The sequence below is a fragment of the Globicephala melas genome, chromosome 13, assembly GCF_963455315.2.
Source record: "Globicephala melas chromosome 13, mGloMel1.2, whole genome shotgun sequence".
Classification (NCBI taxonomy): Eukaryota; Metazoa; Chordata; class Mammalia; order Artiodactyla; family Delphinidae; genus Globicephala; species Globicephala melas.
Window position 1 is genome coordinate 10109519 of NC_083326.1, and position 72089 is coordinate 10181607.

Genomic DNA, 72089 nt, shown 5'->3' on the forward strand with positions numbered 1-72089 from the left:
GCGTAGGGCAACAGTTGGGAAATGTAAGTGCAGGCCTTTCTCTTACCGCCTTTCTCCTGTATCTATGAACATTTTGACTTTTCAAATATGGCTCAAATGAAAGTGAAGAAAATCGGATAAACAGTAAACTCAGTTGCTGACAAGAGGATGATTTAAAAGCGCTACACAGAAGGCAACGTGGCATCCACATTTCTGCCTAAAGGGAGATTCATTTTCTGCTCAGGTTTTGGTCTGACAACAGGAACACATTTTTAAAAACCATCTCCATGACCAAAGCATGGGAAATACCACACATGGGAGCAGAAGACAAACACAGGAAACAAAGGGAGGATGTGAGGTTTGTACAAACAGAACAGAAAGTCATTCACAAGGAAGGAAGGCTGGTGACAGAAATCTTTATGGTATATTGTGTTACTGGGCTTCCTGACAGCAGTGGTCCCCAAGGACCCACCATGCCCACCCTCCCTTCACCAGCTTGCCATGAGAGTCCAAAATCTCAGAACAGCGCTCATCAGACTTGAGTGCCTGTATTGGTCGGTTCCACACTACTTTGTGAGCCAGTAGACAGAAAGATGGATTCATGTGAGCCAAGCCCCTGTCCCAAGACAGAGAACTGGTCAGAGCCCTGCTTCTCCTCCTGGAATTCACAATCTCCCTGGACTACACATCTCCTGGCTCACCCCATAAGTCCCCTCCACAGCACAACCATCTTTGTTTCCCCAGAATCACCCTGAGGACTAAGGCTTTAAGATTCCTTTTCTTAATTTATATTAGCTAGCCTTTCTCTATAAACATCCCTCCGTATCTCTCTTCACAACTGGCCCTCCCTTCTTCCCCAGCAACAAAGCCAGCCATAGTCTTTTCCCCCAGAACTTACCTATTTCCTATTCTAGCTATTAAAAAGGGAACTTGGGAGTTAGACAAGTTGAAGTTGCTTAGAGAATTTAATTTGGGACGGCAGGGGTAAATTCAATCAGAAAAGAATAGAATTCACACTTCAGTCCCTAGCCCAGATTCGGACAACCTCAAAGCACACAAAAGGAAGAATCTCTCATAGAATTTACCAAAGTCTGACTGTGTACTAGAATTGTTTATGCATGTCTCTAACTCCTCCGCCAGCTTAAACAAGCAGGAACTTTATCTTATTTGTCCTTGTATCCTTGATAGTACCCAGCACAAAGCTTTATCTAAATACTCAGTTTGCTGAATGGAAGAGCAGGTGACACCCAAAAGCAAAATGGATTAGCTAAATAAACATGAGTTAATCTATTGGTTCAGGTGGAAAATTCCACTCCGTATGGCTAAGCAGCCACACATATCCACGGGGCAAAATGAGAAGTGTACTGCCATTGGTTCATGATTCTCCAGAGTTAACTAAAACCAGCCGGTTATTTTTTTCTTCGCTCCCCTGTGTTCCATTTTATATCACACACCAACCACATCTCTGGCTCAGCTGCCCTAGCTTCCCATCTGAAAACGAGACAACTCTTTCCGGCCTCTTCACAGGCGTCAAGTGAGTCTTGACAACGTTCCATGTGCACACGCTGCTCCACGTTCTTTTCCTGCTCTTGTCAGAGGAAGGGAGTAATGTACTCCCCTTTCTTTAAAAACGTTCACACCCCTTCAGGTGATTTGCATAGCAACATCTGTCCTGGAAAGCTGTTCCCTGAAAGAGTTAAAGCGCTTCCTTTTAAACACAGTCATAGAGTAGCAGATGGCACAGTGGCTCCGTGAGAAGACGGTGCTCTCGCTTGGGTCTCAATTCCCTCTCTCCACCTGGCGTCCCAGACAGCTGTGTCAGCTCCATCTGCCCACCGTGAATTCAGCAGGTGAATGCCCCATTTCCTTAATTGGGGTTAAGCTAACCCAAGTAATCAAAGACAGGTACAGAATGTTCCCTGTCATAACCATGCCTCTGATTATATGATACCAACAACTATCCCCGTGCTCAGAAGCCGCACTTTCACACCTGAAAAGCTTAGCACAGTGAATGAACCTGCCTGTAAGGATGACAGGCAGGTTGCTTTGCAAGGACTCATGGGCTGACTGCACGTGTCGTTCTTCCTCTTTAAAGTAATTAGGAAGCTCTTACTCACCCTCAAAAACTTTGACATGTAACATCCCCCAAATCCTGCCTGGGAAGACCCATGCCATCTTCAGCATGCAAGGCTTGGGGAGTCAATGACCTGCCTTGACTGGTGAGAGATCTCAGGGACCCTCTCTGGTGACAGCTGGTGCTGGGCCTTCAGATTCTCGCCACCAGCCCTATATTCATTTATCGAGTACTCAGTTAATTTGGGCACCGGGAATGCAATGGAGTATAAGATGGACAAAGTCCCTGGTCTCTCGGTGCTTATATTTCAGTGGAGAGACAGATAATTAATAGGTACACAAACAAATAAATTTGAGAGTGCAACAAGTGATAAAAATTCCAAAGAATGCAGGATAATATAGTGTTAAACACAGGATGGGGTGGGGGCATTTGTGGGGGGAAGCAAGGTCCAGTGGACAGCAGGTAACAGACTCGGTAAGAAAGAATAGGACAATCCTATTGAGGGGTGTAGCTCCCCAAACAAATGTCATTTTGGAATAAGACTTTGCTTCTTTGGTCACCAGACTCTCCCCTTAAAGTTGCTGGAACCTTGATGGTAGGTCATATATACAGCAGGCTAATATAAATATATTTTTTTAAATACCCATGGAATAATAATAAAAGTAGTATACAGATTAGTCCAAAATGGGGGGGAAAAAACATATAGCAACATTCTCCAACCAAACAGAAAAAAAATTAATGACCTCTTATACCTCTCAGAAGAGGTAAGAAACTAGATAGAGACAAAGATCTACTCTCAATGGAGACAAATTAATGTGTGTTTTAGCTGGGAAGCTGGCTAGAGCATTAATCTATAAGTGGAGGCTCCCACCTCACTGTAATGGGCTGTAAACATGGTGCTGTTCAACTCCAGGTTCCAGATGTGATTCTGTATAAGCTAAAGGTAAATGGCACTAAAACACATGCTCACTCTTGTTCCATACATAAATAAATGCCTTGGTTTAAATTTCAGCATGCTACAGGGAAAAAAAAACAAAAAGTTTTTTTGTTACTTATAACTCTCTGCTGCCTTCTAAGGCAGGTGGGTCCTGATACCTGGAGGATTTGCTAAATGCAAACTTCATTCTCGATGCAACTTAGAGAAATAGTAAATATTGGATGGGAAATACTTGGAGAAAGAGTAAATATTGGGTGAGAGACTGCAAGTATGAAAAGAGCAGCATGTTTGAACAGTAAGTTCACTCACATATCTGGGACATGACTTGACCTCCAAAATGACATCAAGCCTAAATGATCTTAAAAATGAGTTATATGCTACTTAATCTTCCTAGAGCATGAAAAAAATAGAAATCTTTCCAAAGAATCCTCAAGGCTAACCTTTTCCTGAAACCAAAATCAAAGAATAGTACAGAGCCATCTTACTTAATAATATGGATGACCAATCCTCAATAATATTGTATTAAAAGAATAATAAAGCCCAAGCAAGTAGATTTTATTCCAGGAATGCAAGAATAGTTCAACATTAGGGGATTCATTAATGTTATTTCTAATACAGAATAAAGAAGAAAACCTATATTATCCTCTAAATAGATGATAGAAAAGCATTTGACAAAATTCAATATTTATCTCTTATTTTTAAAAAAGTTTAATAAGGTAAAAAAGAGAAGGAAACTTCCTGATAAACAGTATCAACCTACAGTAAATTTCATATACTGAAATTTTGAAGCATTTGCATTAAAGACAGAACAATAATGATCAGAATCACCAGAATTACTCAGCATTGTTCTGAAAGACCCAGCCAATGCTATAAGACATGGAAAGGAAATAAGAGATGTGAATATTTAAAAGGAAGAGATAAAACTTAATTTGCAGATGACATTAACTTTCTATTTAAAAAATCTATACTGGGTCCCCTTCTTATACCTAACATAAAAATGAATTATATATGGTTAAATATCTAAAACTTTAAAATGTGATAATAATATGATCTTGGGATAGATTATAAAATTATAAACCATTCCTGTGGAAATTTGTTTCTAGACACACAAATTAGTCCTTAGGGACACATCCTGTAATATTTACATGTAAAATAATAAAGTATTTGGAATTTGCTTCCAAAACACCAGGGAAAAAGTATGAAATAGTGAGTAAAATTACAGTGTGCTCATAAAATAACTGTTGAATCTGGGAGATGTGTACCTTATGGGAGTTTATTATACTGTTCTAATTTTGTGTATGTTTAAAATTCTTTATTCTCTATAATAATTCAAAAATATTGTCTGCGTAGAAGAAGTGAGAGTTTGAGTTGGCCCTAAAGAACAGGATGCACAAATCCCCAGTTTTCATTCTCTGTAATTCTTCTGGTAAAAATAAATCTTATATTTTAACTTGTCTCATTATCTTTATCCCAAGTCTCTGAATTTTGTGGCTTCACTTTCTTTATTTCAATTAATCAACTTGTTTTTTCCATGAAAGAAAACCAATAGCAACTTGACAGAATCTTCCTAGTTCTTTTCCCAACCTACTCACAGCCTCAGAATAAGGAAGTTCACAAAGTATCCTTTGGGGGTTTCCTTCCCCTTGAACTGGTTCTTTTAGTTCAATACACACATTCATCATTGGTTCATGCACGGCCCACTTTCTTTAGTTATTTTTAATAATGTAATAAGCACCTCCAAACTCATCACCCAAAACAAGCCAGGACCTTGAAGATAAGCCACCACCAATGGTGTCTCCTTATCTCAAATTCCTGCCTCCCCGACATCTGCCCAAAGTAACCATCACCCTAAATTCCATACCCATAATTCCCTTACTTTTCTTTTTATTCAGTTCACTTGTGCCATCTTAGTTCTCTCCAACTTAATAAAAAGGTTATCATGCCATAATATGTTGGAACCTACTTTTTTCACTTAATCATATATCACCAATATCCACCCATTATCGTGGGGTCACTCTGTAGTTTACTTAATTTACCATATAATGTCATTGTATGAATACTCTCCATTGATTCATCCAGTCTCCGATGGGCATTTGGATTGTTTCTGGACTTTCACTGTTATCAGAGATGTTATGAACCATCCTCTACACATCTCCAGTTGTACAAGCTTGAGAGTTTCTCTTGAGTATATGCTGAAGAATAAAACTGCTGGGTGACAGGAAATGGAAATCGTTCCCCTTACTTTCCATCTGAAAAATCTTTCTTCAGGAACCCTGCCCCATGCTTGTACCAGAAGGGTGACATTTCTATGCTTTGTTGTGATTTGTCCCTGGCTCTTTCTTCCAGCTCTTCTTTTTCCAGCCCTGTGGTAATCTAAGAGATTTGTTTTCACATTTAGTGCTTCAGAATAATTGAAGAAAAAGTACTGACAGAATCATTTTGAGTTTGGAAAGCTCCAAGCATCTTTAATTGGCACAACTTTTGCAGTCAAAGTGGTGGAGATTTGACTGCTAGCTACCTGCATTTCTTTTGGGGGTTGTAATCACACACACACACACACACACACACACACACACACACAAAATATATATATATATATATGACCTTTCTCTCCATATACATCAATCTATTCCAACTTTCATTTTAAAACAGAGTATTGAAACAAATTCATCCTAAATTTTTTTATGTTGTGTTTACTGTTTCCCCACTTTTTTAGAGACGGACAAGATTTTTAAACCAGTGACACTTCGGGAGCTACTGAGATTTGTAAATTCCTTAAAGCTACACTCTTCTCATATTTTATGACATGAGCAAAACTACTTGAGAAAATTAATAATCTGCTCCCTGATTTGAATGAGAAAATGAGTAAGGAATGTCAGATTTTTCTCCCCATTTTCAGTGTCTAAACCACATGCTCACCTTAAGTTAACCATCACCTCCAGAATCAGGTGCTGGCTGGCTGATGTGGGGGAATTTTTTCCTCTTCATTTTAATCAGGAAAAGAGAACATGAGTACTTGAAAATTCATAATATTAAGTCTAATTAGAGTTTCTTAAATGCTGTTTTAAATTAGGATAATTCTAAATTATTGGATGTGACAACTATATAAACATAAAATGCTTTAATTAGTGGCTTGTTTGTGTGAGAGGAAAAAAAAATCCACTCGAAGCATCCATCTGTCATTCTGCATTAACTTCCAACAGTCACGGATTCCCACTGGACCACTGAATCTTAGCAATAAGTCTGTACCTATCATCCTCTCTCTGCAATTTAATCCTCACCTGCTTGTGGCCAGGTCTCTGCTCTTTAATGGGAAACAAAAAACACAAAGAACTCAGGGCAACGAATTCAAGCTGAATTCTCATTCAAATTCATGGCAACTCCTAGTGTTTCTGAATTTGCTTATGTTATCACTAAGCACAATCCTTCTGGGCCTTCATAAATATCGTGCCACATTACCCATGAAATAAAGGTTGTGTGAGTAGCTCAATCTTAAAGGGTGAGAAAATGAACAAAAATAAAATCTCCAAGTCTCCCTCAAGTACTGATTAACCTTTTTAAGGCACTTTCTCCTGTTAGAATCTGATAAAAATCTATGCACTCTTTCCCAAAATCACAAAAAAGATTGAAAAATCCAAAAGCACAAAGAAGTATGCATACAAATTCAGAGGGCTGGTGTAGCTCCTGATGGCCACACCCATCTGCCCTCCTTGAATCCACCCACTCAACCTTAAGAACCACCGTAAGGTTCAGATTCTAACTCTTGTGAGATAAAATATTCATTAATCAATAAGTATGTGTGGAATACCTACTGGGCGTCAAATTCTGTGCTAGACACTAAAAGCACAGTCAGACCTGGCCCCTGCCCTCATGATGCTCACAATCTCATGGAGGAAGCAGACATTACCTAAATGACCATGGCAACAATGCAGAATAGGAATGCTGTCAGAAGGACAAAGAGAATAAAGGCTGAGTGCTCTGAGAGCCAAGAAATGGGGATCTGGCCCGATCAGGAAGGTTTTAGAAGACTTCCCTGAAGTTGTGACAGTGGAGCTGAGGTAACAGGTGGAGGGATGGAAAGAACATTTGAAGGAGTAGGAACAGCAGGTTCAAAGGCCCTGTACTAAGAGGGAACATGGTATATAAGAAAGAGTGGCCAAGTACAGAGGGAGAGAGAGAGGCACAAGCTAGGCTGAAGGATAGGCAAGGATAAGTTATGCAGGTCTTTACAGCCATGCTTTAAGACTTTTTTTTTTTTTTTTTACTTTATTTTGGAGCAATAGGAAGTCATTGAACACTTTTAAGCTGGGAGATAGGCAACATAATCAGATTTGAATCTGATAAATTCATTTTGCATGTAGTGTGGAAAACAGATGGGCAGAGGGCCAAAATGGATACTGAAAGATCAGGTTAAAGGTCATGGCAGTAGTCTAGTAGAACAATAACTAGACAAGGGGGGCGACTGAGGAGTTGAGTGTGGTTGGATTCAAGAGAAACTGAGTTTGGATGACTAAGAAGACGCTGTGAAATATGGGTTTTTTCATCATGCGCCAATACATTGACCAGTGCCTGCCACATAGTAGGTGCTCAGCAAGTATCCGTTGAACAAATGAATAAATGAATGAACGAGGTGACAAATAATGGATAAACATAAAAGTATAAGTAGGTCAAAGGTTTTTATATAATTGTAACTGCTGAAAGAATGTGGGGTACAAAAGCTGCTCAGGTAGAGGTTAAATAAGTAAAAACATAGTATGTGAACGAAAAATTTGAGTTGGTTTGACCCTGAATGGGGGGAGGATGATGCTGAAGGGCCGAGTTTGACTTTTACAGGTTCTATAAATTGAAAACGAGTGAGGAAATGAGTGGGAGCAAAAGGCTGATAGAAGAACAAGGAGAGAAATTAACTTTTGCTTAATATGAACAGTCTGTGAATTTGTAACTTCCTTAGAATGTGGCAAAACAATAATGATTTGGGAGGAAATTTTACTAGAATATAAATCCAGTATTAATAACCAGCCCTGTGCACGACAGTCCCGAAACCACTTAAATTGGTACATTCTTTCATTTCAAAAACCAGAACATTAGGTTGCTGTGTGGAAATGTCCACACTCAAGATATTTTAGAAAACTAACAACTGATGTGGAAATAAGGCTCTGAAATTTCATGTCTTTGATGCAGCCACGGCCACTGGAGTTCAACCTGGGAGATTCTTAATAAATCACTGTGGATACTGGCCCTTTAACAACCCAAATCATTCACCTTGATTCCACCTTGATTTCACCTTGATTCCACCAAAACAGAATGCATGTGATGAAACAGGACAAGCTCTATGTTTCTGTTCCCCCAACCTAACTACGTATATTAATTCCCATAAGATTTTGATCAACTAATAAGAATGCAAATGAATGCACACATAAGGGAGATTCATTCTCACTTCTAGAATCTATATGCATTGAATGGTTTGGATCTTTATTACCTTTGACTTTTGCTCTTAGATGGAAAGTTAAATTAATGACCATATTCACTGTATATTTTGAAACCAACCTTTGAAATTTATAGAAAGGGGATCGATTATATGGAGGCTTCATTCTCCCAACAGAGCTCCACGTCTCACGCTACTCTTTAATGAAGATTACAGGCTTAAAGACAGTCCCTCAATAAAGCTAGAGGTAGTAAAAAGCCTCAGAATTTTTCAGAAGTGGAAACCCACGTAGTGGAATGGGGGATTCAGCATTCACTGAACAGTTCAACAGAGAGGTGGTACCTCTTATATTAGGACAAGAAATAAAATGCAACCAGTTTTTCCCCATCATCATCAAGGCTAGGGTTATCCAACATTTCTGTGAACAGGTGCTGTTTTTAATTTCCCCCAAGGTCTCATGCCTTTGGGGTGTGACTTGGTAACTATGGGGCTGGAGAAGGAATACAGAAATTGAAATTCCTGATTAAAAGATGATTGTAAGGCATTAGTCTGAATACAAATCCAGAAAAGAGAAGACACTGTCATTTTTTTTCGGCCATCCTCCCTGACCACTGATGGCTTAACTAAAGCAACTGACTTTGAAATTGTATTAAGTGAAGCTGTGATGTCCACTGACCTACTAGTTGGAGATTTCCTGCGCTAAGTTTCCTTGTCTGCTTTCTGGGCAGTAACTTGACCTTTAGGCAGGTTGGGAAGAGCCTGAAATCTTTGTGATGAGAATTGATTGCAATGGAAATAGATGGCCAACTCAGCACCTAGACAGTACTCCTTGCAACTACTTCTCCCAAACGACCTCATCCTCAGAGTGGTCCAATTCCACTGCAAATGCTCAGCACGCCCCTTAGTGCATCCAAGGCAGAGACATCTAACTCCAAATATATAACGGATGCTGTCTCAAAGATGGGTAACAATAAATGGCTCTATTTAAATAAGGTGAAAATTAAGATTACTTTACCATTCTTCTGCACTCAACTCTTAATTATCCACATTAATGAAGGAATCAAGGGACGAAGAGTCCAAAATAAAGGACAATACAAAGTAATTTATATTTGGCTTCAGTATTCATTATGAGATCTTGAGGGTGAGCAAATTAACTTTCTAATTATGGCTTGGCTTTTCAGAATGAGTTTGTATTCTCAACTGGCTTCTGTTGAAAGCCAGCTAGTGGTGTGCTAGAAACCAGGGGAAATTTGACCTGGAATTTATAATTTTCTATACATGATGCATCCACATATTATCACAAGCTGATATGTTCTGACATTTAGAGAAGATCTGTATCATTCCAATGGTCTCTGGAGAGCCATGGTGTAATGTAAATTGCATAGATCCAGAATCAGATACTGTATTAGACATACTAGACTTTAAGACAGAAGTATTACTAAAGAGAGTCATTTCAACAGGAAGATGTAACAATCCTAAATTTACATCTAATAGTATAGCCCCAAAATATGTAAAGCAAAAACATTCTCAGAACTAAAAAAAGAAAGAGACAAATTTTCAGTCATATTTGGAGAATTTAACACACTTGGCTCAGTAACATAAATAAGCAGACAGCAAATCACTAAGGCTATTAAAGACTGGAACAATCTACAACACATCTGGACCTAACTGACAACTGTGAAAGACCACATCCAACGACCACAGAATACACAATTCTTTTGTGTCCCTACGGATCATTTACCCAATCTTGAATTCTAGACACCATCCTAACATGTAATCTTTGGTACATCACTTTGCTTCCATAAGCTTCCGTTTTCTCAAATAAGAAATGTAAAAAATAGTACTTGTTATACAAAACTGCTGGAGATATTAACTGTGAAATATAAACTAAAATACCATGTTAAAATGAAAAGCACCATACAGATGTTAGTTACCAATGTAATAAAGGATTGAGAATATCTCAGTAGGAACAGCTTCTGGACCACAACTGGTTGAAAGAGGATACTAGAGCATTTGTTTTAATGCTGACATTTGCATAGCCCAACACTGTTTAACTTGGAGCGTAAGTTTCTTGGGAGTGGTTGGGGAATGGAACTACTGATGAAAACAATGGGCCATTTTACAGATGCTGCTTTCCCTACTTCCACTGGCAGGCATGAAACAATAAGATAATACCTGAGATTAATGACCATTTTCATTTTCACCAGTTCACATCTACTTAGCTACTACCATTTGTTGAACTGAGCATAAAAAGTCCAATAGCCTTTACACCACAGGTTTTTTGCATTTTAGAATCTACGAAAGACAATACTGTCAGGGTCTAGACCTAGTTAGCGTGGACAATGGGTAGGAAAAGTTCTCTCTTGAGGTTTTTCAGTTTTAATCTTTAATAAGCTATCTTATTAATCACTATCTGAAAGTACAGGATTCCTACAGAGAACTGTTTTGAGGACTGAATGAGATAATAAGAGACAGAACTGTGCACCCTATAATACTCCATGCAAAATGCAAGGGATTATTATTTATTCAGCCTACTTATTGAGAATCTATTTTATCAGCACCTGTAGTCAACACACAAACACACACATGCATGCACACACACACACACAAGTGCACTGTGGAGAAGTACACAAAAGTAGAAAATGTAAATGACTGAGGAGAATAAAGGTTAAAGGGATGACATCAAGAAGCCCTAGAAGTGGCGGCGACACAGCCCCAGTCGGGCGGACGGGTGAGGGTGAGCACCGCGGTCAGCGCTGTCCCAGCTCCCCGCACCGCACTCCTGCCCACCCCGCGGCCCGTGGCAGGTGGAGTCCGTGAGAGTTTGCCCAGGAGCTCGGGGAACTTTCCCGCTGAAGCTCCGCTCCCGTGAAAGCAGTACCTGCCGGCGCCCTCTGCTCCCATACCCGCTCACGAGGTTACTTCACAGAACGAGCACTTAAGAGGAAAAGAAAGGATCGAAACTGTGGAAAACCAAACTATGTGGTCTTCAGAAATGAGAGATGCAGCCACCTGAAACGGTCATGAACCCCAAAATAGTCTTCCTCTCAGTGCTGATATCTGGAGTAGCAGGGCTACTCCTCTTCATGAATTCGCAAGCCTGGATTGAAGAACAACACACAGCCGTGTGCATGGCAGGCTCTTGGTGCTGCAGCCAGGAGTCAGTGATGCGCCTCTGAGGTGGGAGAGCCAACTTCAGGACGCTGGTCCACAAGAGACCTCCCAGCTCCACGTAATATCAAACAGTGAAAATCTCCCAGAGATCTCCATCTCAACACCAAGACCCAGCTCCAATCAGCGACCAACAAGCTCCAGTGCTGGACACCCAATGCCAAACAACTAGCAAGACAGAAACACAACCACACCCATGAGCAGAGAGGCTGCCTAAAATCCTAATAAGGCCACAGACACCCCAAAACACACCACCAGACGTGGATATGCCCACCAGAAAGACAAGATCCAGCCTCATCCACCAGAACACAGGCTCTAGTCCCCTACACCAAGAACCCTACACAACCCACTGAACCAACATTAGCCACTGGGGGCAGACACCAAAAACAATGGGAACTACAAACCTGCAGCCTGCGGAAAGGAGACCCCAAAAACAGTGAGTAAAGCAAAATGAGAAGACAGAGAAACACATGGCAGATGAAGGAGCAAGCCAAAAACCCACCAGACCTAACAAATGAAGAGGAAATAGGCAGTCTACCTGAAAAAGAATTCAGAATAATGATAGTAAACATCATCCAAAATCTTGGAAATAGAATACAGAAAAAACAAGAAACGTTTAACAAGGACCTAAAAGAACTAAAGAGCAAACAAACAGTGATGAACAACACAATAAATGAAATTAAAACTTCTCTAGAAGGGATCAATAGCAGAATAACTGAGGGCAGAAGAATGGATAAGTGACCTAGAAGATAAAATAGTGGAAATAACTAGAATGAAAAGAATTGAGGACAGTCTCAGAGACTTCTGGGACAACATTAAACGCACAAACATTCGAATTATAGGTGTCCCAGAAGAAGAAGAGAAAAAGAAAGGGACTGAGAAAATATTTGAAGAGATTATAGTTGAAAACTTCCCTAATATGGGAAAGGAAATAGTTAATGAAGTCCAGGAAGCACAGAGAGTCCCATACAGGATAAATCTAAGGAGAAACACGCCAAGACACATAATTAATCAAACCATCAAAAATTAAGTGCAAAGAAAAAATATTAAAAGCAGCAAGGGAAAAACAACAAACAAAATACAAGGGAATCCCCATAAGGTTAACAGCTGATCTTTCAGAAGAAACTGCAAGCCAGAAGGGAGTGGCAGGACATATTTAAAGTGGCGAAGGAGAAAAACCTACAACCATGATTACCCTACCCAGCAAATTTCTCATTCAGATTTGATGAAGAAATTACAACCTTTACAGACAAGCAAAAGCTAAGAGAATTCAGCACCACCAAACCACCTTCACAACAAATGCTAAAGGAACTTCTCTAGGCAGAAAACACAAGAGAAGGAAAATACCTACAATAACAAACCCAAAACAATTAAGAAAATGCTAATAGGAAAATGCATATCACTAATTACCTTCAATGTAAATAGATTAAATGCTCCAACCAAAAGACATAGAGTGGCTGAATGGATACAAAAACAAGACCCATATATATGCTGTCTACAAGAGACCCACTTCAGACCTAGGGAAACATACAGACTGAAAGTGAGGGGATGGAAAAAGATATTCCATGCAAATAGAAACCAAAAGAAAGCTGAGGTAGCAATTCTCATATCAGACAAAATAGACTTTAAAACAAAGACTACAACAAGAGACAAAGAAGGACACTACATAAAGATCAAGGGATCAATCCAAGAAGAAGATATAACAATTGTAAATCTTTATGCACCCAACATAGGAGCACCTCAATACATAAGGCAAATACTAACAGCCAGAAAGGAGGAACTCTACAGTAACACAATCATATAGGGGACTTTAACACCCTACTTTCACCAATGGACAGATCATCCAAAATGAAAATAAATAAGGAAAAACAGGCTTTAAATGATACATTAAACAAGATGGACTTAATTGATGTTTATAGGACATTCCATCCAAAATCAACAGAATACACTTTCTTCTCAAGTGCTCATGGAACATTCTCCAGGATAGATCATGTCTTGGGTCACAAATCAAGCCTTGGTAAATTTAAGAAAATTGAAATCATATCAAGTATCTTTTCCGACCACAACACTATGAGACTAGATATCAATTACAGGAAAAAAATCTGTACAACACACAAAACATGCAGGCAAAACAATACACTACTTAACATCCAAGAGATCACTGAAGAAACCAAAGAGGAAATCAAAAAAAACCTAGAAACAAATGACAATGAAAACATGACAACCCAAAACCTACTGGATGCAGCAAAAGCAGTTCTAAGAGGGAAGTTTATAGCTAAACAAGCCTACCTTAATAAACAAGAAACATCTCAAATAAACAACCTAACCTTACACCTAAAGCAATTAGAGAAAGAAGAACAGAAAAACCCCAAAGGTAGCAGAAGGAAAGAAATCATAAAGACCAGGTCAGAATTAAATGAAAAAGAAATGAAGGAAACAATAGCAAAGATCAATAAAACTAATAGCTGGTCCTTTGAGAAGATAATCAAAATTGATAAACCATAGGCCAGACTCCTCAAGAAAAAAAGGGAGAAGACTCAAATCAATAGAATTAGAAATGAAGAAGGAGAAGTAACAACTGACACTGCAGAAATACAAAGGATCATGAGAGATTACTACAAGCAATTATATACCAATAAAATGGACAACCTGGAAGAAATGGAAAATTCTTACAAATGCACAACCTTCCGAGACAGAACCAGGAAGAAATAGAAAATATGAACAGACCAATCATAAGCACTGAAATTGAAACTGTGATTGAAAATCTTCCAACAAACAAAAGCCCAGGACCAGATGGCTTCGCAGGCGAATTCTATCAAACATTTAGAGAAGAGCTAACAGCTATCCTTCTCAAACTCTTCCAAAATATAGCAGAGGGAGGAACACTCCCAAATTCATTCTATGAGGCCACCATCACCCTGATACCAAAACCAGACAAAGATGTCACAAAGAAAGAAAACTACAGGCCAATATCACTGATGAACATAGATGCAAAAATCCTCAACAAAATACTAGCAAACAGAATCCAACAACACGTTAAAAGGATCATACACCATGATCAAGTGAAATTTATCCCAGGGATGCAAGAATTCTTCAATATACACAAATCAATCAACGTGACATACCATATTAACAAATTGAAGGAGAAAAACCATATGATCATCTCAATAGATGCAGAGAAAGCTTTTGAAAAAATTCAACACGCATTTATGATAAAAACCCTTCAGAAAGTAGGCATAGAGGGAACCTTCCTCAATATAATAAAGGCCATATATGACAAACCCACAACCAACATCATTCTCAATGGTGAAAAACTGAAATCATTTCCACTAAGATCAGGAACAAGACAAGTTTGCCCACTCTCACCACTATTATTCAACATAGTTTTGGAAGTTTTCGCCACAGGAATCAGAGAAGAAAAAGAAATAAAAGGAATCCAAACTGGAAAAGTAGAAGAAAAGCTGTCACTGTTTGCAGATGACATGATACTACACTTAGAGAATCCTAAAAAGGCTACCAGAAAACTACTAGAGCTAATCAATGAATTTGGTAAAGTGGCAGGATACAAAATTAATGCACAGAAATCTCTGGCATTCCTATACACTAATGATGAAATATCTGAAAGTGAAATTAAGAAAACACTTCCATTTACCACTGCAACAAAAAGAATAAAATATCTAGGAATAAACCTACCTAAGGAGACAAAAGACCTGTATGCAGAAAACTATAAGACACTGATGAAAGAAATTAAAGATGATACAAATAAATGGAGATATATACCACGTTCTTGGATTGGAAGAATCAACACTGTGAAAATGACCATACTACCCAAAGCAATCTACAGATTCAATGCAATCCCTATCAAACTACCAATGGCATTTTTCACAGAACTAGAACAAAAAATCTCACAATTTGTATGGAAACACAAAAGACCCCGAATAGCCAAAGCAATCTTGAGAAAGAAAAACGGAGCTGGAGGAATCAGGCTCCCTGACTTCAGACTATACTACAAAGCTACAGTAATCAAGACAGTATGGTACGGGAACAAAAACAGATATATGGATCAATGCAACAGGAGAGAACACCTAGATATAAACCCACGCACATATGGTCACCTTATCTTTGATAAAGGAGGAAAGAATAGACAGTGGAGAAAAGACAGCCTCTTCAATAAGTGGTGCTGGGAAAACTGGACAGCTACATGTAAAAGAATGAAATTAGATCACTCCCTAACACCATACACAAAAATAAACTCAAAATGGATTAAACACCTAAATGTAAGGACAGACACTATTAAAATCTTAGAGGAAAACATAGGCAGAACACTCCATGACATAAATCACAGCAAGATCCTTTATGACCCACCTACTTGAGAAATAGAAATAAAAACAAAAATGGGATCTAATGAAACTTCAAAGCTTTTGCGCAGCAGAGGAAACCATAAACAAGACAAAAAGACAACCCTCAGAATGGGAGAAAATATTTGCAAATGAAGCAACTGACAAAGGATTAATCTCCAAAATATACAAGCAGCCCATGCAGCTCAATATCAAAAAACCAAACAACCCAATCCAAAAATGGGCAGAAGACCTAAATAGACATTTCTCCAAAGGATATACAGACTACCAACAAACACATGAAAGAATGCTCAACACCATTAATCATTAGAGAAATGCAAATCAAAACTACAATGAGATATCATCTCACACCAGGCAGAACGGCCATCATAAAAAAATCTACAAACAATAAATGCTGGTGAGGCTGTGGAGAAAAGGGAACCCTCTTGCACTGTTGGTGGGAATGTAAATTGATACAGCCACTATGGAGAACAGTATGGAGGTTCCTTAAAAACTAAAACTACAACTACCATACGACCCAGCAATCCCAGTACTGGGCATATACCCCGAGAAAACTATACTTCAAAAAGTGTCATGTACCACAATGTTCACTGCAGTACTATTTACAATAGTCAGGACATGGAAGCAATCTAAGTGTCCATCAACAGATGAATGGATAAAGAAGATGTGGCACATATGTACAATGGAATATTACTCAGACATAAAAAGAAGCAAAATTGAGTTATTTGTAGTGAGGTGGATGGACCTAGAGTCTGTCATACAGAGTGAAGTAAGTCAGAAAGAGAAAAACAAATACCATATGCTAATACATATATGTGGAATCTAAAAACAAAGAAAAAAATATGGTCATGAAGAACCTAGGGGCAAGACAGGAATAAAGACACAGACCTACTAGAGAATGGACTTGAGGATATGGGGAGGGTGGAGGGTAAGCTGGGACAAAGTGAGAGAGTGGCCTGTACATATATACACTACCAAATGTAAAATAGATAGCTAGTGGGAAGTAGCCGCATAGCACAGGGAGATCAGCTCGGTGCTTTGTGACCGCCTAGAGGGGTGGGATAGGGAGGGTGGGAGGGAGACGCAAGAGGGAGGGGATATGGGGATATATGTATATGCATAGCTGATTCACTTTGGTATAAAGCAGAAACACACCATTGTAAAGCAATTATACTCCAATAAAGATGTTAAAAAAAAAAAAAGCCCTAGAAGTGAACATTACAGACTAGTTGCTAAAATTATTCAACCCATTTTATTTGACCTAAAAAACAAAAAATAATTTGACTAAATGGAAGAGCCCAACTTGATAAAGTTAAGCATATCATCTATAAGACACTGATAAAGAATAAATGAAAAAGAAATGTTAGAAGAATATTTGAAGTTATAGAAAGAAGCTAAAATGATGGTCCAGGATTTACTTAGTGTCTAGGTGCCTAACAGACCCAACACAGTGGTAGGATCATAACATGTCCTCAAGATATATTTGTGTATTTGTATTGCAATCAAAACTTGGTCAGAGTCTATTTGCTCTCCCCAGGCAATCAATGTTCTAGAAAAGTTAGAAGAGTTTTATCACTCTCACAAATGTAAAGTTGTTGTCCAAGATACATTAAACTAGATTCTACTTTGATCATACATAAAACCTGTGATAGGCTTGAGGGAAGCTGTGAGACGTATTTGACACCTATTTGGGACTCTGATATTTTTCCTAAGCTTCTACAAGCCTCAGTCAAAATATATCTAATCTCGGCCTTCATCCAGTGAACAGTATTTGTATTAGTAGTTTAAAAAAAACAGAAAATGTAAAGCAATCATAGTATCTGATTTATATATTCAAACATAATTATGATATTTAATATCTTTATAATGCTTTATAAGTTATAAATTGCTTTCTTTTACAATTTTTTACCTTGTGTTATATTTGTTTTCCTAGTTGTGTACAACAATAACATACAAAGACATGCCTTATTATCCACAAAATACATATTAAAAATTGAGGCTGAGTGATTAAATGAGGTAGTTCTCAAAATTTTATGACTGAAACATTCCTAAAGGATAAGATTAACCCTCAGAGTCTGGTGATGTAACCCAAAGCAATCTAGCAAGGAAAAAATTACCCTGTAAGTCTCTTGTTTTATCTTTACATTTTTTTCCCAAATTCTGTACCTGAGTAGGCTCTAGTAGGTAGAATCAGACCCACTACAACAACTGGGCAAAAATCATTTTGTTAAAAGACACTGGATACCTGTTAAAGCAAAGAGGACAAAATGAATTTAATATGACAAAGGATAGAGCTTTTCTTAGATGAACTGATATTGATGTCTATTTTCTATCTTGAAGACACTTGCTGAAATTACATATTTATTATAAATTGGGCTTGCTATGAGAGAGAGTCTTTGGGGAAGAAAGAAACAAGCACAGTTTTTGGTGACATTACATGGGCTGGCATGTTGAATTGGAATCCAGAGAATCCCCAAGGCCCATGTCTCAGTTTTCCCAGTGAGAAAGTTGCTGAGTCTTGGGATATCATGGGAGGCAGGAGGGCTGGGATAAAAAGGCAGAGTAAAATCACCCCCAACATCTGGTGCTTAAGCGACAAAGTTCTACTAGAAAGAGGAACTACAACAAACATTTAATGGGTCTTGTCCTTCAGACATTTGGTACAAAAGGAAACTAGATTATAATCGAAGTTTCCAGACAGCCTTAACACAGACCTGATTGGACTGAACTTATTCACCCATTACTCTCCCTGGGGAAAAATAAAATCAACTTTAGCATTTATTCTTCTTTTATATACAATGTCCTGTATATTATTTAAAAATTCATGAGACCCAGGAAAAAGGTAAGGAATGTGACCAACAGTTAAGAGAAAAAAAAAAACATAGAATAAGAAGCAGACTCACAGTTGATATGCATATCAGAGTTATTAGAAAAAGATTTTTAAATAAATATTATAAATATGGTAAAGAAAAGATGAACAAAATGAATGAAAAACAGACACTTTCAACAGATGATTGGAATCTGTAAAAAAGAATCAAATACACGTTCTAGAACTGAGAAGTACAATTTATAAAATTAAAAATTCATTAGACATGTTAACAACAGATCTGACAAAGCAGAAAGCATTAGTGAACTCAAAGACAAGTCAATGAAAAAATATTCAAATTGAAGCACAGGTAGAAAAAAATGAAAAAAATAGAACAGAAAGTAAGAGACATGCAGAACACAGTACAATGGTGACATGTATATAATTGGAGTTCCAGAAGGAAAAGAGAAAGAAACTGAGCTTAAATAATATTACAGAGATGATAGGTAAAATTTTCCAAAACTTGTAAAAAAACGTCAACAGATTTCAGATGTGTCAGGAACCCTAAGTGGGATAAACATAAAGAAAACCACACTGAAGCACATTCTAGTATAACTGGGGGGTGGGGGGAAAGGTAGATTTTAAAGCAGTCAGAAAAAACAATGCAATACACTCACTTAAAATAATTTTGCAACTGATTTTTCAACAGAAACATGGAAAGAAGAAGACAATGAAATGATACCTTTAAGATGCTAGGAAAACAAAAAGAAAAACCCTGCCAACTTCACCAGTGAAAATAGTCTTCAAAAGTGGAGATGAAGTAAAGATATTTCCAGACAGACAAAAATGTAAGAGAAGTCATACTTATCAGACTGGCACCATAATAAACATACAAAGAAATTCTTCAAACTGAAGTTAAAATTAACCCAAGTAGAAGTACAATAATAGAGGAAGGCACTAAGAACACTGGAAAAGATAAGTATGTGGGTAAATATAAAGAATATTGCTTTTTAAATCAGCAATATTAATAATGTCCTGTGGAATTTTTATGATAGTTTTTGAAATAAATAAAATACATGACAACAATAGTACAAACAATGGAAAAGAGTAAACTATTTAAACAGTTATAAAGTTCTTGCATTTGGAGGACGAAGTGATAAAACTACCAATATGGTAGACCTGTTGTTAGTCAAACATACATTAATCTTTAAAGCAGGAGTCTGCGAATCATGGCCCGTGGGCCAAATCTTCCAGCAACTTGTTTTTTTAAATAAGGATTTATTGGCACACAGCCATATCTATATGTTTATGTTCTATCTGTGGCAGCTTTCACATTAAAACTGCAGGGGTGAATGGTTTCTACACAGACCATATGGCCCTCAAAGCCAGAAACGTTTACTATACGACCCTTTCCAGAGAGTTTGCATACCCCTACATAAAGTAACAATTATTAAAACAAAAAATAAAAACACAACTCAAAAGCTAATAGAGAATATAAAGTGGAACAAAAATATTTGGGTAAGATCAAAAAGGCAGGAAAGAAAGAATAAAGAGGCAAAGATGGAATTAAAAATAAAACAAATGGGAAAATGAGAGACTTCACCTAACTTAATAATGGGCTAAATACTTCAATTAAAAGACAAAGATTTTCAGGCTGGATTAAAAACAAAAATGGGACAAAAAGGCTTACACTGACTGTAAGAAAACAGTTTGAAAGGATGGAGAAAAACATACCATGAAGGTACAAACCAGAAGGCTGATATTAGTATCAAATACAGTAAACTTAAAGGCAAGAATATTACTATAGATGAGGGCATTCCAACAGGAAGAAAGAACAATCCTAAACTTACAGCTAATAACATAGCCGCAGAATATATAAAGCAAAAAGGCTTCTAAAGTTCTTAAAGAAATTCTAAAGTTCTAAAAGAACTTCAGGAGAAATTGACAAATCTTCAGTCCTAGTTGGAGAATTTAACACACCTTGCTCAGTAACCAAAAGAACAGACAACAAGATCAGTGAGGATATCGAAGACCTGAACAACCTATAAACCAACTTGAGCTAACTGACAATTATGAAAGACTATATCCAACAGCTGAGGAATAACATTTCCCTAGAGTTCCTACAGAACAATTACCAAAACGATCAGTATGCCCATCCATAAAGCAAGTCTCAACAAGTTTCAAAAGACTGAAATCACACAAGTTCTGTTCTCTGATCACAGTGGACTTAAACTAGGGAGAAGTTACCAAAAACTAACTAGAAATAAACACACTATTACATAATTCATGTCTCTAAAAGGAAATTTTAAAATATGTTGAACTGAACTTTTAAGAAGATTGAGCACACCAAAACTTGTGGGATATAACTAAAAGTTCTGATTACAGGGAAATTTATACCTCTAAAGGCAAATATTAAAATAAAGATGGAAAATCAAAGCCTAAGCTTCCATCTCAAGAAAAATCAAAAGAAAAATCAAATTAAACTCAAAGAAGAAGGGAACTCTAAACGTAGAAGCAAAAATTAATGATGCAGAAAATGAGTATTATGTTTATTTAACAGATGTGGAAACTGAGGCACAGAAAGGTTAAGTAACTTACCCAAATCACATAGTTACCAACGTGCAGAGCCATGACTTGAATCCAGATAGTCTGATGCCGAAATCCTTACCTTTAATGGTCATCTAAACAGACTCACAGATTCTGAGCATGGCAGGTAAGCGGCAACACTCTCCTGTGCACCACTGAAGCCACCAGTCCTCCCTCCAACTCAGTGTGAAATTCTGCCTCCATTGCTGCTCTGGCCCTGACCCCTGATGACTCACTCACCAGGTGCTGAGCTGTTCTCTAACTGCTCCAGACCTAAGCCCAATCTACAACCGCCACTCAAACCCATATTCCAAGTACTCTGTCCTGATCCCTGCTGTAGTCCAGTCAGTTGCAGCCCTGCCCCTGTTCACGTCATGCCTGAAACCCGCCAGCCTGGCCACATCCTCACCTCAAAAGCCCTGCCAATGCCAACCTCCGTCTCCCACTGCCTGGACCACTGCAGCCACAGAAACGCCACTGTGGAGTTAGACCCAGCCATCTCCCACTGTAGCCACAAATCTAAAAGGTAAAACAACAAAGGGAATGCTACACAAGGCTTTCTACTGAGCTGTTACAAAGAAATTACAAATATACTTGGATGGGAAAGGTTTTAAAAAGCTGTTCAATGGCTTTTTTCTTTCTGTGAAATATACATAAAGAAGGTAACTTGTTGCATCTACCCAATAAATTAGAGAGTTGGTTTTGGAGGGATTGTTTTGCATTGCACAGTTGTTTGAAATACAGTAAACATTAACCAACAACATGTTGAAACCAGAGTGTACAGTAAAGAATTTGGCCTTAACTAAAGAGAAGGTCTGGTCTTTGCCCTTGGAATGTTATGTCTGACAGGTGTGCCTTTGTTTGCCTGGGAGCACTGAGTCATGCCAGATAGTCCAACAGCATGATGTGGGGGTGTGGGAGGTGGGTTAGGGGAGGTGGAGAGGAGACTGGCCATACTCATACAGTCTTAGGGTGGAGACTGGCCATGCCAGAAAGACCAAAAGTGTAACTGAGGGTGACAGCTTTGGGTCACAAGCTATCAATCAACCTAGAGACTGAGATTTACAAAAACAGAAACAGACTTACAGATACCGAAAACAAACTTATGGTTATCGAAGGAGAAACATGAGGGGCGAGGAGGCAGGGATAAATCAGGAGCTTGGGATGAACATACACACACTACTATATACAAGATAGATAACCAACAAGGACCTACTGCACAGCACAGGGAACTCTACTCAATATTCTGTGAAAACCTATATGAGAAAAGAATCTGAAACACAATGAATACATGTATATGCATAACTGAATCACTTTGCTGTATACCTGAAACACTACATTGTAAAACAACTGTACTCCGATAAATTTCAGCCGCATAGCACAGGGAGATCAGCTCGGTGCTTTGTGACCACCTAGAGAGGTGGTATAAGGAGGGTGGGAGGGAGGGAGATGCAAGAGGGATGGGATACGGGCATATATGTATATGTATAGCTGATTCACTTTGTTGTAAAGCAGAAACTACACACCATTGTAAAGCAATTATACTCCAGTAAAGATGTTAAACATGGGCTGTCAGTCAATCAATCACACCTACATAATGGAGTACCAATAAAAAGTCTGAATACTGAGGTTTGGGTGAGCTTCCCTGATTGAGAATACTCCATACATATTGATTGCCACACAGCAGTTCTGGGAAAGTAATGCACCCAGACTCCATGGGTAGAAGACACCAGAAGCTCCAAATCTGTCTAACTCTCCCAGACTCTGCCCTATGTTCTTCCTTTGGCTGACCTTAATCTCTATCCTTTCCCAGTATTAAACTGTAACCACGAGTACAACAGCTTTCAGTGAGTTCTGTCGGTCTTTCTAGCAAATAATTAAACTGAAGGAGGGTTTGGAGAACCCCTGAAACTTGCACTTGGTGTCAGAAAGGAAAGCAGTCTTGGGGGACTGTGCCCTCTAATCTTTGTAGTTGGCCTAAACTTCCACACAAGGGTACATTTTGACTGAGTTTGCTACTGTTGTACCCCCCCATTTTTAATAAAAGTCAGGGAAAAATGAGTTCTTTCATACCACTGTTTCTTTGCTATTCAACTGTCCTTTGATCGTTTTTCTCTTGTTGCAGACATGATTTACAATATTACCATTTAATTGTATATTCTATTTCAATTTGGACCCCTATCATCTTCATGGACAAACATAAAAAGAAAGAAAACAGAAAACAGACTTTCTATGGTTCTCAAAGTCCCCACTGTCTGGTCATACCCAACTATCAAACTCCTTTTCCTTCCAGACCTTGAGCTGTATTTAGACCAATCTCCTTCCTGCCCTTCCACATCTTTTGCCTGTTCAGCTGTCTATTGACTTTATGCACACAACTCCCTTTCCCCAAGGTCCTGCTTCCATCTCCTTCTCCTGTTCAATACCAAACTACTTCAGTGACAGAAGTCAAATCACTGCTTCTCTATGAAGTGTCTGTGGCACCAACCTCACAAGGCTGATAAGGACATTCAAGGAAGCAACAGGCATGAAGGACTCAGAGTGTCACATGACTCACAGTAAGCCCAGTGTTAATCATTAGCTGCTGTCACTATTATTGCTATTACTCCTACTATACCTATTGCTGTGATACTTGCCTTTTTTTGAGCCTATTTCATTCACAGTGTCTACTACAATCAAGCCTGCACCTGCATCCGTAACAACTTTTCTCTATTGTATGCCGATCAGCTTCCGGATTATTATGACTTGAGGACAGGATCCCTGTCTATGGTAGCTCTTAAAGTGGTAGAGAATTTCAGACACAGAGTAACTACTGAATCTTTTTGACCTAATGATAAATTCAGAGAACACTGGAATGACACCACCTAATCAAGGCGTGCAAATAAGGAACATACCTGAATCCCTACAATGTGTCAGTGTGTATCATTTATTCCTCAAGGTCTCGTGTTTGGGAGTTTCATAAGGATTTTGGATTTATAGGTATGACAATTTGTACGTCACTGAGAAGTAAGAAGAGTAAAGAAGTCATAGAAATTGAACTATTTCCTGCTTAGTCTAATTATAAAAGATTTAGCTCATGTTAACCAGTACCAAATTCTCCTCTACTCCTTGAGCACATGGAATACCAGACCTCCCTGTACTTGAAAGTCACTTTGTAACCCTCCATGCTTTCTTCCCTTTCTGCCATGATTGGTGACACTGGAAATGATGGAGGCTCTGTTAGTATGGGACCTAGATTAGAGCCCCAAGGCAACTTGCATTTAACATGAGAGTGTGCGCGGTGCTGAGCCACTAAGATTTAGGAATTTATTAGCTGCAGCAGTATACCTTGTTTCTTCTTGCTGGTGCACTAATAATAACAACAATATCAAAACACTCTCATTATTTTCTTGTCACGGCCTCACTGCACCACAATTCTTAACACGGCAGCAGATCTAGCTAATCTGTTTCTCTACAGTTTAGTTCTAGTTTCATTTTACCTTCCTAAATATTCTTATTACAAAGATATTCAAACAAGAAAAGCTTACAGAAGTATCCAGTTAACACACATATACCCACCACCCAGATTCCATGATTAACATTTTGCAATATTTGCTTTATCAGATCCCTCTTCATCTATCCATCCCTCCTCTCTCCCTCCATCAATTTATCTTTCACTTTTTGATATATTTCAAAGTAAGTTGCAGTATCAGTGTATTAGGTCTTTGTTATTACTTTCCCAATTCTCACACTTCCCACATGATAAACAATAAACCCACATCAAATATCTAGGAAGCAATGAGAGAAGTTTATCAACAAATATCTATTATTGAGTACCTACTATGTGCTGTATGCCTTCAGATACAAATAAATGAGCCTGAAGGCCAGAACAGCCTGGTCTCCATTTCTCAACACTAAAGTGTTCTCAGTGACTACTTCAGAGCAGTGAAGATGCTGAGCTATCCATTTGTAGCATCATTTTTTCTTTCACAATTGGTTGTAGAAAGTGCAGTCCTCAGCTTCAGACACTGAAACCCAATGAATCAAACATAATGAGTCTGACATGTCATTGAATAAAACCCAGGAAAAATGCTGTGGGTTCCACACCAATGTCTCCCTTAAAGTCATGTCTTGGATTTTTATCATTTTGTCGCTACAGACATTTTAACAGATTATTGGACACTGTGTTTGTGTTTATGCTATTTTCTCAGAATTCACTGAAAAAATATCTTCTTTAATGATATCATCTCCCCAAAATAAAATAGGTTGTGAAGAGTAATAAGAACCACTTAAATATTTTAACATATAACATTAAGTAGACAAAGACATACAATATTAGTAGCACTATTACATACATTCCATTTTCATCCTCCCTTTAACCCTGTTAGGTATATAATGTGAGTGTGATTACTGTCATCATAGTTTGCAGATGATAAAATGGAATCTCAGAGAGAACAAGCCTCACAGGTAGCAAATGGTAGACCTGGTGTTCAAACATCAGACTCCTGGCTCCAAATCGCCCACAGTTTTCCCTCTGCATTTAATGTAAGAATAACAGAAATAGTGTTTGGGGCAATAAATATTTCACCATTATGTGAAATATATAGTTTTAACACATTAACTCAAAATATTAACTACATAATGCATTCAATATGCATTTTGTCTGTGTATGTGGCTGTATATATGAGCACATATACACATACAGAGAGAGAAAATGAGGGAGAAATCATTTGGAGAGTTCTTTCCATGTGTCATGTTGTGTGCTTGGTGCTCTGCAAACATTCTTATTTGATACCCAGAGAACTCTTGTGAGGTGAGTATCAGTACCCTTCACGTACAAAGATAACTGAGGCTCCAGGCAGTTACGTAATGTGCCCAATGTCACAGTGATAATACACAAGCAAAACCCAGGACTGTCTGGCTATAAAGTCCATGCTCTTGAGCATGATATTATAATGATTGGAATAATTTAAAACCAAAGCTAAAAAACAAAGTGGGTATTAGACTGCTCCCCCCAAACCTGTTAAATTCAGTTTTTCAAAGATGCATGGTGTTTGTCCTTATACAGTCACTCATTCATTTGTTTGTTTATGTCAGGAGAATGCTCCAAGCTGGAGATGCTATGATGAGTATGACTAACATGGTCCCTGACCTCAAGGAGCTTGAAGTGCACTGGAGAATGCTAGCAGTAAGAAAAGTAAAATAAAGTAAAATTAATTAATCTCCAGAGCTGCTCTATATATAGTCTTTTTCATCTCAAGTGTTGGCAACTCTATATTTCCAGATGCTCTGGCCACAGTTATGGAGTCATCCTTGGCTCGTTTCTTTTTCTTTGCCCTACATCCAATCTGTCAACAAACCGTGCTAACTCTACCTTCAAAATAAATCCAGCATCCAAACATTTTTACCAGATTCCACTGCTACTGCCCCAGTCCAAATCACAATAATCTTTCAATTGGTTTACTGCAAGTGCTCTTCACTAGTTCCATCCTTACCTCCTTACAGCCCATTCTCAACACAGCAGAGTGATCTGTTCAAACCATAGGTCAGATTATTCCATTCATCTGCTCAAAACTTTGGTGGCTCACAATTTCTCTCGGGGTAAAAGCCAAAGTCTCAACCCAATTAAAGTATAGACAAAGGATCTGAATAGACATTTCTCCAAAGAAAATATAAAAATGGCTAAAAAGCCTATAAAATGATGTTCAGCATCATCAACCATCAGGAAAATGCAAATCAAAACCACAGTGAGATATCACTCACATCCACTAGGATGGCTAGAAAGCAAAAAGATAACAACAACTGTTAGTTAGGATGTGGCAGATTGGAGACCTCCTACACTGCGGACGGGAATGACTTCTCTCTTCCTCACTTTCTCTCTCTGTATGTACATATGTTTTGAAAAATAGTTTAGCAGTTCCTCAAAAGTTTAAACGTGGAGTTGCCATATGACCCAGCAATTTCACTCCTAGGTATATAGGAGAAATTAAAACGTGAGCCCACATAAAAGCTTGAACATGAATATTCACTGCAGCATTTTTCATAATCGTCAAAATGTGGAAAAAACCCAAAGGTCCATTAACTGATGAATGGATAAATAAAACACAGTAAAGCTATACAATGGAATATTATTCGGCCATGAAAAGAAATAAAGCACTAATCCATACTACCATATGAATAAACCTTAAAAACATTATGCTAAGTGAAAGAAGCCAGTCACAAAAGCATGCATATTATATGATACTATTTATATGAAATACCCAGAACAGAGAAATCTATAGAAACAGAGCTGGTGATATTTGTGGGGAATGGGAAGCAGTTTCTAATGGGGTGGGGTTTCTTTTTGAGATGACAGCAGTGTTCTAAATTGACTGTGGTAATGATTGTGCAACTCTGTGAATATACTAAAAACCACTGAACTGTACACTTAAAGAGGGTTAATTTTATGGTAGGTGAACTACACCTCTATAAAGTAGCAAAATGTGTATGTGTTTGTGCCCAGTCCTTAAAATGGCTCCTGAGGCCTTACGGCGTCTGATTGCCACCTCTACAACCAGTTCTCTAATTTATCTTACATTCTCTTTCTCCTGTTCACTCAGCAGTAGCCACACATGTCTTGTTCGCCAGATGAATCAGGCATGCTTTGGCCTCAGGACCTTTGCACTGGCATTTCTCAATCTCTAGAATGCCCTTCCTCCAACAGACTGGCATGTTCACTCCTTTAAATCCTTCAAACCTCTGCTCAAATATCAACTTGTGAATGAGGCATGAATTGATCATTCTGTTTAAATTTCAATACCATGTAAGCACAACATATTCCCTTATCCTGTTCCACTATTTTCCCCAGAGCATTACCTTTCTGCTGTAAAGACTTTAGATGCTCAACCATACCTGATTCTCCTCTCCCTTCAAGCATGCAGAAGAATTAATCTTCCCTGGCTGCCCCTATATCAATCAAGTCATATGATTAAATCTGGCCAAAGGATTGTCAGCAGAATTGACATGTGGCATTTCTGTGCTAAGTGATTTAACTGCCAGTGCAAGACCTTCCAGTGATCTCTTCCACAGCTGTGGTAATCATGAAGCTGCTTTTATTTTCAGACTGAGGTGCCGAAGACCAGAGCATCCCAGATTGCAGAACCACCACAGAGGAAAGTTTCCCCGGAGAGTTATCAAGACCCATAACATATTTTTCATGAGTAAGAAATTCTGTATGTTAAGGGCACTTGTGGGCTTTCTTGTTACCACAGCATAACTTAATCTATCCTGACTAGTAAATCTTCTAATATCGCTTAATTATTTTGCTTTTTATTGTCCATCCCCTCCCATAAGAATGTAAGGGCATTATGACAGGAAGTTGTATCTGTTTTGTCACTAATATATCTCTAGCTCCTGAAACACTACTTGGCACATAATAGGTGATCAACAGATATTTACTGAATGAACAGAACAAATTAGTGTAAAATTATAAAAAGCACAAGTGCTATGAAAGAGAATTACTAAAGAACATTAGCAGAGTGACCTAGTTAGTGAATTGGAAAAATCTTCTCTGATGAATTGACTCTTAAGCTGAGTCCTGAAAAATGAATAGGAGTGAGTCAGGTGACGAGAATAAAAGATCCAGGAGGCACTGTCACGCAAGGCTCTGCAAATCACAACCCTGACCTGTGGTAGGAAGGTGTCGTGAGAACCTATGATGTGAGGATCTGACCTCATCAGAGTAAGCAACTGTGTAAGGAAAAACCGTTGGCTGGAAAGAAGCAAAAATAAAATTGGGGGAAGAAAAGATGTGACATTATGTACAACAGGGTAAATCTGAGGTGCAATGGTGTGTCTTAATGGCTATACAAGAATATAACACCATGTATTAAAGTATTTACAGAAGGTATCATGGAAGAGATGAGAAATGAGCTGGAATCTTAGCTGTAGATGAGAACAAGAAAGCAAGAGAATGCAGGAGGACACTGCAGGCTGGAGTCTGATGCTGGGCAGTGGGTGGAGGAGAGATTTCACATAAACACAGGCAGGAGAGCCTATGGCATGGATGCAAAACAGTGGGGAAAACAGCATACTTAAATTTGATTCGGGGAGCATTCTGAGGGCTAACCCCCACTGGAAAAGCAGGTGGAATCAATCAGATGGGGTCAGTTCACTGTGACCTGTAAATGCCAGGACTGTGAATATGATCAGGGCAGTGTGATGACAAAGTATTTAGAAAGATGACTCAAGGCAGCAGTGGCAGAACCATTTACATAGATTGTGCCCAAGAAGTTGTTAATGAGAGGAAAGCTGAATGACCTAAATCATTCCCCTGTCCAGCAAATGTCTATCAAGTAGCTACTAAATAAATACAAGGTTATATAAGGGAATTTTTAATGCATGAAATACATTCTTTAGTGTCTGGGTCTAATATTTATAATAAGTATGAATGTTCATGTGTGCAAATAACTGCTCATAACATGTGAATGTCAGAGACTAAAACTTTAAATTGGGTTCAGACTGACTACCCAATATATATCAAAACCACTGGGCAATTTAATTTCTTCTACAGTCCCTTTACCTGAAGAGATGCTTACTTAGAATTCTTTACTTTGAATTAATAAGGACACAGTTTAGTTGCCTCCAGGGATTTGGACTTGTAGAGGTTGTCTTTAGAAAGATTTGTCTTGGGAGAGGTCATTTGACCTACAGCTCCAGCTGAAAAGTTTTATGGCTGAAGCTAATTAATTTGCTTAGTGTAATTTTATTGGCTCCTTCCCTAATCTCTGTCGCTAACAGGCAAATACACTGGAAATTACTCCAATTCCACAAAGAAATAGGAGAGCTCTTGTGCCTTTGTGGTAAGAAGAGCTACAAGGAGAAAGAAGAGAGTCAGTGAATAAGGACATAATAGGGCTTCCCTGGTAGCGCAGTGGTTGATAGTCCGCCTGCCGATGCAGGGGACACGGGTTTGTGCCCCGGTCCGGGAGGATCCCACATGCCGCGGAGCGGCTGGGCCTGTGAGCCATGGCCGCTGAGCCTGTGCGTCCAGAGCCTGTGCCCCTCAACGGGAGAGGCCACGGCAGTGAGAGGCCCGCGTACGGCAAAAAAAAAAAAGGACATAATAAAAACAAGGAGTAAAATAACATGATCAATAATATACAGTCTGAATATTGAAAACATGCTTAAATGAATTATTTTAGATAATCATAAAATTTCTTAGCCCCTTCCACTTAGAAGTATGACAAAATTGCTCTACAATCATAAGGAATTCTCTCTCAAGTCTTCAGAATGCCAAAATGATGGACAGTTTCTATCAGCCAAACTGTCTGAGAGTGATGTTTTGAAAAATAAATATGTAAAGTAACACTTGTAAATTGTGAGACAATTTCAGAAAGAACTACATCCTTGTCTTTTTCTCCCCCTAAGCTGACCTATCAAATCATCCTTAAACACTTACCCTGATGAAAGTCTTATTTTAAAGAATTTGATGCAGATACTTGTCTCAAGCACAGGATATACTGAACAGCAAGAGAAATTACACACTCTAAGACAGAGTATGAAGATTAATATCCTCTGTCAAAGTTAACAATTCATAAAGTGCACTGAAAAAAACTGTAGAGAATTCTCTTGAAAAGGAAGATTCAGAAACTTATGATTCTACCAAGACAGAAGAGCCCCATTCCCCCCAGGTCTTCCCTCTTGCAACCAAAAAAAACCCTGGACATAACCCAACACGCATAGGAAGGCTCTGAAAGCTAGAAAGAAGAAAGCAGACGTCCTACAGATTTGGGGCAGTGAGTGCCCGGGGTTTCTTTATTGCACCCCATACAGCCAGACAGGAAGGCTATGGTTTGAGAAGGACCAAGCAGGAAGTTAACCTTCAAAGGACCCACCCCAGCTCAGCCTCCCCTCAAGGAAGCAGGCAGAGATGATCCAACTCCCCCACTGGATGGTCTTGACATGGTCAAGCAAAAAGCTAGTCGTCTGTCCGCCATCCAGCAAAACCAGGCAGGGTTCCGATTCCCCTGCCAGGGTAGTACTGATTGGGCTGAGCAGGGCCCTGGTCTTCCATCCCTGCCTGATGGAGACAAGTGGTCTCCTCGTATACCCCGCCAGAGCTGAACCTCCTCCTGGCAGCAGCACCTCAGTGACTCTTCAGAAAATGATGCAGAGTAAAATAAGCCCATCCCACAAGGTTACGAGCTATGTGACTCCACTTACATAACATCCTTAAAATCACAAAACTGTAGAAATGGAGAACAGATCAGCCAGAGGTCAGGGACTGGGGAGAGAGGCTGGGAGAGTAGGAGGTAGCTATGGCTATAAAAAAGCAACGTGAGGGATCCTTGTGGAGGGAATGCTCTCTGGCCTGACTGTATCAATGTCCTATATACTGTACTATATGCTTGTAAGAAGTTACAATTGGAGGAAATTGGGTAAATGTTACTTGGTCTCTCTCTGCATTCTTTCTTACAACAGGAATCTACAGTTATCTCAAGTATAAAGTTTAATTAAAAAGAGATTTCATCAAGACTTGAGACCCATCCTTTTAAAGGGATCTGTCCTATAATCAACAGACTAAATGTAATTGTCATTTGCATTCCAATGTAAAATTGTAGGTTTACTTCCAAACCAGGACGGTAAGGGCAGTTATGGCAATTTGGGGAGGTTAGACAAAAATGTTTTTCTTCACTTGATCTATAATTTGGATATTAAAATTCTATCACATGATTATTCATTCACTCACCCAATCCTTCAGCAAGCAGCTGTTGGGAGCCTACTATGTGCCCTATTCTAAGTTACAGGAATAAAGTAATGAAGGAAACAGACTGAATGTCTGCTCTCTGGAGCTGACCTTTTCTGAAAGAAGTGCTCTATCTTTTATTCACACTAGTCAACAAAGTCCTTTTCCTCTTTGCAATCAGAGTAACTGTTTCCCTCAGGCCTTGGTCACTTATAAATCAATCATACTGAAAGATTCTTGTGTTCCCTGCACACGACTTTGTTAGGGTGAAGTACTTCTTTCTCTGTATTAGTCATCTTTAACAGAACTAGAAATTGTTCCCCAAAAAAGCATAAGGTAGGAAACTAAAAGAGTGTGACACTGAGAGGCAATTGGGATTTCATTGGAAAACCTCCCTAAGCTGAAAATGTTTAGAGTAGGATCAGTTCTCAGACTGTTTGTTTGTTTGTTAATATCTATGGCCAACGTGTGGGGCATAATTCAATGGAGAGAAACCAAAAGTAAACCTGGGTCTGTTCTTACTAAGATTGATGATTTCAGACCTTCCAGTGATCCATCTAAAGCATCCTTTTGTGTATCATCGGGATAAAGTTTGCATCAAAACACTAAGGCCTTTTAAAGGAAAAGTTTATTATTTCTAAAAGAACTGAGTTTGTGTTTAAAATAATCAGTTATTTGACTAAGTTCATTCATTTTACAAATACTCATCAAAAACCTACCACAAGGGCTTCCCTGGTGGCACAGTGGTTGAGAGTCCGCCTGGCGATGCAGGGGACACGGGTTCGTGCCCCGGTCCGGGAGGATCCCACGTACCGCGGACTGGATGGGCCCGTGAGCCATGGCCGCTGAGCCTGCGCGTCCGGAGCCTGTGCTCCGCAACGGGAGGGGCCACAACAGTGAGAGGCCCGCGTACCGCAAAAATAAAAAAAAAAAAAAACCTACCACAAGCACTATGAAGACTGCAATGATGATTCTATTACGGTCTTTCCTCAACAAGTTCACTGTCTTCACAAATTAAGTAATTGGAGCAGCGTATACATGCATGGAACATCTTTTCACATAGAACATGAAAAGATGGCTCGTAAGGGCCAAATGGAATTGTCCTCCCATATAAAGTCTGGTTACTTTCCCTAAATGGAACCAGTCATGGCGTCTAATATAGTCCTGTGACAGAAAACCAGAAGAAAATATGAAAAATCACAGAATATGGAAGTCAGAGATTTCACAAGTATTCAGCCACAGTGAACTTTCCACGTAGTTTTAAAACAGCAGCTTCTTTCTGGCATATATTTACACGTAGCTTGCCATTTTACCCAGGTCCTAGAGAAGAACAGTACAAGTGCACGCCCCATTACCATTCAAATACCAACTGGAGACTTTACAGATATTATCACTGTGGAGAGAGAGAGAGCATAAACAGAAGAAACACTTAAACTTTTTCTATTTCCACACTGTAGCCATAAAGAGATTGCTTATCCAGCTAAAACCTTGCATGTGAGACACAAGAACGCTGTAACCGAATATCCAAACCTAATGTCAGGGCCTGACCCCTCGCAGTAACCGGTAACCAGCTAACAAGCAAGACAGTGATCCTAACCTCAGCTCAGCTACACCGCTATCCACTAATCAACCTTAGTACCAAGTAGGTGGTCCCCATCTTTGCCCTTCTGCAGTGAGGATCCTTCAGAGGTACCCACATCCACCCCAGGGGTCCATACTGGCTCTAATACTTCACCCTTTTGTAATAAATCACCCACAAACTAAAGGTGCAGATTGATCAATGGGAATCATAAATGCCTTAACTCCAGAATTTAAGAGAAAACTTAACTGGGTAGTTTGAATTCCTACTAAATCAGATAGTTCAGAAATGCCTGGAAGTAAAAATAATGAAACCAAATAAAAGTTGTACTGAAAAAACATCCTAAACATATACTGGTATGACACGTGAAAAATATATTAGAGTTGTCCACATTTTGACAATACACCCCCCATGCATTTTAACACACCTTTCAAACTACAGCATCCAGTTCACTGTTCCCCAGTTAAAGTATAAAAAGTAAAGCCCCTCAAATGTATTTGATCTACTTTAGTAGCCCTCTGTTAAAACTATCTGTAGCCCTGGGCTTCCCTGGTGGCGCAGTGGTTGAGAGTCCGCCTGCCGATGCAGGGTACACGGGTTCGTGCCCCGGTCCGGGAAGATCCCACATGCCGCGGAGCAGCTGGACCTGTGAGCCATGGCCGCTGAGCCTGCGCGTCCGGAGCTTGTGCTCCGCGACAGGAGAGGCTGCAGTGGTGAGAGGCCCACGCACCACAAAAACAAAACAAAACAAAACAAAAAACTATCTGTAGCCCTGTCCCTGCCATAAATCCGATCTTGGATCGCCTACATGTCCCAACTGTTGTGACCAACACCAATTAGAACGAACAGATAAGATAAGCCTGCACAGACTCTTGTTTCTTTGTCTGGTTTGAAAGGACCCTCTTCATCTAAAGACCAACGAGGGCTTGAATTGTTGGGTGAAAAGACATCCCTGTCACCTCTCAGATACGGCTGTTACCAGGCATCAGCAGGAGTGACTAGCAGAGCCTAAAAGGGAGACGTTGGCCCATCAGTTTAAATGACCTCTGAGCCACTTTACTAGACCACAAGCAAGAGAGTTTGGTGAAATTTGACATGAGGCACTTCTCCAGAAAGGACCTGCGAAGCCACATGAGCTAGAGAAAGGCCATGATGGACTTTGCTCCTCTCCTAAGATGAATCTGGTCCAACAGTTATTCTGTGGAAAACGTATTCACTTCCCTCCAAAATCACTGGGATAGGGGCTCTAGCTTTTCCAGAACATCTACATTATAAATTGGGCCAGTTACACATAGGAGGATGATCACGCAGTGGAATTTGAGGGGCCATATAAGGTCCTGGCCTGGGGTCAAGAAATCCTTTGCTAGAAAATCCCAGGTGCTAAATAAGCGCCCCAACATCTGAGGACATAAAAATCAGTGTTGGGCTTCCCTGGCGGCGCAGTGGTTGAGAGTCCGCCTGCCGATGCAGGGGACATGGGTTCATGCCCCGGTCCGGGAAGATCCCACATGCCGCGGAGTGGCTGGGCCCGTGAGCCATGGCCGCTGAGCCTGTGCGTCCAGAGCCTGTGCTCCGCAACGGGAGAGGCCACAACAGTGAGAGGCCCACGTACCGCAAAAAAAAAAAAAAAAAAAAGCAGTGTTATATGTAGTTGGGGGACTAATGGATACATGGAATTACAGCAAATTATTATCCCAGGCTGGTGGCAACTGAGCCACCTAGGGAATATCAGGGCCATTTCCCCAGACAAAGGCAAGTGGTTTGACTCATTGTGAAAAAAAGGTACAAGACCTGAGCCGTGCTAAACACAGGACACAATGATGGGGAGAAGATGCACTGCCTTAGGACCCATGTGGTTTGCCAGCAGCAAAGAATGAGGATTCCCTAGGCCCAGGAAAACTGGTCAGGCTGTGTAGAGATGCAGATTGCTTCAAGGTATGATAGGCTTCAGGGATCAGCTAAGTCCAAGTTTCATTTTACAGGTGAAAATGCACCCAGGCAATGAGAGGTGACCTGCTCAAGCGTAGCTGGAGAATGGCAGAAGCAAGTCTGGGATATTTGTGCCTCCCTGACGCCAAGCCCCATGTCCTTTTCTTGGTACTTGCCTCACTTTTTTCTTTTAAAAAAATTACAAAAGTTATACCTTCTGTTATATGTTGAATTGCACCCCTCTCCCAAATTCATATGCTGAAGTCCTAACCCCCAGTACCTCAGAATATGACCTTATTTGGAAACAGGGTTGCTACAGGTGTACTTAGTTTAGATGAGGTCATACTGGTGCTGGGTGGGCCCCTTATCCAATATGACTGGTGTCCTTATAAAAAGGGACCATTGGGACACAGAGACAAACATGCACAGAGAGAAGATGATGTGAAGAGATATAGGAAGTCAGCCACCTACAAGACAAGGAAAGCATGTCCTTCCCTCACAGCTCTCAGAAGGAACCAGCCCTGACGACACCTTGATTTTGGACTTCTGGCCTCCAGAACTGTGAGAGAACAGATTTCTGTGGTGTAAGTCACCCAGTCTGTAGTACTTTATAGCAGCACCAGGATACTAATACACCTATAAACCATGCAGATGTTTATACAGAAAAAGTTAATACTCACCCTCTTGTCTCTGAAATCTCCTGCCTTTCAGGTAACTGATGCTAGCATTTTGGGGTGTATCTTTTTCCCACTCATACATTCTGTCTCTCACTCTCTCTCTCACACACACACCATCTTTACTTTTTTATTTGGAATGGAATTATATGATACACTAGTTTGTTTTCTATATCTGTGATTCTGTTTCTCTTTTGCATATTCATTCATCTGTATTATTTTTTAGTTTCCACATAAGTGATACACAGTATTTGTCTTTGTCTGACTCATTTCACTAAGCATAATATTCTTTAGGTCCATCCACGTTGCTGTAAATGGCAGAATTTCATTCTTTTGTATGGCTGAGTAATATTCCATTATATACATACATATATATATACATACATACCACATCTTCTTTATCCGTTTGTCTGTTGATGTGCACTTGGATTGCTTCCTACCTTGGCTATTGTAAGTAATGTTGCTATGAACACTGGGGTGCATGTATTTTTTCAAATTAGTGTTTTCATTTTTTCCATATATATATATATATATATACCCAGGAGTGGAATTGCTGGATCATATTTTAGTTCTATTTTTAGTTTTTGAGGAACCTCCATACTGTTTTCCATAGTGGTTGCACCAATTTACATTCCCACCAACAGTGTAGGAGGGTTCACTTTTCTCCACATCCTAACATTTGTTATTTGTAGACTTTTTGGTAATAGCCATTCCTACAGATGTAAGGTGATACCTCATGGTGGGTTTGATTTGCATTTCTCTAATAATTATCCATGTTGAGCACCTTTTCATGTGCCTGTTAGCCATCTGTATGTCTTCTCCGGAGACATGTCTATTCAGGTCTTCTGCCCATTTTGTGATTTGGGTTGTTTGGGTTTTGTTTTTTTATATTGAGTTGTTTATATATTTTGGATATTAACCTCTTGTCAGTCATCTCATTTACAAACCCATTCCATAGGTTGTCTTTCTGTTTTGTTGATAGTTTCCTTTGCCGTGAAAAAGCAAAGTTTTAAGTTTAATGATGTCCCATTTGTTTATTTTTGCTTTTATTTCTTTTGCTTTAGGAGACAGATCTTTAAAAAATATCTTTATGATTTATGTAAAAGAGTGCTCTGCCTATGTTCTCTTTTAAGAGTTTTATGGTTTCAGGTCTTCTATCTAGGTCTTTAATCCATTTTGAGTTTATTTTTGTGTATGGTATGAGGAAATGTTCTAATCTCATTCTTTTACATGTAGCTGTCCTGTTTTCCCAGCACCACTTGTAGAAGAGACTGTCTTTTCTCCATTGTATATTCTTGCCTCCTTTGTCGTAGGTTAACTGACCATAGGTGCATGGGTTTATTTCTGAGCTCTCTATTCTGTTCCACTGATCTCTGTGTCTGTTTTTGTGCCATTACCACACTGTTTTGATTCCCGTAGCTTTGTAGTAGATAGTTTGAAGCCTGGGATCATGATATCTCTAGCTTTGTTCTTCATTCTCAAGATTGCTTTGTCAATTGGGGGGGTCTTTAAAATGTCACAAGTATTGCATTAAATCTATAGATTGCTTTGAGTAGTATGGCCATGTTAACAACATTAATTCTTCCAATCCAAGAGCACAGGATATCTTTCTGTTTCTGAGTGTAGGTCTTTCACTTTGTTGGTTAAGGTTATTCCTAGGTATTTTATTCTTTTTGATGCAATTTTAAATGAGTTTTTTTTTTTTACTTTCTCTTTCTGATCATTTCTTTTTGCATTTTTAAGGCAACACAGAAATGCTAGTGTAAAAGGCCAAACTTAAGCTGACAGCTGCTAGCTGGTGATTCTTTCAACTAGAGAGTAATTTCCTGATTCTAGCAAAAAGCATAGCAGGGCCTCTGTTTCCCTACACCCACTTCTAATTAACTAGATGTAGCTTTAGAACCTCATGAAGGGATGGGTATGGCCAGGCATTTCAACTAATCTGGACTCCAGTGGTGAACTTGGAGAGAGCTGACAGGAAATGGACTGCAGCCTGTGGGGATTACAAGCTTGTACTGAGATTGAGGCCTTGTTCAGGGGCTGTTACTAAGGCAGCTCTGCTGAAGTCAGGGTTCCTGGGAGAGAGGGCCATGTGTAAAGCGTGTCTCTTGCTGAGCAATTTGGCCATGACTTACTATGCAGATCTGTAGGAAAATGAATGAATAAAGTTGAACTTGAAAAATGCACTGAGCTTGCAAATGCTCTGCTGTCGTGTCAACATAAGCTGAGACTGGCACCTCAAGAAGAGGGGCTCATCTCTTACAGATTGTTCATGTGTTCCTTAAGAAAATGAGAATTTAGGATGAGATTCAGTCATAAATTATTCATTTAAGGGCTTTTTTTCATTTTATTTCAGAACATTCTCCTGATCATTTCTGAAGTGAATTCTTCCCTGGTCCCATCATTTCCAAATGCAGACAATTTTCAGTGAAGGAGCCAGGTCTTAATCAGGGATCCATGGGGTTTCACCTTCCAGGGAATCTCTCTGGTCCTCAGTTGCTCCCCCTTTTCTAGGCCAGTAATACCTCCAGCCCAAATAAGGCTATAAAGTTTCCTAATATTAATGTTTGAAACATAAAGCCATTTTTATATAAAATTTGTAAGAACAGTATTTTTCTTTCATCACTGCCAAACCTCAAACACATCAAGATTTTCCACTATGAAAAGGCTGCATGTTTTATATGCTATAGTTATGTCTCACTGTAAACTATTCATTGGTTTATAGACCTCGGGTCCTCCAGGAAGCATCACAAATCCTTATTATACTACCGGATATTAAATTTGGTGTTAGGTGCTCCATTCATCTGCCAGGCTGACTCACATGTAAACAGACATCTCTCTTAAAACTGTCTACTTCAAATTCAAGAGCTAAAAAATTCATTTATTCTATAGCTCTAACCTTGAAGTTCATTGCAACTGCAATATTGACAAAGGTAAGGATGATGATGATGATGGTGATGAATAAAATGTTTTAATAGTTCTTTCCTCATATTGTTAACCTTCCCTTACACACACATACACACACACACACACACACACACACACACACATAAAGACAGAGACCAGAAAATTGTGGTTTTGGAAGCTTTCAAAGACAAGTGTAGGATTTCTATGTGAATACACTAATCTTTAAATAAAGGAATGAATCAATTAACATGAAGTGACTATGAGGTCCCATAAACAAGGCAACAAATAACAGTTATCTAATGACTTCACATCAAAGACTCAGCCCAAGGACATTGCTTCTCACAAGTTCTCACTTATCCAAGAATTACAAAGAGCTCTCCATATGAGTTTACATTATGATTTTTTTTCTAACTGGTACATAAAATTCTTCTGGTGGAAATTTGTACAGACATTTTTTTAATAATCATTCAGGTATCTTTTGAGAGAATATGATTACATGAGTGTTATTCCAAAGGTTTTTGAAGATGTCATCCTCCCAGCTGTTCTCCTTTTAACCTTATATACCATAATATTGTCAACTACAAAATTACAGAAGATACTTTCCCTCCTTCGACATTTTCAAAATAGTAAAATACTTAGGCAGGTGATGGTTAATAAGAATGATTATGAACTACTAACATATACTTCTAGATATACATTGAATTGAAATTCATATTATATGTGTGAAAAGCCAATCAGAATTAACCTAATTCCCCTTCAACACAATTTAGTACAGTTTTACTGGGTGCCTATACTGTGCAAAGCACAATGCTAGGTAATGAGGTAAAAGTATCTGGCATGTCCCCTGCCTTCAAAGATCTTCCAAATCAACTTACCTTTTTTTTTTTCTTTTATGTGAACTAAATGGTGTTAAATTTTCAAAGTAGAAAGAAATTTTGAACAGTACTTTATGTATCAAGGCCCTGCTTGATTAAGTGATCCGTTCTCACATTCAAGAATGAGAAAGTAACTACTAAAAAAACCCCACATATTTTAAGCAAATGTATACTATGTGTGGAGTTGTCTCTATCAACCAAAATGATACTTTTAAAAATCAAGAGAGGATAATACATGTAGAAAGATTATGATTCTGTTTAATCTTTGCTCTTCATTGGATCTGAAGCTATTTTAAGATCATTCTAGAGGTCATAATGCAAGGAAAGAATCTGATGCAATTTTATTCATTAAAAATCTCAAGAAAGCTATTCATTTTGCAAGTTAAAGACATAAAAAGCACACAGAAGTGGCAAAATGGTTAAATTATAGACTATTAAATATCACTACATTTCTGGTTTTTTCCCTGAAGAATCATTTTGATGCAACATTCTTTCTACAGTAGATCAGGGATAACCTTTTAAAAATTTGAAATTATGAGGTCAACTACTAAAAATTTTAGGAAATTTTAATGAATTAAATGCATATTCCAAAAAGGCGGTTATAATTTATTCTTTATATGTGTAGAATTTCCAAGGCCTTTGAATCCTATAGTTTACAGAATGACATCTTTTGATATCTTGTGAAAAGATAACTGAAAAATAATATAGTTCAATGGATTTGAAACTGTCTGCACAACAGTACCCAAAGAACATTGATTGGTAGATCATTTTCAAACTAAAGGGTGGTTGTCAATTTTATGCTAAGTCCTTATTTCTGTTCCATCCAAATATTAAGTGACTGGAAAGAGTTCATGGTTGATCGGCTTATTAAATTCAGAGATGACACAGAGCTGAGGCAGATAGCAACTCTGCTGCTTAATCGAATAAAGAGTCAGTTAGTCTCAATGGAGTAAAATGATGGATTGGATTTACATGAAAATAAATAGGATAAATGTGAAAATATGGCACATGAGTTTATGAAAATTCATGAGTGTAGAAGAGAGATGGTGTGACAAAACTATAATATGGTTTCACAGATTGCAATTCCTATAAAAAAAAAAAAAGCATGTGGGCAGGTGTGGATAGGAACTAACATTTATTGAGCACCAAAAGCTCCTAACCATGGGCATCAAAGAGACATAGGCATTATTATTATTCTCATTTTACAAAGGTACAGGGAAAGAAAATAATTCCCCTACGTCCTACAGATTACAAGAAGCAGATCTGGGATTTGAATCTTTTGCAATCTTGCTGCAAAACCCTGCTCTTTTCAACTCATCATCATGTAAACAGCACAATAAGGATACTCTGATAACTAATGCAATCTGGTGTTAGATTAATAAAAGCACAATGCCAGAACAAAGGAGGCACTGCTCAGACTCTTGATGGTAATCAAAGGTATAGAGTAATGCATACACCCAATATCATCAACAGGAAAAGAGAGAAACAGAGAGGGGTGCGTTCACACAATGAAATCCTACTCGGCATGAATAAGGAACAAACTATTGACACATGCAACAACACAGATGACTCTCAAAAGCATCACGTTGAATAAAAGAAGCCAAACGAAAAAGAGTGCATATGATGTTTGATTCCACTAATATGAAGTTCAAAAAAGGCCTATGTTGATAGAAATCAGAAGAGCAGTTGCTCTGGGCGGGGGGCGGGGGGGGGGGGGCGCGGGTTCTAGAAAGGAGCATAAGGGAATTTTCTGGGATGATGAAAATGCTTTATATCTTGATTGGGGTAGTGTTTACAGGGGTGTGTATACAAGTGTCAGAACCCAAACTGTAAACTTAAGATTTGTATATCTTACAGTATGGAAATTACCCCTCTATTCAAAGGAAAAAATAACGCATACAAACTGGAGATAAGCAAGCAGACAGCAAAGGAACTGGAAATCACGGCCTATGTGAAACGCATAATCCAGGAAATACCACGCACAAACGTTAATTTTACTAACAAGAAGTCCGGGAAAAGGGAGCTAGAGTGAGACATGACAGTCGTGTTCAAATGCTACCATTCCATAACAGAGAAAGAAATAGTGATGAGTACTTTTGCGGAAGTACAGTTAGGACTAATACGCAGACATTCTACCTGCATGTAAGAAGGGCTCCTCTATAACCGGAGCAGTCCCAAAGTGGAATTATCTGCCTATGAGTAATAAATTCCCCACTGCACAAGGTGCCAGTTGAAGGCAGACTGTCTCCCACTGGAATGTTTGTAGAGGACATTCCCCACCTAAGGCAGCTCTGTCAGTTCTGAGGTTCCATGCATCTGCGTTCTGAAGCTCACTTTGACATTCATGGATAAAGCTCACATCCTGTACATCATCCAAACTCTCAACCTCACTCTCAATCTACTCCCAGCCTCCAGAACACACAAGCACCCACACCCACAAATCCATGTGCCAGTGATGAACAGAGGCAACGTCTACCCAGCTTTCTCCACTCCAACCCTACCGCTGCTCTAATCTCAGATCCTGCTGAATGGTGGTAAAATACCTTTACACTTTCAAGTTTGAAGGCACTCCACAACTTTGCTGAAGCACAACAATATTCTTTATTTATTTAACAATATTTATTACTGAGAGCCTAGTATGCATCCAGCATGATCTGGACACTAGAGAGAAAAAGACAACAATCCCCATCTTGGTGAAGCTTACATTCTTCTTAATAGACATCAAGTTGCTTAGGATAAGAACAGCCTCCTAAGTGTTTAACTCTGATGGACGTTTAGTGGTTGATGAATAAATATTCATTGACTTAACCTGACGTGAGAAGAGCACATAGGATGAACGTATAGAAGCCTCAGGGGAAACGCAGGGCTTACCCAAGACTTAGAGATAGTATTCTGCTCCTCAGCCCAGTAAAAATCTCTGTTCAATGTCAGATGGTTGAGGAAATGCTCATTTTCGCCATTGTTCCTATAATTGAATGATAAACCAATGCACCGTGGCTCCGTGAATTTACGATTAGTCGAATGCTCTGCCCCAAAGGGACTCTATGAGCCTTGGTGGAGCTTAACAAAATTGACTTCAACAAAATAAAAGGAGTGAGCAATATAGCCAATAAATCACAGTCTATTAGCTGACATTAATTTATCATTTCAGGCACAGGGATAAAATTATTCACAATGGATACCTTTAACTTGGGGGAGAAGCCCAGCTAACAAAATACGAATGCCACAAATCCTTCTAGAATAACAGAAAACCCTCTCGGCAGCAATAGCTTTGGGGGAGTTGCCTTTAACTTGCTTCATGAGCCACGAGAAAATGTTTCAAGTAAGCACCCACTCAAGACGTTACACTGATTAGACCCACATTTTAAGTCCTACTCAAACACTAGCCCTAAACCTCAGATTCGTTCTCAAAGGGAAATTAGGTATTTGTTTCACATACATCAGAGGCGGGGACTTCCAAAGGGAAATATACATAAATTGTGTACATACGAGGATGAGAATCGCCAACTCCAGGGGTAGCTCTCTGTCTATCCATTTCCTTCACGTGTAATAAATTTTGCTAACCTCTGCTTTCTTCTCCTTTCACCATTCTTTTTATATGGTTTCCAGTTGACTGCCTGCCACACAGAATCATGTAAAATTGTCAACAGAAAAAACATAAAAATGCATTTCCTCAAAGGCATAAAATTATCAGAGAGGGGTTGATAGGTGTGTCTGTGTGCTTGTCTGCATACAAATCAACATACTTATACATTTGGGAAAGGGGGGAAAGAAGAAGGAAGGACAACATAAATGTAGAAACTTCTGACTCTAAAGGTGATGCTAGTAAGAGGCCACATGGACAAACAGAAGCCCTGTTCAAAAAGGAACAATGGCCCCTTGCTGAAATGGAAAATCGGGGAAGAGGAGGCACTACGGCAGAAAACAGCCTGGGAATCTATCAGAAAATCCTTCTCAGAAAGAGTGGATATATGTACATGTATAACTGATTCACTTTGCTGTACAGCAGAAACTAACACAACATATATACTATAATCCAAAAAAAATAATTTTAAAAAACTCCGTTTCTACTTAATATTTGGGAAACCTCAGATTTGGATAATTTATTGCAACCTAGCTAAATGTTGAAACTAAACCCACGGTGGGGGGAAAAAAAAGTAATAGCAAGATGACAAAACTGTTTCCTAAAAGTGAGAGTAAGAAATAACTTTATTTACCTTTGGTGACTTTTCCTAAGTCACCCTGTATTATCCCAAATTAGTTCAAGAAAGTGAAATGGCCGGAGGGAGCTGTCATCTGGCCCCGTGGGCTTCCCCAGGGCAGGTGATTTTCTCATAAAATGGCAGCATCAGTGACTGACCTTTTCCAATATTAACATTAAAGTTTTGAATGCGGCAAACTTGTAAATAGAAACTGGGGGATGAATAGCATATATATTTATATGGAAAAGGAAGAGATGATGGAAAATATGAAGATAGCTCACTGTCTATAAACAAACACTCGAGAGAGAAGAAACAGTGAAACGGCAAAAAAAAGAAAGCAACTAATTAGAAATTTCTAATTCTAATTACAAAGCAACTAATTAGAAATTAGAAAAAGCAACTAATTTTAATTAGAATAAGTCATTTTTCTAGAGAAGGGCAAAAAAACACTCCTACTTGATAAGTTTTCAAATTCTGAGAAAGAGAAGAGTTTAATATAATTTGACGCTTATCTGAATGTTATGTTTAAGGCACTCTGCTAGGTGCCATCAGGATGTATAAAGAGGTTTTACATAAAATATGTCTTGAGGATTTTGCAACATGGCAGTGGAAATTAGGCACACAGACAGATCCCACCTCATAAAAAGCACATCAACCCTAAAAGCTCAATTGTGAAATAGCTCTTTGAAACATGGAGGAATCCCCAGAGAAAAAAAGGTGGGAAAGGGTGAAGGAAACATTGCACTCCTTAATGTCTGCATTTTATGTATAAAAATTTCAGGCTATAATGAATAAAAGGTAATGAATAATGAATGAATAAAAGGTAAATTGTAAATTTATATTTTGAATCAATTAGAAATGTAAACTAGTAGTTACAACTCCCTAACCCTAATCCTAACCCTACGCTAACTCGATGGGAATTTTCTTTAGAATCACATAAGATCGACGGACTTTTTTTCCTTTCAACCCTGTGGTCATATGTTGGTTCCGTGTCTTCCAAGACCACTGAGTACAACTCCAATATGGATTATAAAATGTTATCAAAAATGGATTTTATTTTAAAGTAGTGGTTTGCATTTCAGGTTTTAATTAGGAAATGTTGCTCCCTTCTCTACTCACAAGCAAGAAGTATGAAACTCCCCTCAAATTTCCAAAGTGAAGTTAACAGTAAACGGAAGAATTTATCCCCCAAAAGTCTTCAGCCAATAGTGATGAAGAGAAGGAGTGAAGGAGCTGGTTTTGCAGCTGAGTGTACAGTTAAGAAGTCAGCCTGCACCTCCCAAGCTGTGACCAGAAAGAAAAACCCAGAGAGGCTCTAGATTAAGAAAGATGAGAACCTACATCAGTGATATTATTTCCCAATAGAGAGATTTTAGAAATTTCTTATTCCAACTTTATCTACCCCCTGCCGCCCAAGTTTCACTGCTGACAAATGCTACAGAACAACCCCAGGGACAAGATATTGATTAGTTTAAAGCTACAACTGTGTTTCTTCCTTGTGGAACTGACATCTGATGTACATGTGTTTTGATATTTAAAGTGGATATTCCTCTTTTATTAAAAATAATAGTAACAAATAGTATTGGAATGAATACAGTGAGGTTAGAGACAAACTGAGTTGTGCTGATGTAATATCGATTGTACACGGTGCCCTGAGAATTTATTTGTAATCTGGTAGTTTCGTTTTAAATGAGGAGACATTTTTACCAGATACTATCCACATGCCTAGAATGCAACACTCAAGTGATCACAAGGCCACTACTTGCCCGTATGGTGATTTTGTGTCCTTAAGAAAAGTGACACTTTTGTGACACAAGACATTTTATGTCTATCTGTAGGGAAATTATAGCAAATTGATGCTGGTAGAACAAGATTTTTTTCTCACAGTTTTAATTTGTTATGTATCAATAATGTCTAGGGTGCGCGTGGCTCCTCCTTAGAGGTGGTGCCACTGTGGTGCACAAATGGCACAGTACAAGCCACAGTCATTTGTGGGAGAGAAATTAGAACGGAAACATTAGCATACGTCACAGTCAGCAACAGAAGTCCCCGCACCAAGAGCTGTCATAAGGGTATCTAGCATTTTTAGTTTGGGATTTCAGCTAATCTCTTCATCAGACTCTTGAAGAAACAACCAACAAATATTGCATAGGACACACAGATTACTTGATTGTTCAGTATAAACTGGACTGGAAAGGAGCAAAAGAGGAATCAGTAAGGAGGCTGTAGCATTAAACCAGCTAAGAGATGATGATGGCTTTGGGGAAGGAGTGAATGATTTGGCCATAAGGAAACTGGTCTTGCCCAATGGGCCTCTTTGCCCAAAGTATTTCTGCCTTCCACGGCACTTTTGCTTCCACGCTGAATGTATCTATTCCCCCAAATCCACAATATTGCCCTTAGTAGTCAAGATAGAGGTTGGAGGCCTTAGAGTTCAGTAAAGCTAGGGGAAAACAGATACATCAACTGTTTCCATGTATCACTAATTACAATGGGTGCTTATAAGCTGACTCCATAAAGACACCTGAAAAGATAATTGGAAGAAATATATGAATGGAAAGGAACAAGCACTTGTGTAAAATAAAAATACACTTAAGTTACACCGTCTGTGCAATAGATAAACTTCTAGAATTAAGCTTAATCTTTGTGATTGAAGTGTTTATTGGATCTATGGCAATACAGATCAACCATGAAGAAGCTGACTTTGTACTTCTGCAACTGGAATAATCAGTTGTCACAGACTGCTACCGAGTTGACTTAAAAAAAACCAGAGCAGCCAGCAGTATGAATGAATGTGCAGCAACAAACCTCAGCCTTGTAATTGCTTCACTGAGAGTTTAGGATATGATCACCTCGGTCATGTCACAGAAACACTGTGAGACTGGAGAAAGGAGAGCGAGATCAATTCTGATAAAAGCAAATAACTGGTATAAATTTACTTTCAAAAATATAAAGTAGTATGTAGAAGTTAGTACAGAAAAAATGGGTTCAACTAAAAAGCACCTTGTTTCTCTTGCATCAATGCAGGGAAGCCAGGGCTTGTATGTTGGCTTATCATCAGGCACCAGGATGTTTGTTTTCTGCTGCTGATCCCTGGAACATGACTCGTATCCTCGGAGTGCAACATAGTGAACATAGTATCCTATCCGTGTTGCAAGCAGGGGGATCAAGAAAAAAGGGGAAGAAAGGCAAAGGACATGTACCAACAGTCTTTTAAGAAATTTCTTCAATGCCATCACAAAACAGTTCTACGAGACCCCACTGGTTGCATGGCCACATCTAGCTACAAGAGATGCTCAGATCTTCATCCTATGGGTCTGGTCAAAATCAGAGCCTCTATCAACACAAAAGAAGGGAAGATTGTAGAGTCCAGAGTGAAGTAAGTCAGAAAGAGAAAAATACCATATGCTGACACATATATATGGAATCTAAAAAAAGGTACTGATGAACCTAGTGGCAGGGCAGGAATAACGACACAGACATAGAAAATGGACTTAAGGGCCCGGGGTGGGGAGGGGGAAGCTGGGGCAAAGTGAGAGAAGCATCGACATATATACACTACCGAATGTAAAGCAGTTAGCTAGTGGGAAGCAGCAGCATAGCACAGGGAGGTCAGCCCGGTGCACAGCGACGACCTAGAGGGGTCGGATAGGGAGGGTGGGAGGGAGGCTCAAGAGGGAGGGGATATGGGGAGATGTGTATGCATGTGGCTGATTCACTTTGTTGTACACCAGAAACTAGCACGGTAATGTGAAGCAATTATACTCCAATAAAGATGTATTAAAAAAAACAAAAACAATTGGCATTTCTGCCACCAAAAGTTACAATTAAAATGGTTGTTGAGCTAGAAAGCTTGCCATAAGCTCCTTAGAGGAGTCTAAAGGTTGTGGAATTTGTACATTGCACTAAAACCCCCCAGCTGGGAGGTTTCTGAAGACAGAAATCCAGCCAGAAATCTGCTGGCCAACGTGTTGTCCTGCCCAAGGGATGTGTCCCAGCAAAATGTTGCTTCTCTGCCACCCTCCCCAGGACAAAAACCCACAAAGACTGAAAGCTATGGGGCTCATCGGGGGATTGTCCAACCCGAGATGGTGCCTTTCCCTAATTCATCTTTTCCTAAGTCATACAAAGGCATTACCCTGATAAACCCCACTGTCTAGACAAAAATCTGGACCTAGAGTGAGTATCTTTTCATTTCACCGTCATCAAACAACAGAAAACTTTCCTTAGCAATGTTTGTTGTGTGTAAAACTTTGAGGGGGAAAAAATGTTTAACTGGGGAAAATATACTATCAGTGTATACACAGTAACAAAGCAACAACAGAGGATTCAAAAGTTTTGTATCCTTGCTTTTATTCATTGAGAATTAAGTACTGAGGAAGTTAAATACAGTGATTAGAGACAATGGATCCTGGAGCCAGATTCCTTGGGTTGCATTCCGGCTCTGACTTCCTAGCTGCATAACTTTGGGTGAGTTAGTTAAATTCTAGGGGCCTCAGTTTATTAACTGTAAACAGAGTAATAATAGTATATGCCACAAATTTTCAGAGATTAAATATATCCATGTCAAGCGCTTAGAACACAAAGCATGCAATAAATGTTACATGCTATTTGGACACACAATCAAGCACTATCAACACTTGAATAACCAAATTTTCCAAATAAGTGGCATTTTTAAGAACAGAAATGGAAGTAACAGTGAACAAAAGACACAAATTCTTCTTCCACAGCTGCCTGCATAAAGACTTCTGACAACAAGAATAAACAGCTTCAGAATGCTCTTTTGACTCGGTTTAGTTAATTTCAGATATTTAGGGTCATTAACTTGAGATGCCATAGCTTTTCAGCATCAAGTTTCCTTGAATTTTATCTCTGTTTCAACTAAAAGACTCAAAAACAAAAAATCACAAGAGACCATGTTCCCTTCTTCTCAAAAGAAATACAAAAGAAACTTTTAAAAACACAAGTTGATCGTTCTCGTGAAAATAACATGTGTGCAAAATCATACATCCAACATTCCACTTTTGGTCCCTATTCTAGATAAAACACTTGTTTAAAAAAAGGCACAAATGTATTATGTACAAAGCATTAATCACAATATTTTGCATATTTTATTATGGGAAATTTGAAATATTAAAGTGGACAGAATAGGCTAATGAATTCCCATGTACCCATCCCTCAGCTATTATCAACTAATGGCCAATCTTAATTTTTCTCAAGTCCCACCTACTTGCTCTCTTCAATAAGAAATATTTTAGAGCAGCTCACGGACAGACATTATATCATTCTTGTCACATTATTTTAACAGATTTACTGAAACATAACTGACATAAAATCAATTGCATATGTATAAAATGTACAGTTTGGTAAGTTTTAACATAGGTATACACTCCTGGAATTATCACCACAATCAAGATAACGAACACATCCATCACGCCCAAAAGTACCCTTATGCCTAGCAGTAATTTCTTCCTCTCAACTCTCCTGCTCTCCCAACCAGGCAACCACTGACCTATTTTCTATCACTTTAATTATCAGAGTTTTATATCAGTGGAATCCTATGATATGTACTTTTTTTGGTCTATATTACATCACTCAGCCTAATTATTTTGAGGTTCATCTATATTGTTGTTTATATCAATGAGTTGTTTATCTACTTACCTGTTGATGGACACCTGGGTTGTTTCCAGGTTGAGGATATTACAAATTAAGCTGCTATGAATACCCATCTACAATTCTCTGTAGAGACCCACTCTTTCATTACTCTTGGCGAAATATCTAGGAATGAAATATCTGGGTCATATGGTAGATACGTGTTTAACTTTTTAAAATTCCAAAACTCTTTTTCCAAAGTGGTTGTACCATTTTTTATTTCTACCAGCAATGTATAAGATTTCCAGTGGGCCTCCTGCCTTAAAAATACATGGTATTATCAATCTTTTTAAGTTTTAGCATTTTAATAGTTGTTTGGTGGTAGTTCGATGTGGTTTTATATTTCATTTCTCTAATGACACATAGTGTTGAGAATCTCTTCTTGTCCTTTATTGCCGTCCATATATCTTCCTTGGTGAAGCATCTGTTCAAATCTTTTATCCATTTCTTTAATTAGTTTTTTTTTAAGTTTTAAAAGTTCCTTATCTATTGAGGATATAATTCCTTTATCAGACATGTGATTTGTTATGTATTTTCTATCAGTTTATGAAATTTTTTGTTGTTCTCTTAAAGGTCTTTCAAACAGTAGAAGCTCTAAATGTTGATGAAATCTAATTCACCATCTTTTTCTTTTAAGGATTGTGCTTTCAGTGTCATATCTAGGAAATCTTTCCCTATCCTTGAAGTTACAAAGGTTTTTCTCCTATAATTTCTTCTAGAGGTTTTATAGTTTTAGGTTTTACTTTGAATTTGTAATGCATTTAGAGTTAACTTCTGTATAGGATGTGAGTTCAATTTTTACTTATAAATATCCAGTTTGTTGAAAATGTCTTTTCTCCACTGAATTGCTTTTGCATTGTTGCTAAAAATTGACCATATATGTGTGGGTCTATTTCTAGACTCTTCTGTTCTACTCCTTATTCTTGACACTGATACCACACTGCTGAAGTTAGGTAATATAAGTCTTCAATCTTTGTTCTTTTTTTCCCCCAAAGTTGTCTTGGCTAGTCTAGGTTCTCTGATTTCCACATGAATTTTAGAGTTACCATGTCTACTTTTTAAAGCATCTGTTGATATTTAGATTGGGACTGTACTAAATCTGTGATCAATTTAGAAAGAATCAGCACCTTAAAAATTGAGTTGAGTTTTCCAACCCATGAATATGGTTTATCTCCCCATTTATTTCAGGTCTTTTTAAATTTCACTCAGGAATGTTTTGTAGTTTTCAGTGCACAAGTCTTAAACAAATTTTGTCAAATTTATCCCCAAGTATTTCATATTTTTGATATTATAAACAGTACTGTTCTTTTAAGATCAATTTCCCAGTTTTTACATTACTACCACTATTTTTTGTTGAGATATAATTGACATAAAACATTATATTAGTTTCAGGTGTACAACATAATGATTCTCATTCTTAGTTGCTAACATATAGAAGTACAATTAATTTTTATATTGGTCATGTATCCCACAGATTTGACTAAACTCACTTATAGAAACTTTTTTGATGATTCTAAAGGGTTTTCCAATTTGATAATCACTGTCATCTGCAAATAAAGAGTTTTACTTCCTTCCTTCCAAACAGAATCCCTTTCATTTCTTCTCTTTTTATTACTGCTCTGGTTAGAACCTCCAATACAATGATAAGTAAAAGTGATAAGAGTGGCCATTTTTGCCTTATTTCTGATGTGGGGCAGAGGGGTTTGGACATTCCATCTTTCACCATTAAATACGATAGTAGCTATAGGTTTTTCATACATGTGAGTGAATTTTTTAACTCAAACACTGTGTAGCTTTTATCTCTAGAAATTTTATTCTGGTCTTTTTCATATCTTCCATTTCTCTACTTAACATGTTAGTTTCCTGAACATTTGGAATACTGTTTTAATAACTTTTAATGCCCTTGACTACTGATTCTATCATGTATCATTTCTGAGTTAGTTTCATTAGACTGATTTTTCTCTTCAGTAGGGGTTATATTTTTCTACTTCTTTGTATGCCTAAAACTTTTTGATTGGGTGCCGGACATAGAACATTTTACCTTATTTGATGCCAGATATCTTTCTAGTCCTATATATATTCTTGAAATTTGCTCTCACACATGGTTACGTTACTTGGGAAGAATTTGATGCTGTTGAATCTTGCTTTTAAGTTTTATTTGTGAGAATCGGATCTGCACTTAGTCTAGGGCTAATTTTTTCCCAATACTGAGGTAAGACCCTTTGTAGAATTCTATCCAGTGCCCTGTGAAATATCACATTTTCCACTCTGGCACTTGGGAAGAAGCACTATTCTGGAACCAACATGAACTCTAGACACTGTTCCCTCCAACACTGTGCAGTGGTTCTTGCCCCTGCCTCAGTGGGTTTCCTCACAAGCATGCACTGATCAGTACTCAACCGAGAACTCAAAGGACACACTCCTCTCATCTCAGGATTGCTCTTTGTGCAGCTCTCTTCTCCTTTATTCTGCTCTGCAAACCCTGGCCACATTGCTTTCCCCAGACTCAGGAAAATTACTCTGGGAGACAAGTTCTCCCAGGCTTCCCCATTCCTGCACTGAGGCCTGGTAACTTTCCTTAGGCATAAGCTGCTGCAATCATTAAGTTCACCTCATTTGTTTCCCATCCTCCAGGGATCACTGTCTTTTGTTGCCTATTGCCTGACGTCCAATGTCTTGAAAGCCATTGTTACGTATACTTTGTCCAGTTTTTCAGTTGTTACAGGTGGGAAGGTGAATCCAATTCTCCCCATTACTTGATTTTGACCAGAAACAGAACTACGACAATATTTTTAATAGCAAAACACTGGAGGCAAACTAAATCCCTTCAAGAGAAATGGTTAGATGATTTACGGTAAGAAAATGTATATGTTGTCTTTGCCGAGTTGGTTTTTTTCAAAGGTAGCTTAGTGTCAACGTCCTCCAGTGAAAGACCTCTGGAACACACCTATAGTTGAACAAGCTGGGTGATTTCTTGTAGAAACAAAGAAGATAGCACACCATAGGGAATCATGGGACATCTCCATAAGAGGCTGTTAGAAATGACCTAATGTAGAATTTGGGCTCGTGTTAGGGATTCACTGGAGGATTCAGAGAAGCTAGCTTAACTCCAGACTGGATGCTGTCAGAAAGTAAAGATAATCACATCTGTCAGATCAGCTACCATCAAAATGAACACAAACAACAAATGCTGACAAGGATGTGGAGAAAAGGAAACTGTTGGTGGGAATGTAAATTGGTGCAGCCCCTGTGGAAAACAGTATGGAGGTTTCTCAAAAAGCTAAAGGTAGGGCTTCCCTGGTGGCACAGTGGTTGAGAGTCCGCCTGCCGATGCAGGGGACACGGGTTTGTGTCCCGGTCCGGGAAGATCCCACATGCCATGGAGCGGCTGGGCCCATGAGCCATGGCCACTGAGCCTGCGCGTCCAGAGCCTGTGCTCCACAACGGGAGAGGCCACAACAGTGAGAGGCCTGCGTACCACCAAAAAAAAAATAAAAATAAAAATAAAAAAACTAAAGGTAGAACTACCTTATGACTCAGCAATTCCACTCCTGGGTATATATTCAAAAAAAAAAAACTAATTTGAAAAGATACATACATCCCAATGTTCACAGCAGTGTTATTTACAATTGCCAAGATAAGGAGACAACCTAAGTGCCCATCAACAGATGAATGGATAAAGAAGATGTTGTGTGTGTGTGTGTATATACAATGGAATACTACTCAGCCATAAAAAAGAACAAAATTTTGCCATTTGCAGCAACATGGATGAACTTGGAGAGCACTATGCTAAGTGAAACAAGACAGAGAAAGACAAATACTGTATGATACTGCTTACATGTGGAATCTAAAAATACAACAAACTAGTGAATATAACAAAAAGAAGCAGATTCACAGATATAGAGAACAAACTAGTGGTTTCCAGTGGGGAGAGGGAAGAGGAAAAGGGAAATATAGGAGTAGGGCATTAAGAGGCACAAACTATTACATATAAAATAAGCTACAAGGATATATTGTACAACATGGGGAATACAGCTGATAATTTACAGTGCCAATAAGTGGAGTATAACATTTAAAAATTGTGAACCTTGGGCTTCCCTGGTGGCACAGTGGTTGAGCGTCCGCCTGCCGATGCAGGGGACACGGGTTCGCGCCCCGGTCCGGGAAGATCCCACATGCGGCGGAGCAGCTGGGCCCGTGAGCCATGGCCGCTGAGCCTGCGCATCCGGAGCCTGTGCTCCACAACGGGAGAGGCCACAACAGTGAGAGGCCCGTGTACCACAAAAAAAAAAAAAAATTGTGAATCTCTATATTGTACACCTGTAACTTATACAATATTGTTCAGCAACTATACCTCAATTAAGAAAATGAATAAGGTTTTTAAAAAAAGGTAGAGGTAATCCTGTATTTGGGTAGTTTAATAAATCCTACCTAGAAGGAAAGAGGAATAGAGGAAGGCTAAAGCTCTAAAAGATAAAAAAGAAAAAAAAAAAAAAAAGTGGCACTCACTCATATTATCCAGGACAGGGGGATGTTGGGTCATCTTTCTGGCTTACACAGTGATGCATATTGTCTGTGCTCAATGGTCCCATTTCTGTACTGACCCGTCACACCCCCAGAGTGGCTCTGTCTGATGTTGATGTTCCACGTAATTGCTTATGTTAAGCAGGAGAACACCAAGGCCAGTTCCCACAGGTCAGGGTCTGTTTTTCTCTTTCTCATGATTAAGAGAACCACAGCCTCATAGCTCCACTGATAGAAAGACTAAACTATATAATTAGAGAATAAATCGATTCCCCCTCACTTGCAAGACTGGAGTCCACCCGGTCCACAGGCTTTGAGATCTAGCCCAGGAGAGCCACTCAATGAAGAAGCCACCAGAATTTCTTGGAAAATCAAAGTAATGGAGCCTCAGAATCAACTCCCATGTAGGAGAGTATCCCTAAGAAGAGAGCTGGATTGCTGGTTAGAAGGGCTGCATGAGAACTTTGAAAATGAGGACGGGATGAACCCGCGGAGGAAGACCAGGACCAAAGAGAACACACGTGGGCGCCATTTTTCTAATGAAGACCCAAGCACTGCAGAGTCCTCCCCTGTGTGGCTCACAGGGAAATCTGGCCTTAGCTAGTGGTTCAGCCTCTCATGCCACAGTAGTCTTACAAGAGTGCCTGATCCTCGGGTAAAGAAACAGTCCAGACTATACGCCAGAGTCATGGTGTAGAGAGGCCTCAGACAGCACAAGGTGGTCAAGAAAGGCCTGGTCTGTTCCGTTCCTGGGATTCCACACGCTCGGAGCGATAGGAAGGCAACATTAACTCCTCAGGGGGCACTTGTGGAGACTCTGAAGGTAGGCAATGGAACCTACAGTAAAATAAGTGAAATCAAACCTCTTAATTGCCCCTGGAGGTTTCCCATGGAACCATGCATTCCCACTGTCTTGTCTACTAACCTGGTCCTGGCCCCCGGTACCCCCCGGGCTGGGTTACTGCGACCTGTCCCTAACTGCGCTCCCTGCTTCCACTCTTCTCTCCCAAGCTTTCTTCTCCAGAGAGCACAGTCAGCAAGATCCTCTTAAAAGACCAATCAGATTGTGTCTCACACACACACATCCTCAAAAAAGGAAGAAGAAAAGAAAACATCCCTACCAGTGGTTTTCCCAGCTCCCAAAGGAAAAAGTTGCAGAGCCTTTCCCATGGCCCTTGTGATCTGGCCCCTGGCTCTTTCCCTGGCCTCTTAGCCCAATGCTCACATTTGCTCAGTGTTTTTCAATCGCAGAATGCACGGTGATAGGGTGTGGGGAGCCACCAGGAAATCATCCCAGGGTCCTCACCAACATGTGACATCATGGCAGAGAACAGAACGGTCAGCAAACTACAGGGAGTAAGGGCAAGGAGAGTTGAATTAATCACTTGCACTGCTGTGTCTGTGTGTGTCTGCATTAGTGTCCTAGGGCTGCCATGACAAAACACCACAAATTGGGTAACCTGAAGCAACAAACATGTATTGCCTCACTATTCTAGAATCTAGAAGTGAAAGACCAAGGTGTCATCAGGGCCACGCTCCTTCTGAAGCCTTACGGCTCCATCACAACATGACACTCTCCCCATGTGCACCTATGTCTCTGTGTCTCTTCCCTTCTTATAAGCACACCAGTCATTGTGATGCAGGGCCCACCCAGCAAAACTTCACCTTAACTTATCACATCTGCAATGACCCTACTCCCAAATAAAGTCATATTCTGAGGTTACTGGGGGTTAAGATTTCAACATACCTTTTGCGGGTGAGGAGACACAATTCAACCCATAACAGTGTGTGTTGTCCATCGGGTCAGGAAGTAAAATGTGCATCCTACTGTGTGTCACAGTCAAAACCATTTGAGAACTCAACCTTGACCCTCCCCACCCCTTCTTGGTTTTCGCACAACAAAACAAGCACGCTGTCACTGCAGGGCCTTTGCACCTGCTACTCTCGCAGTGTAGCCACATGCTCACTTCCTTTGTTTATCCGGGACTCCACTGAAGTGTCAGCTCCCCAGAGAGGACTTTCCCCTCCACGTCACTTAGATAGCACCTTCCAGCACTCTCCATCCTTTGACCCTGTTCTACTTTTCTTCAGAGCACACAGCACTCACTAACAGTCTTTTATAAACACATTTACTTTTTACCCCCCTCCACTAAAATGTAAGCATCATGTAGGGAGAAACTGTGTCTGTATCCCCAGCCTCTCGAACAGCAGGCCCTCAAATACGTGACGTTAAACGAATGAATCTGTATCTGTTGTGAAAATAAATGAAGACCAATCAAATGAGAACAAGATAAGCCTATTTTTTCAGCACTTGCCATTGCAAAAGAGTCAGGCACCATCCCAGGTGTTTGGCAGAAACTCAGGCAGGCAGAGGAGTGGGAAAGCTTTATAGGAGAAACAAGGGAAAGATACAGGTGTACCCTGACTGCAGACACTTAGCGTGGGGAAGCTGTAGATAGGTCAACTAAGAAGGAAGGGGGCTTCCCTGTTGGCACAGTGGTTAATAATCCGCCTGCCAGGGACACGGGTTCAAGGCCTGGTCCGGGAAGATCCCACATGCCGCAGAGCAACTAAGCCCATGCACCACAACTACTGAGCCCACGTGTCACAGCTACTGAAGCCCATGTGCCTAGAGCCCGTGCTCTGCAACAAGAGAAGCCACTACAGTGAGAAGCCCGCGCACCGCAATGAAGAGTAGCCCCCACTCGCCGTAACTAGAGAAAGTCCATGGGTAGCAACGAAGCCCAACGCAGCCATAAATAAATAAATAAATAAAATTTATAAGAAGGAAGGAATCCCGTGTGATTGTTTAGGGGTGCACATTTGGCTTTCTCTCTTTAGTCCTAAATTGTAATCTGGGACAGAAATTAAGGGCTCTGTCAGTAATTAATCAAGTCCTGGCTGTTTAGGGCTGATTGTATAGAAGTTATTGTTTCACTTTCTGGCCTGATTGCTAGAGGTAATGGTCTGCCTTCCTACTAGTGTGACTTGCAGACAGCAGGTTGGCTTCCTGGCTGGTTAGTGCGGATTATAGGTCAGAGCTCTATTTTTATATACAGTCCGGCCATTCTCCACTAGTATGTTCATTCTCTCACTATAAAGAGAATTTTAAATGTATAGCAAAAGAAGTGGGTGGGCTATACCTGGAGGTAGGAGGTGAAGAAAGACTCACTTCTATTTTATACTTGTAAAATGCATTGTCTATATTTTTACAATAAGCTTGTATTCCTTTTAATTGTGAAAAATTTAATCAAAGAGTAAAATCAGGCAAAGGCAACTGCAAGCCACACTGCCTCATCTGATGTTTGCAAGTCCATATAGTGAAACTATTTGCTTAGTTACTGACGCTCCTGTATTCTTGGTTTTTATTTTCTTATTTTTCTGAAAATAAGTTAACCATTGTAAAAAAATGTGTTAAAACCTCCTTTGGGAATTTCAGTTCATGTGTTCTGAGTGAACTTCTGGTGATCCTTCATTTTCAACTGAACCCTTAACAACTCAATTTTTCATTCAACATTCAACTTCCCTAAAAAGTGAGGGAAGTGTGATGATTGCCAGAATGCCAAGAATTCAAATTTGACTTGTTTGACTTGAAAGCTCTGCTTTCCTAGAGACAGAGCGCCATCTAGTGGAACTGTAGGGTATTTTCAGTGATGACAAGGTTGACGTTGCAGTTTTACAACTCTCAGCGGACTGGAAAAGCCCAGAAACCAAAACACTCCGTTCACCAAGCGTTCTGGCTGTGGGAGGCTTTACTGTATTCATTTCCTCTGGCTCTGGCTCTTGTCAAGGAAAATAACCCATGTGGATCACTTACTAGTATGTTCTGTGAACACATTTGTTTCCAATGTAACTGCCAAGGAACTCACTGTACCTTGTACACAACTTCTTACAGGACTTGATATAACATGCTGTGATTATCTGCACCTTTGTCAGGTACCAGAGCCCAAAGACACATCTCTATACCCCTAGGCCCAGCTGAGTCCTTGTCACAGAGAAGATGTTCAGTGTTTTGAAGGAATGGCAGATGCTCCCCACCCCCACCCCGGCAGAGATGAGAAAGAAATTCACTGAATTCATTCATAAGACATTCATACACAGTTGTCGAGAATACAGTGCTTTGTAAAAAAAAATATACATATATATATACGTGCGTGCATGTGTATGTATGTGTGTGTGTGTATATATATATATATATATATAAGCTCTCAGCGTGGAGAGGAAAAAAGTACACAAAGAACCATTTTCAAACCAGAAATAGTACATTCAGAGAAATGGTACAGAGGGCAATATTTCAGAGGGGTGAGAAATTACTTTCTGTCGGGATGATTCCTCACATTCCAAATTCACTGAAGAGCAGACCCTAAAAACCACTCAGATCAAGACATCACTGTAACAGATACAGGTATTCTGCTTGTAAAACCACTGTCCTCACAGGAGTGTACCTAATGTACTACCAACGAAAGCTTTGCCTCGAGGTTTTTGTTAGAATTATACAGTTAGAATTATAATTAGTTTTTACTATAAAGCCTACTGCAAAAATAAAGCCCTCACATTGATATAAAACCTGAACTCTTCAATAACATAGAGCAGATGTTCAGTCTATGCTCAGGGCTGGATGAAGCCCTGCTCACCCAAGGCAGGCTTCCCTGGAAGTTATTACACTTCTGAGGAACCAGCTAGGGTGTCAGGAGCGAAACATCCTTTGCTTCCCTTTCTATCCCTCAATTCACGGATCTACACTTTGATGATGTCGGTGGACATTTTTTAAAACACATTAAACAACTACTGTGATAAACACTTTCATTTGATTACTTTCTATCATCCTCGTACACCCTGTGAAGGAGGAATTAATTTCTCCCATTTTATGAATGAAGACACAAAGCCTCAGAGTAAGAATCACCCGAGGAGAAATAACTAGGGAGTCTCAGGATTTCAACCCCTGTCTCTTAACCTCAAGCCTAAGGCTCTTTGCACAAACAAAGCTGCCTCCAAGGCTGCTTGATTTCTGCAGCAAGGTCACCCAGTAACCACCACTCCTGCCATTTATACGTATAGACTAAGTAGCTCTGTAAGCTTAGAGAGGTCATTTCAGCCCACTCTGCTCCAGTCTACTCAACTGCAATAAAGGTGAGAAAATTACACCAGTCTGGCCTACTTCCCAAGTTGCTCCAAGAGCACAGTCAGATGCAGGAGGCATAAGTATGTTGCTTACAAGTACAGACCCCGGGGCCAGCTGCCTGGGTGTAAATCCCACACACACGAGTTATTAACCGCACAGCCTCAATCAGGCTGCTTCATCTCTCTCAACTTCAGTTTCTTCACCCGCAACATGAGAATAATGAGGAAACCTACCTCCTAAGACTGTTCCGAGAATTAAATAAAATAATTTAGATGAACTCCTTCGTAGAGTGCATGGAACCCAGCACTTGCAGAGGTTGTTATTAACAAATGCATCTAAAAGCACTTGGAAAAGAAGACGACTTCTTACAAGTATGGGATTATTATTATTGTCTATTCTAAGCCAAGATGATAGGCCTGCCTGGCCCTACCCTAAATTTTAACTTTTTTTCATTTATGTTTCACAAAATTATTCTAAAAATATCAAGTGTTTTTGAGTACTGGAGACTCAAGCAGGGGACAACAGATGAACTCTCTGAGGAAGCCTGTATGTGTTAGAACTCCTGCAGAAAGAGACAACAGACTCGGTGTTAAATTTTAATGAAGGGCTTTTTACAAAACAGAGGGCGTGGCTCAGAGAACCTTCCTGTGATGGTGAGGCACCAGGAGTCCAGAGGCTGAAAGTTTTGGTCCCCCTCTGCCTTAGTAAATGTAGAGACAGTGGTGTTACCAGATCTGAGGAGAACTGGGGCCACCCCCGGCAAGGGTGCAGCCACTGGGGGAGAGAGAGGGGCCCACAGCCAAACCGGAATGGAAACTGAAGGCCAGGAAGCCCAGGATGCAATCCAAAGAGGGCAAGCCTCCCTGAGCCGGCACAGGATAGAGGACGGATGAGCAGAGATCTAGCGCAGCAGCAGGAGAGCGGCAGCACGCAGTCCTAAATGAGGACTAATCCTAAAATATACTTGGTCAAGTACAGAGTGACCCCCGTGAGCACAGAGGCCAGTCCTAACCTATTACCGAAGCAAGACAGCCTACTTTCAAATCCCAGCTCTACCACTAATTAGTCATGACTTATCTTCTCTGTGCTACAGTCTCATCTGTAAAATTGGGATCATAGTAATACCCTCTAGGGTGGTTGTAGGAATTAAGTGAGCTACTATTTAAAGTATTCAGAGCAGTCCAGGACACTTAGTCAGCACTGGATGAATTTTAGTTAATACTACTATATTATTATTATCCCTTGACCCTGGGGTGGGATTATGGGTATTTGTGCAGGCTTACATCATACATAAGTGAACCCTTTGGGTACTAAGAAAAGCACAGGGTCATGATTTTTATATGCCACAGACACCAACAAAACACACTGGCCCCCCACTGTACTCTGGGGGGAGGTGGACTTAATATGTATAAACACAACCTACTGTCAATTAATCATCAAAACCCATCTTGGGGATCAGGCACATTTTGTAGACTTCCTTCAGTCTGTGTTTCCCCTACTGGAGGAAGAAAAGGCAGTGCACTCAAAGGTTACACCTCTCCACGTGTCTTCTCAGGAAGTCCACCAAACACAGGAACATATATCAACACACATCCCCGTCCATTTTTCCTTCTGAAGCAGCAAACATGACATTTTCCAAATGGGCTTCCACTTGCTATTTTCCTTTGCTTCAGACCAAAATTGCTTTATTTCAATTTTTGCAGATGGTGTCAAGCTTCCCATTAGCAAAACCAGGTGGAATTTGAAGCCGGTAAGCAACAGCAGAGGAGCTGAGTCCCCGGAAGTTCAGCCCAACGTTGCCCTTGTCTGCTGTCCAGACTCTGAACAGCTGGTGGCTGGGCAAGTGTCCAATCCACAGGGCACCCGAGAACATAAGCACACGTTTGGACACGGGGGAGGTTTGTTTGTTTTTTTCTTTTAAGTAGAGGAGATAAAACAGAAGAATAACTAGAGGAAAAAAAGAGTATGAATGAACTCCTTCGAGAGGCGTCTCGAGAGAGGATCAAAGCAGCAAACTATTTGCCAGCGGAAACACCAGGTGGACTTCAAAACTATCAAACTTAAATCACACCAAGGTTCTCAGAACATAAAGCACCCGATTCTCTTGCTTCAGACACATTTACCTCGGACCTCAGAGATATGAATCAGCTTCATCTCTTCAAGATAAATCATCCCTACCTCATGCACAGCTACAAAGCATCCCATCCAGATGACTACCATTCCACCAAGAAACGCTCATTTTAATTAAACTTCACTTTATAATCTTGAGCCTAAAGGGCTTTTGTGGGTTGGGTTTGGTTTGCCCCCAGCATCAAATACGTGTTGCCCTGGGAAAGCCATGGCTGTGTAGGGTGTGTCTTTACTTAGATTCAGACTATGGATATCGCAAACTTGTGGGACAGTTAAACATTTTAGAGGTTTTACAATTATCATCCTACTGGTTTCTCACAAACACCATGTAAATGTAAAGTAAATGGGACTCATTTTTATTTATTCCATCTTGCCCACCAGAAAACCAAGGCTCAGTTTTCAGTGTTAGTGACAGTCTTAGAAAGTCTTAGATAAAGCATTACGGCTGTTTCCAATACACACAATGTTAAGAGAAACTGTGTAGAACATGTAAGCCAAATACTACAGAGGGAGGGGCAGTCTCCCAGCTGTTCCAGAAGGGCGAAGTTGAGTACAAGAACGTATGCAGCATTGAAATGAAGTTGCTGCGTGAGACTATCATTTCAGTGAAAGAGCCTAGCAACTCCGAGCCTCCACGAACTCATTGAAGGCTGAGGGCCCACATGAACACTTGTTAACTGCAAAAGGGGAGGCCCTGAGAGAGACGTTTCTCTACCCCCAGAAGGTGAGTGAAAAGAACAGGGATTAAAGCAGAGTTCGTGCACTGCTGAGAACAAAATCTCAAAATTCTCCGATGTGGAGTTCAGAGAAGGCCCAAGACTAAGGTGAGTCCCAGGTTCCCTCGGGATCCAAAAAGGCTAACAGGGCTTCCCAGCCTCTGTCACTGAGAAACGAAAGAGGACTTGGAGAGAGGAGACGGCCTTGGGGGGTACTTCAACACTGTGGAGGGCAATCAACTCCCTCCTAAGAAGGTGAGTGGGCTTTTGAATGCCTCCCAACCCCCCTCTTATAAGATTATGGGCAGGGAGAAGGGTCTTCTAAACCCCTCACCACTGAGTTAGGGCTGGTAGTTACCTGGAAGCTGGTGAGTCAGCAGTAGAGAGTTCAGGAAAGATATGGCCAGTCGTTCAGCGAAAAAGGGCCAGGAAAGGGAGGCCCAGGGGATGCCTTCAGTCCTGCCATCTCTACTAACAAGGAGAGCGCCCAGCTGTAGGTAATGTGGTCAGTACTGAAGTGGCTTAAGCTGTTTGGCCAACACTCCCCAAGAGGACCATCTACTGGCAGCTCTAGCTAAGTAATTTGGGGGGGTCCAGTGCAAAATGGAAATGTGAGGCCCTGGCCAGGAACAGAAAATTAATCTCCCCTCTCCATGGGCCGACCACCCCGACTGGTGGTAGAGGGCAAATGCCAAGGCATTGCAACCTTCCTGCCAGGTTGAGATTGGTACTTGGATTGGGGGTGGGCAAGAGGCCTCCTGGGCTGCCTACGGAATATACTGGAACAGATGTCTCCTTGTTTTTCCCCAAGACACAGCAGGGCATTGCACCACTCCAAGCCTCCCATGCCCAAGTGCCCGCACAGACCAGACACAGACACAGACACACAGACACAGACACACACACACAGACACAGACACACACACACACACACACACACACACGTTTCTGAAGGCAACAGCAGTTGCAGGACGAGGATGGGGAGGCCAGGCAGGGCCCAGTGCATGGAGAAGTGGGGAATGGGTCTCCAAGAGAGGTGAGGAGACAGTAAGATACAGGTCTGTGCAGGGGCCAAGGCTCTAAGCCTGACACATGCTCCACTAGCCCATCTGATCTCACGTCCAAAACACAAATCCAAAGATCAAATTATTAATAATTTCAAGATGGTACCCTGTGGATGTTACACACCAAGTATGGGGCCCTTCTGAGCACAGGCCCGGTACAACTGCACTGGTCAGACGTCCACGAAGCAGGCCCTTCCTGCTGGGCGAGAGGAAGCCAGCAGCAACAGGCTGCAAGCTGGGGGCCCACAGTGGGGATTGGAAGCTGGGAAGGAAGAAGCTAAGCTTCACTCAGATCTCTCACACCAGGGGGGTTTACAAGGGGAGGCTGTCTTGGAGACTTTCAAGAACCAAAGGATGCCCCCTGAGAGAACCAGTGGGATTTGACAGCTGGGCAGACAGCTGAGATGGAGCCACACAACAGAGAGAGGAAGTGACCTTGCCATCTCTGATGTGAGGCTGCCCACATAAGGGAACAGCAATCCCAAACACCACGTTGAAGGCAGCCCTTTCTCCACCAGCAATTATGCAAGAAGATGGCCCTTTTCCACCCAGCACCTCAACACCGAGACACCAGAGGGAAAAGCCAGGGGAAAGGGATTGGTGAGAGAGCAGACTACACTCCTAGTTTCCAGTCTTTGCTGGATTTGGAGGGAAATGAGACAAAATGGGGAGGCCCTGAAATGAACAGGTGATCGAGGTTTTAAAAAGAACAGACACACCATTGTAAAGTAATTATACCCCAATAAAGATGTTAAAAAAAAAAAGAAAAAAAAGAAAAAGAACAGAAAAAAATGTTAAGAACAGGAACGAGACCATTTTAATTTCCAAAAGAAACTGAAAAATTAGGGAATCAGCCCAAACTGTCATTAAGGATGTCAGCTTCCCAGCAGGAACGAGAAGCTTGACCGACACAATTCGATATTGGAAAGATAAAGTCATTGTGTGTTTATACCTGAGAAATTCAAACTGTTCAATCAAAACAATTATACATAACCTCAGTGATTTGCTCCAAGAACTGCAACAGAGATCCTGCCCTTACTTCTGAAAGGGCTTTTTTTTTTTTTGAAGCACAGTTGACTTACAATTTTATATTCGTTTCAGGTGTACAACATATTGATTCAATATGTTTATATATTACGAACCATGCAAAGATACTACAATATTATTGACTGTTTCCCCTGTGCTGTACATGATATCCCCATGACTTATTTATATTATAACTGGAAGTTGGTACCTCTTAATCCCCTCCACCTATTTTGCCTATCCCCCCACCCCTTCCCCTCTGGCAACCACTAGTTTGTTCTCTGTATCTGTGAGTCTGTTTCTGTTTTGTTATATTTGTTCATTTTGCTTTTTAGATTCCACCTATAAGTGCAAACACAGAGTATCTGTCTTTAACAGACTCATATTTACTGAGAGCTCGAAAAAGCAGTTTCCCTAAATACAGATCACTGTTCCCCTGCTTGAGACATCAGGCCATGTACTCATCACATGACTCCCCAGCCAAAAACAGTTGACCTGCGTCTCCTAGAATATGAGTGCTTTAGACAAGTTGCAAGTGACTTCCTGTTACCAATTTTTGCCACAATTTTAGAACGTGCTAATTATTTGGTTAAATTATTTCTAAGGCAAGCTGTGTCCTCATTCAGAGTGTGATTTAGTTAGACGTTGTCCTACTAGGCTCAGTGAAAAATGCAGATTACAGGTAAACTAACTTTCAGGTAGATTGGTGTCCTGGAGGATTATCCGTCCAAATTACATCAAGGTTATGCCTTGGCAAGAGCGTGCTATTTTGACTGCTTGACCGATCAGTTCAGTGAAATAAACTGTGACTCTGCTTAACATACTGAATGTACCAGTTGTCATGACAAACTGACTGGATAGCAAGTAGTTTCCACATCATGTAAACAGAGTGGAAGGCCATGCCTTTGACTTTTGGTTTGGGGAAAATACAAATCCTTGAGCCTCATCTGAAACCCACACAATCCTTCTCAAAACCACTTTTGTACTAGAACTACAACGGGAAGATCAACTTTTAGGAGCCTATAACCACGGCAAACTACAGACCACAAGTCAGATTCTGCCTGTTTCCCACTTTTGTAAATAAATTTTTGTTGGAACACAGTCACACCCATTTATGTTATCGTTTACAGCTGATTTCATACCGCAATGGCAGAGATGAACAGTTGTGACAGAATCCAGCTGGCCCCTTCCCCACTGTTGGTTTAGGATGTGTCACTAACTCCAGCCAATGAGATGTCTGAGGAAGTCAGCTGAGGTGGAGGAAGGAAGGACGCACTTCAAAGAAAATTTCTCTTAATTTTAAGGAAGAGACAAAAATCTCTCTTCTTTTTCTAACAACTGTCATCATGGAATGTTTTGCTGAAACTCCTGCTGCCATCTTGTCACTAGCAGGGCGGAGAAGCAGAACTGACTGAAGTGCAACATCTGAAGCCCACCCTACCTCTGGAATTTTTGTTATTAAAAGAAAAAAAATTTTGTTACTGGTTAGGCCAATTTGATTTATTCCCGTTAACTACTAACAAAATCCAATTAAAGCCCTGGCAGACTATGGAGAACGGTATGGAGATTCCTTAAAAAACTAAAAATAGAACTACCATATGACCCAGCAATCCCACTACTGGGCATATACCCAGAGAAAACCATAATTCAAAAAGAGACATGTACCACAATGTTCACTGCAACTCTATTTACAATAGCCAGGAGATGGAAGCAACCTAAATGTCCATTGACAGATGAATGGATAAAGAAGATGTGGCACATATATACAATGGAATATTACTCAGCTATGAAAAGGAATGAAACTGAGTTATTTGTAGTGAGGTGGATGGACCTAGAGTCTATCATACAGAGCGAAGTAAATCAGAAAGAGAAAAACAAATACTGTATGCTAACACATATATATGGAATCTAAAAAAATGGTACTGATGAACCTAGTGACAGGGGAGGAATAAAGACACAGACACAGAGAAAGGACCTGAGGACACGGCGGGGAGGGGAAGCTGGGACGAAGTGAGAGGGTAGCGTCGACATATATACACTACCAAATCTAAAATAGATAGCTAGTGGGAAGCAGCCGTAGCACAGGGAGATCAGCGGGATGCTTTGTGACGACCTAGAGGGGTGGGAGGGAGGCTCAAGAGGGAGGGGATATGGGGATATATGTATACGTATAGCTGATTCACTTTGTTGTACAGTGAAACTAACACAACATTATAAAGCAATTATACTCCAATAAAGATGTTAAAAAAAAAAAAAAAAACTCTGGCGGAATATGGAGCCAAGATGAATGCAGCTCTGGAAGGGTTAAGGATAACTGGAATTTTGGAGAAATTACTTCCCCAAAATAATAACTAAGTAGCAAAGCTCTGTTTTCCTAAAATAAACTTCTCTCCCACTGCTACATGACTACTGCTGTCAAGTGAATGATGAGTAACTAACTTGAACATTTCATTCAAAAAACATTTGGGAGCATTCTTGTACTACAACAGAAACAAAAATATTTTCAAAACATGAAGACACTCTTTTCGGCACTAGCTATTTTAACATGGCAAACATATATAATGTGATGTTCGCTGAGTCTTGAATACATGGTAAAGCTTACATTTTCTTACACTTAAGTCCTCAGTACCAGAGAAACCCCAATCTAGTAACATTTTTAAGACTAAGGAAAAAAGAGAGAGAGAGAAGTTGTCAGCTTGTGTCCACGAGGTCAGTCAAACTCAAAACTAAACATCTTTGAACCAAAGAACCCCACTATCTAGGAGAGGCCATGAGAAGGATCCCTGTCCAATCCCTTCTTCAGCCATAACAGATTGTCCCATTTCTTCTACTTAGATGCCTCCCATTAAAGAAGTTCACTTCTTCCCAAGGCTAAACACACCACAGCTGAACTCCGTAACTTTGGAATGTTCTCTCCTTCCAAATGTCCTAACAAGTCTTCCCCTACCCTCTCATTCTCCAAGGACAATTCATCATCATTTTAATTACAATTGGACAGAGATTCAGTTGGGAAAGACACTACCACACTACATGTGTATTTAACCATTTCACTGGATAAGGTCAATCCATGGAATAGAATCATCAAGTGACTTAATCCATCCCTCCATCCCTTAAAATGTACTTAATCCATCCCTCCATCCCTTAAAATGTACTCCATGGCACTATGGAAGTTGGCTCCATGAATTCTCTGGTTTCTTTTGGGTCATTAAAAGTCCACCAAACATCTTATGTGAAAAAGGCAGTTTCTTCTTGGTAATTAGAATATTCAGTCCCACATCACAATCAAAACTTGGTCTTAATATAAAGTTAAAGCCTCTTACCTCCTTTCTGTGTGTGTCGCCAACAGGAAGCAAGCAGGCAATGGGGTGTCATCAGATACTTCTTTTCTTTCTTTTCCAGCCTAACCTTCCACTTCCTCCTACAACTTGCTAGTTTTCAACTCCCCCAGAGTTAAAGTGGGGAAAGGAAAGGGAAGAAAGGACCAGGAAAGTTCCAGCCTGAAATAGTCATGAGCAGATGTCAACACTACCCAAGGCCAGCTGGCAGATACCTGTGTTAGATCTCCAAGTGGTCTCAGAAAACAGAGGAAACACAACTCATACTTCTCCATAGGTTTTACACTGATGTGTTCTCCTTATGGGATGAAATCAGCAGCTCTCTCCACCGACATTCTCCACCAAAGCTATCCCCAATATTCAATCCCTACCCTTTTATTGTAACCTCTATGTGAGGTCTTTAAGAGTCATAACTCCTTCACCTCACAGCCATTAGAATTGTTTACTATTTCCAAAAAAAAAAACAGAAAATGATAGGTGTCACCGACTATGTGGAGAAATTCTCGAACCCTTGCGCACTCTTAGCGGGAATGCAAAATGGTTGTCATTATGGAAAACAGTAAGATGTTTCCCCGAATAATTAAAAATAGAATCACCATGTAATCCAGCAATTCCATTTCTGCTATACTCAAAAGAATCAAAAGCAAGTTCCCAAACACATTTATACACCCACGATCACAGCAGCATTATTCACAAGAGCCAAAAGGTGGAAGCAGCTCGTGTCTATCAACAAACGAATGGATTTAAAACTGTGGTATATACACCCAACGAAATATTATTTAACCTGGACAAAGAAGGAATTTTGACACTTGCCACAACACAGATGAATCGTGAGGACATTACACAAAATAAAATAAGCCAGTCACAAAAAGACAAATACTGTATGATTCTGCTTACATGAGGTACTTAGAATAGACAACGTCATAGAAATAGAAATAGAATGGTGGTTTCCAGGGGCTGGAAGGAGGGAAGAATGAGGAGATAGTGTTTAATGAGGACAGAGCTTCAACTGGGGAAGATGAAAACGTTCTGGAGATGGATGGTGGTGATACTTGCACAGCCATGTGAATGTACTTCATACCCATAAACTGTACACTTAAAATGATTAAGATGGTAAACTTCATATTATGTATATTTTGCCACAATTAAAAATAAAATAAGGGGCTTCCCTGGTGGCGCAGTGGTTGAGAGTCCGCCTGCCAATGCAGGGGACACGGGTTCATGCCCCGGTCTGGGAAGATCCCACATACCGTGGAGCGGCTGGGCCCGAGAGCCATGGCCGCTGAGCCTGCGCGTCCGGAGCCTGTGCTCCGCAACGGGAGTGGCCACAACAGTGAGAGGCCCGCGTCCCGCAAAAAAATAAAAATAAAAGATAAGTAAATAAAATAAAATTTAAAAAATAAAGAGTTGATTCTTTCTGCTACCATCTTCTTTGAAAATATAATTTCTGTTCTAGCCTTAGCTAAAACCTCCATGTTAACATCCTACCATATATTCACCAACCACAAAGTGTATTCTGGTTTCATAAATATTAAAATGTGAAAAAGTGACTTGTTACTAAACCATGGTGGCTAGTATACTGCTGAACCTATTACCTCAGAATTGTTCTAGCAAAGTACAAGACACGTTTCCTTGCATGCATTTTCCAAGGTCCAACTCTCACCAGGCTGATTTAGAAAATTAACTTGTCTCTCCAGCACCACTTCTGAATTGAAATTAATGTTCCAAGTCTCTCTGACCCACACCCAATCACTCATACACACAAAAGAGAGGAAGTTTACGCTATAGGAATATTCTCACACTTGGAATTTAAAATAGCATCACCTCAACATTTCTAACTACAGAAAACTTATCACAAGCAAAAACAAAACGAATCAGATGCTTATCCTGAAACACTGGAGCTGATTTAAAATCACCTCGTCTCATTATTTTTACCCTTGTCCTCAAATACAATAGGAGGTGCCAATACAACACAAGGAAATCCTTGAGAGGAAAATGGTAAATCACTCATATTATGACAAGAAAAGATTTACAGGTGTAATAGAAAGGCATAAATTTAGCAAGTGCAAGATTAAAACACCGTATGTCTGAAGTGCACTTAGCGTTAAACTCTGAGTAGAACTGCATACAAGTACGTAGAAGTTGTTGACTCGAAACAGATTCAATGAGTTAGCGATAACAGGCAAAATACCAGTTTCACATCATACCCATAGCAGGAAAACACTAATCAATAGACGTTACCGATCGTGCATGGTCCGCAGTCCTTCACACAGGGAGAGGGCGATGGGAACTTAAGAATGCGTAGAGTACAGCTTAGCAGTTAAGAAAGCCAAGCTCATCTTGTGAAATTCCCCGGATTCAAATTTCAGCTCTGCCACTTGTTAGCTCCAAAACCTTTAATGAGATTCTAAATCCTTCTGTCCCTTCATCTGTAAAATGGAAATAAAAATGGTACTTAATTAATAGCAAGGATGGGAAAAGCCAAGGAAATAATGTAGCTAAAATACTAAGCACACTGCCAAGCACATAGAAACCTCTCAATTAATAATTTTTATGTAATAGAGAAAAATATAAATTTTTCTTCAATAGCAGAAGTTTGGAAGACATTTACAACGGATTTATCTAGGATTTTTGATTCAGATTTGTTCCTGCTTACATCAATGCTGCCAGGGTAATCTCAAATTAATGAACAGGCAGCTAGTTAATCGATAGCAGTGATTCGCAAACTTGAGTGATTAGAATTACCTGGACAGTGTGTTCAAACCCAGGTTGCTGGGCCCACTCCCAGAGTTTCTGACTTGGTAGGTCTGGAGTAGGCCTGAGGATCTGCCTTGCTACCAAGCTCCCAGGTGAAACTGACACTGCTAGTCTGGGAACCACACTTGGAGAACCACTGATCTACACTCTCCTACCCCGACAACTACCACCATCCCCCTTTCCAGAGCTTTCCTCCTAACGCTCTTTCCAACCTCGAGAACTAACCTGAGTGCCTCATTCTAAAGACAGGTTGTCACTCTGTCCTGTTGGCTGATATGTCATCCAAACAGAACTACCCAAAAAAGTTCAGCCACCTTCAAGGCTTCACCATATCTGGGTCCTGAGCCCCGGGGAGCCAGACCCCAGGGGCCATTAGGAATGGTCCATTAAACCCGATGTAACCCTTCCCTTAGAGCTGTAGAGAGCCCTCAAATGCCTGGGAACCACGGGTGCAGAGCCCTTCTGTAACTCTTCCTGCCTGGGTCTCTGGTACCTTATTTCACTTCCAGGGTCTGCACAGTGTGGGGACCTGTACTGAGTTATTCAGAAGATTAACAAGATCTGATTTTCTAGCTTCCTACTAAGCTGCTCTCAGGTGTTTTCATTTACAAGTTCACAATGGCATAGCTCACATGCGCACACAGCTGCAATGAGTAACGCTGGTAAGTGATAGCTAGGTAGTTGGAAGAAGGACCTTAAGAGCGATGTTAATTAAGTATACCTCCCTACAGGCTAGCCATCCCTCCTCATACTCTGTGGAGTGGTATTATCCATCTGATTACTCTTCCATCTACCACTGCCTTTATGCTTTGACTTGTCTTTAAATATCCTAATAATGAGACCAGAGTAGCAGCCAACTTCCACCTTTCATCTATTCCAGCCTCAGCATGAGCACAATGATTTTTTTAAACGCAGAAAACCTTTTAATTGCCTAACACAAGCAGTGTTTCTGTAGAAAATCCTACTGGAAACTCCCACTTTGATTTCAATCCGTGCCTGCATTACAAACCCTTCCCCCACCAGTGTCAGATGACAGCCCCACCCTTGAACCAAATGGGCTTCAGCTGTCTCTATAGTACCTGGTTAACGAGCTCACAATGACCCCAGTACACCTGAGCCTACAAGCTGCATCTTTCGCTCAGATTGAACCTTTAGAAGTTTGAAATTTGTCTGAATATGTCTTGAATTCCTCACCCCCCACTGGATTCCATGTCTAGTGTGTTCTCCAGCGCTGCTGTCAGTTCTCCCAGCAGCCCACTGGTCGAAAGGTGGAGCCCTCTCTTCAGAAAGCATGCCAATAATTCCAAGACAAGGCTGGCTCACTATAAACGTCCATATAAAACTGATGCTACACAAGTTCCCCTCAGGTAATCAGTTTCAAAAAAAAATAATAGAAGAGGGCTTCCCTGGTGGCGCAGTGGTTGGGAGTCCGCCTGCCGATGCAGGCGACACGGGTTCGTGCCCCGGTCCGGGAGGATCCCACATGCCGCAGAGCTGCTGGGCCCGTGAGCCATGGCCGCTGGGCCTGCGCGTCCGGAGCCTGTGCTCCGCAACGGGAG